At 38.4% G+C, this 72,089-nt stretch overlaps 3 protein-coding genes across 5 annotated transcripts in view; all 3 read left to right on the top strand.

Moving 5' to 3' along the window:
* PRRG1 (proline rich and Gla domain 1) overlaps positions 1-3,453 on the top strand; it is a 10,375-nt gene extending 6,922 nt beyond the window's left edge. For all 3 annotated transcript variants that reach the window (XM_007424051.4, XM_025164000.2, XM_088144785.1), the window contains exons 2-4: positions 697-731; positions 1,716-1,876; positions 2,586-3,453. In XM_007424051.4, coding sequence (XP_007424113.1) covers positions 722-731; positions 1,716-1,876; positions 2,586-3,089 — 675 coding nt within the window. In that variant the 5' untranslated portion in view covers positions 697-721 and the 3' untranslated portion in view covers positions 3,090-3,453. The remainder of the gene's footprint in view (positions 1-696; positions 732-1,715; positions 1,877-2,585) is intronic.
* A 24,829-nt stretch (positions 3,454-28,282) lies between these two features.
* Positions 28,283-55,949, top strand: LANCL3 (LanC like family member 3). Its single transcript, XM_007424059.4, has 5 exons — positions 28,283-29,283; positions 48,177-48,300; positions 50,668-50,865; positions 51,971-52,178; positions 53,283-55,949. Exons 1-5 carry the CDS (start codon positions 28,720-28,722, stop codon positions 53,440-53,442), a joined length of 1,254 nt encoding a protein of 417 aa, XP_007424121.2. The 5' UTR covers positions 28,283-28,719; the 3' UTR covers positions 53,443-55,949.
* Positions 55,950-62,516: 6,567 nt separating this feature from the next.
* On the top strand, positions 62,517-71,445 carry XK (X-linked Kx blood group antigen, Kell and VPS13A binding protein). Its single transcript, XM_007424054.2, has 3 exons — positions 62,517-62,829; positions 65,861-66,123; positions 70,616-71,445. The coding sequence occupies exons 1-3, from the start codon at positions 62,585-62,587 to the stop codon at positions 71,443-71,445; spliced, it is 1,338 nt and encodes a 445-aa protein (XP_007424116.1). The 5' UTR covers positions 62,517-62,584.
* Positions 71,446-72,089: the final 644 nt, after the last annotated feature.

The following is a 72,089-nucleotide window of genomic DNA, read 5'->3' as shown; positions in this document are numbered from 1 at the left end:
ACTCAGGAAACAAGCACCACTTGGATTTCTGGAATGATCTTCATTGCTAGTAGGGTAATATAACAGAATCTTGAAAGCCTGCCAAAACAATTCTCCAGATAACATATAAGTAACATTATTCTGTGTCTTTTTCTCACGCTTCCCCTCTCCTCTGAACTCATATCTTTTCTGTAACAATCCTATTCCATTCTGTGTATCCCAAGGGTCTGCTAAACATTCCATCAAAACTGAAAACAGAGTGAGAAATAGTTAATTTAAACTTTATTTACATTTTCTAGCATGTTTTGTAAAGCATCTCTGTCTTATTTTGAATTAGTTAATACAGTGCAATCAATTCAGGTTTTTCTTTTAACAAAGGGCACCAATCTTCTACAGGATTGTTCTGGTTCAAAATTGGTCATACGCATTGTTACCCTTGCACTACTCAGGGGATTTTATATTAATGAAAATCATTAATCAGTCATTTCAGATGTGAAATGCAGACTTGACAAAAGCATGACATTTATAGTTTTCTGCATTTTTAAAATGAAAATATGGTGTTACGTACTTAGTCATAATAAATGAAATACTAGAATAGAACAATAAGATCTACATTATTAGAACAGATTAACCTATAATTCAATTTGTGCCACTTAATCCTCCTTGATTTAAAACTTTTTATTCCATTAACAAAAGTTGTTTCTCTTTCCCTTACAGCACTTTCTAGGGAAAAGTGTTAAACATGGATGGTGGTAAGTGCATGTATCTCTGTACCTCATAATAAAATTACCATTCACTTTGAAGAGGGTGTAATGCTGTACAAGTATTTTGATCTCTGTGGTGAAAGTGTTTTTTGTTTCTTCCCATGCCCAACTCCCTAGTTGTACATATTTCAGCAGTAAGATTCTCCATACCATTTCCTCCATACCAACATTTCTACTTGACAGGAATTAAATCATTATTTTAACATTAAAATGAGTTTGTGAAGTATCCATGATGGGGAGATCACAAGATAACCCCTTCTTCTCCCCCCTCCAATACCTGGCACTAATTAAGCATTTTCAGGTCAGATTACCAAGTGCAAATTACTTGTAGCTGCACCTAGGTTCTCTTCCCAAAGTTCTCTATATTTATTTATTTCCCAGCCCCAATTTCTCTATAAATGTTACTGTTTCTTCTCCAGCATGGAGAAAAGCATTGAATATAAGACAGAATAGGGTGCTAGTACTTCCTGTTTTGCAAAAGCTGCCTTTCTTCTCCATCCCTGCCAAAAGTAAGCAATGCACAAGATGTCAGCTGAGTGTGCTCTATTGGATGTTTGTACACTAATTGTTCTGTTAAATTTTAGCATTTAGGAATTTAACTGTAAGTGTCCCCAGTCTTTTTCTCATTGCTTTGTAGTTAGTTCCAGCATTTAAACAACCCCACATCTTTATGAATACAGTATGCACTTAAATTGTTTATGGGTTCATAATCCAGTAGATTCAAGCTTTACAAATGTAGGATGAGGTTACATCTGAAGTATCTGAAACATGTTACTTGATGCTGTTTTAAATCTTGTTATTTACTCTCATCTTTATCATGCAGTTCAGCTTGATTAAGTTAACAGGTTGTAGAACTAATTGTGCTTCTAAGTAGACAGAAACAGTACATCTTCATGCTTCAGAAGATTGCTTTGTTATACTGAACATAAATATCTCAGCTTGAAAGTACTAGTAATTCCTTGTTCTCTGCAGTATTCCTCACAGAGGCTAAGGCCAATTCTGTCTTAAAAAGATACCCACGGGCTAATGGAGGTTTGGAAGAATTTAAAAAAGGAAACATTGAGCGTGAATGTTATGAAGAACGCTGTGATAAAGAAGAGGCAAGAGAAGCATTTGAAAATGATGAAAAGACGGTAAGCTGTCTGTTAAAAAATGTAAAGTGTTCTTCGCATATTTAATTTTTCATCTTATATTTTCCCATATAATACATGATACTGCATTAGGGCTGTGGCATGCATTGTGTTGTCACCTTAAAGAATGAAGCTAGAAAATAACTGACAAAATATGAAACTTTAAATTTTGGACTTAGATGATCCTTACTCTGTGTCAGCTCCTTTTTGCTGAATCATTCCAGAATGAGCTTTCAGCAGCCTTATAAGATCCCATTATTTTTATCTTCTGTGACCAGTATTTACAGCTATTTTTTATTCTAACATGGAGAACTAGAGATCCCAGATTTAAATTGCTGGATATGCATTACAAGTGTCATTAGAATTAAATAGTGACATAATTGTAGATCCTAATATTTTTATAATTGCAAGCTTAGAATAACCCTTGTTAACATTCATATCAGTTACTTTGTTCACATCTCTCACAAGCTTAGTCTTTGGTGCAAATGTCAATACATCAAGAATTCCTCCTTTTAGAGATTAATTTGAAAAGGGGGAGCTCATTTTTTCTTTGTTCTTGTTTTATTTATTTCAAATGCTTCTATGGCATATCAGTGATTCCAATTCAATGTAATAACATAAATACAAGATCAAAGTAAATGTCAAACAACCATAATTATAGCACCAGTATATAAAAATTGATTATAATAAACCATAATTATAATTTTTTTAGGCAGAATTTTGGAAAGACTACACAAGTGGACTCCATGAAGGAAATAACACAGGACAAAACTGGTACCCATTTTACCTAACATTTCCTCTAACCATTGGCCTTTTGGTGGTGGTTCTCATTATATTTGTCACATGGAGATGCCTGTTCCAGAAAAAAACACATGGACGGTCCATGTACACACAGAGCAGAAGCAGGGATGATACAGGTGACAGAAGCATTCCTGATGGGAGAAATCCCCTCCCTCAGTCATTCATCATTCTTCATTCTCCCCAAGAAGAAATGTTTGAAGGCAGTGGACACTCTCCAGGGTATCTGAGCTATGCAGAGGGACCTGTGGATTCCTTGTCAATCCGGTTGTCAAACTGTGAACCACCACCGTCCTACGAGGAAGTTGCTGGTGAAAACAGCACACAGAGAAATGAATTTGCAAATCATTTGGATCCCCCTCCTCAATATGAGGACATTGTGAATAGTATTTCAGTACCTCCCATTACAATCAAATGAAGGAGAAAGATTACATGCTCCCTTTGTAGAAGCAAATGAACCCTAAGACATTTTGGCACTTTATTGCAGCTTGATGTTTGTAGATTTCAAAGGTTTTCACTGTATTACACCAATTCTTATTCTCCAAATTTGGTTTATTCTGTGAGAGTTCCCACTTTTGGGGAAACAAAACAGTCTTCAACGCATATGTAAGATTCTAGGTATGACATTATTGTCAGTGGTATACTTTTTCTATTATTGAGAGTGGCACTAATAAATAGCTCAGTTATAAAAATGGATTGTCTAAGTAGATGGCAACACAAGACCTTATCTAGGCTCAGAAGTTAAGGAGGATTGGTCTTGATTTGTATTTGGATGGGAGACCTCCAAGGAATATCAAGGCTGTAGACTAGACCAGGGAATTAAGAAAGCATCTAGAGGGCAATGGCAAACCACTTCTGTATTGCTGCCAAGAACACTATATAAACGGGTCCATGAAATCATCAGAAGTCAAGTGTGGCTTGAAGAAGACTTTATCTTTACCTTGAACAAAATGGATTAGTATAGCGAGAAATGCTAACATTTTTCCCCCTTGAAATGAGTATTTTTGGAAACCTTGCATAGCAGAAACAAGCAACTCATCTAATACGAATAGTCACACTTGTCTCTAAATGCTTCTACTTGTTATGGTGAACACACTACTGTAATTAAAACTGATGTATCGGTTAACTATATTCAAGCACATATATTTTGATCCTTCAGAAGAGTGCTAAAGAATTTTTGTAATGCTTTGATCTACACTCCCATTTGTAAGCCCTCTTCAGGCTTTATGATTCTGGAGAACTCACCATGTTCTCTCCTGGCTGACATCACTCTAATGACAATGGCTTCTCTTCAGTAGGCTGTACACTGAATATAAATGTTTGCAGAAGAATAGTCACACTGATTTGCATCTCAGTAAGGTCTGTAATGGCACATGTAAAATAACTGCTTTTCCCAATAAACTTTCTTCCAAAAGTCACTTACGTAAAATGAATGAATTCTTTAGGCAGCCAGTGTCATTGGAGTGACATCAGCAAACAAAAAAACTTTTATGATGACCCCTCCAGTTTAGATAAGGCCTGAACAGAGTTAGAATGGTAATCAGTATTAACATATCTATCAATTTCCTTTGTACAGTAAGCAATGAACTGAATAAGAAATGGCAAGCCAAATAAATAAAAGGTTTGAGATTAAAAAAAGAAAATGGAAATACATGTAAAAATTAGTATACACCATCTCCATTCACTATACTGCTCCACTCCTGTCTTTGCAAACCATCTTTGTTTCCACCCCTTCCATACATTGCTTCATACAATGCCTTTTTTTAAAACTTTTCAGTGGTCTTTTCTGAGATTCAGTGGTCTTTTTTTGACATCAGTTCCATCTAACCACAACTTTCTCAGTCTTCCCCTTCCTCTGGACCATTCATTTTTCATTCATTTATTTGTTTTGTGATTCAAACCCCATTTATTCTCTCTGTGTGATCAAACGACATCAAAGTACTTCTTTCGCACTGTTCATTGACTTTTATATTCAATACACATTCATTCAGCACTTAGACATTCTTGACTGTATCTCTTCTTATTTTGCCATATACATTTCTAAAGCACCGATTCCCATGTATTCGGCATTTATGTTTCTTCTGACATACCCAACTCTTACTTCCATATAACAAAGGGGCAAAAGCATGCTCTTATATACATCCATTTTCATTTCTTTCAACAAACATTCTCTCAACAGATGAAATATTAGGTACTACATTTCTGTCAATATATCTTAAAATTTCTCTGTCCATTTTCCCAACTATTCTCCTTTGAAGAAGGAGGAAGTTGTATGTTATTAATGCACAATGAGAACTGTTCCTATAGAAAAACTCCTGTAGGGAGCTTTCATTGTTTAAATTACAGGAAATATAGTAATTGGCTTCACTGAAGGAGGTTGTTTTTATTTTGTTTTGTTTCTTACATCTTTTTCTGAGATTAGCACATTTATTTGGTAATCCCAGCATTCTGCTTACCTCTGGCAAGTGGAAATGTATCCGATCAGTATTTGGTTGCATTTCAGCAACTTGTACTACTTGGTATTACTTTTGTGCCTTAAAGTTAGGGTGGCCTATTGGTCTGGGTTACAGCATAGCCTAGGTGTACTTTTTTCAACACCGAACTTCTCTTAAGATCCTCTGTTTTCTATGTTTACGCATGTTTTTTGTTTTGCACACTAAGAGAATTTTTTAATCAAAGTTTTTGAATATTGGAGAACAAATTGTTTTAGAATAGTGAAGCTGCTTTCTAGTCAGTTAAACAGAAGTTTGCTTCAGAATTTGGCTATGGATAAAACCTGAGCCAAAAAGAGTTCTGAAGAGTACTGCTTCTTCCTTGTTGCTAATCTTCCCCCGCCTCTTCATCCAAGATTGTAAAAAGATGATGAAATATGTGTTTCTTTTCTCTCATTTATGTGTAAGAGTATTTTCACTTGTATTCCTTTTTCTGAAACTCCATAGTTTTGTTTCATTCTTGAGCAGCTTGAAAGAAACAAGAAATTGAAATAGTATATGCAGAAAGGAGGAGGAAACAAAATTCGTCATCCCATGTCTGCTTTCATTTCTTTTTGTCCATATCTTCTGCTAGCCTTTGTCATCTAAGTGTCTTCCAAAAATGATGCACTGCTGGCTGGGGATTCACAGGAGCTGATCCAACACATCTGGGAGGGCATGAACATGAGTAATTTCAGGTTAGCCTGCCAGATTCCCATACTTTCTGATAGTTGAAGGCATGTTGTTTTAATGGAATGAGAGCTAGAGAGGACAGTAGGTAATTTTTTCTCAGATGACGTAATTCTCATGTATATCTATATTGAGTTCAGAATTTGACTTGTTTAACTACATTTAATGCACAGACATTAAATGTGTCTGAATAATGCAGGTTGCATTCCAGATCCAAATATTTGTGGGAATTGTGTGTTCCAGAGAATGCTGGTTGGCAGGGAGGATGCCCAGATCCTAAAAGAAACAATTATCTGCAGCATACTAATGAAACTTGAGGAAATCACTAGTTTGCCCTGGCACAGACTCTGTGTGTATTTGAGCAAAAGATGTATACTGTAGCTCTCTTAATTTGGATTATTAAGTTATAGATATAAATCTTGGAGGTTTATTAATATATCAAGTGGTTTCAGTACTATTTCAAATATTAAGGCTTCATTTTATTATGCTAGTAAAGAATTTCGTTATAGGAGCTAGTAATAGTGGTAAAGCCAAAAGGGCAATCCATGACCCTCCATATGTTGTTCCAGATAATGCACGATTAGCCACATTTGCTAGCACAGAGGAGAGTGGAATTCTTTAATGGCTTGAGGGCTGTGTGTGCATTCCTGCTATAAGAGACCTGTGTGCGTGTCCCTCGGTTCTTGAAAGTAATTGAACATAATCAGATTCTGAGAATGGGTGTCCTCCTTGTCGAACATCATTTTGCAGTGTTCAGAGAACCAGTTACAATGTAGTACCATGTTTTGCTTGCCTGTGTTTTTCTTCTAAGCTTTCATGGGGGGTAGGAATAAGATGTCTTGAACTCTAGAATGTGTGTGGTGAGCATAGAACCAAATGATATTATTCTGGGCAGAATAAAAATGAATATAGATCTGATATATTCCTTCACTACACTCATTCATTCTCTGCCTCTATACCTTTTTTTTTTTCCTGGTCACACTTTGGCATCCCATTTGCATTTTTATCTTCTGTGTGTTTCTTAGTTGTTGGTCCAAGTAATTAATTAATTGGGATAAGGTAATTACAGGATTAAGAAGCATACATGTAAGGCTCTTCAAGTTTTTATGCTGTGGTCCAAGTACCAGGGGGAGGGAGGGAGACAGAGAGATGGGAGTTGCTTTTGTGTCATACATAGGTGACAAGGAGACAGGGAAAATATATTTTTCTGCTTCAGGTATTGGAATATTTAAGAACAACCTTTCAGTAAATCAACTTGTATCTCTATCAGGGGCACATTTCATATAATTACAAAGGCAATGTATCAGTTTTCTCTCCCATCCTACTCCACTAGTAAGTGTGTGGAAAGCATTGCGGACAATTAAATGTGGATCAGCTACTTTTCATATATTGGATAGAAATTGTTTCCTTAATTCATATTAGCAAAGAACAAGTAATACTTGTATTTTAGAGTGGGGCAATTAACCTAGCTTGCATTGTGGGTAAAATCAGCATATTTTAATGAAAAAATCTCATAAGCCTTTCTAGTGCCCAAAATGCCATATTAATCTCTTATCAGACCAGGATAAATGCAGTATATGTGCATGACATAAAGCGAGTTGGTATCTTTTAGGCCATGTTATTTTCTTTTAAATAATAGTACAAGTGGGAGGTCCTAACATTGGTGCTCCAGAGACTCATGTTTGTTCATCACAGCATGATAATGCAAAGCAAGAGTTCATTTTTCTGCCAGGCTGCCTCGTGTGTGATTTACAAACATCACTTTGGATGGAGGAACGATAACTTTAGTGTTCAGGCAATTTCTGCTGTTCACCTTTCTGTTGCTGCTCACCAATAAACATACAAATCTCTGGCTTTATAGAACAAGTCAGATTTTTCTCATCCAATTTAGATATATTTTCCTTCAATCATACTGATTCCACTTCTTTGAAATATTGAAAATGATGCTTCCATTGAGCTTTATTTTTATGCTTTGCCTTTTTGTTATCCCAATGTATGATGATTTATATAGCGCTTTTATTGTTCATTATACCTAAACTATTTTGAAATAGAATAATTGCCTTCCAAGAGAACATATAGTAGAATGTGCACCCTCACTTAATTTTTATAGATGTTTGAACTTATGTTTTCTGTTGACTGTTAAAATGGCCAAGATGATATATTCCATGTGTGGACTATAACAGTAGCATTATTTTGAACACCTCTAAAGACTTCTAAATGTTCTAAACACTAATAAAGCTCTAGAAGCCATTTGTTTTGTCCATAACTGTTTGACTCTCTGACAACTTGTTCAGTCTTTGAAGCATAACATCAATTTTATTGCAGTATTAAATATTTTACATATATGGTTTACATTTAAATTATGCCATTTTAAAACATTTGGGGGGAACTTGGTATGCTAAATAAAGCTATTAAAAAAAACATGAGTGCCTTTGATTCTTTTTTGGTGGAACAAATAGAGCTGAAAGGGTTCTTTCGCAGTCTTGTTGGTTCTATTGTTGAGATAAAAAGGTTGTAATAAGTTGCTGCAGGCTAAGACTAATCAAACTAAAATATCAAAACACTGCAGTGTGTCACATTTCAGCAGCTTTTCAAAATAATATTGTAAACTCTTCTCTACACTGCATATTCATCTTGGGCTGCAAATGGCACACATTGGCAAGGCCAGCAAACACTAATAGCACTACTACTTTTTCTGTTCTCAGGCCAGAGGATTTATTTGATGGAAACAAAAGTAGGAGAAAATCTACTGTTATAATTACAGCTTGCTTCTGGACGTTGAATTGATAATTAGAGGTCCTATAAATCATTTATCAGTTTCATCCTGGAAGCCAGCAGAGAATGCAAATCTTTTTTTTTTTTTTAAAGGAACTAGAAAGGAATAAGGTAAACTATGTTTAAGGTATTATGGGGCATGCTTTGTTGCTTTATGGTAATGTGTACTAATTCAACATGTGAACATCATGCATTTGGTGGACTTTTTTGGTAAAAATAATTTATGGTAGAAATACGCAACCTATGTTTCTGTGGATGTTGGTGAACTGCAGTGTCCCTCAGTGTTGGCTATATTAGCAGGGATTCCCAGGAATTAAACAGTATCTGAAAAACACAGTTTGCATACTTTTCATAATATGGTTATAAATTTGATGCTTATAAATAGTAGGGCTGTACAGTGCTTTAGGTTTAAAGGCTAAAACATGCTTCTGAATGCATCGAGGTAGAAATATAGCATCTGTCTGCAACTCTTTAAAGCAGCTGCAGCTTATCCTGGAATCATGCAGCTGTTTGTGCCTCTGTGTCTCCAAAGCCTCTTTCTGCCTTCAATTCCAAAGCATTGCACAGTTCTAATAATAGGCATACTTATGCAGTAGAGTACAGGAATCATTTCTGCAAAATGCAGGCTGAATCTTCCAAGTACTTTCAGAAACTGGCAGCCATAGATGTGCTGGCTCTTTTATCATCATCCTGTACAATGTGGATGCAAGTGGATTATGCTGAAATATTTACAAATAAAATGGGATTTAATTATGTATTGGATATTAAATGTCCTTTTCCAAACATTCATGTAGATATCCTACCATGTACCAGATGCTTTATATTACTGGTCTATCTTGTGGAACCCTTGATTCATTTTTATATATTGATGGTTGCGTTTGTGAATTTGAGAGTATCTTATCCTTTAATGGGGTTGAATAGCAAAGAGAAACAAACAAATATTTAATCATTTAGGTTTATATCTTCCATAAACTAATTCCTTTGTCTATGGTAGCATAGTTTTACAAAACTGCAACATGATACCTCCAAAAAGACGACATCTGAAAATAATTGATGCCACAAGAAAATTACAGGGCAGCATACCCTTTAAAACAGTTCTGATTTTTTAAAAAAACCTTTGTTAGCAGATCTGTGCATGTGCTGACTGTTTAAAACATCTGCTGTGGCAGCACAATACATGCCATTGTAGGGACAGTCACTAGAATTGTAAAGGGGCATTATTCTGGGACAGAAACCGATGCTGCAGTTCAGTTTGTCAGGGTCATGATACCTAAGCTGTTAACTCATGCAAACAACCAAATCATCAAGGCAGTTATCAAAACTTCAGATATGAAAGCAAATGGTTGTGAACTGGGAATGAGTCATCTGTGGGTCACTGCTAAAAATAGTAACCCTTTAAATGAAAAGTCCATGAGATAAAGAGTCATGATTTTTAGTTTGTCTTGACTGTTGCATCAGCACACACAGAGTTGTGTCCTTCATTGTTGTCATCTGTTATTGTTTTCTCAGCTCTCACCACCACTACCAGTCAACACATACAAAATAACTCCAGCAACTACTTCCCTCAGATTTGGATTTATTTAGAGGATGACAGTAGGGTATATGGTGCATGTATAATATGGGTTTCTAGGGAATTATGTAAAGACTTACAAAAAGTTTGGGAGAATTTTGCTTGATATTCCAGATAAGAAATAGAAGCTCACTTCTTTTTTTTCTTTTTTTATTAAAAGCCTTCATAGTATTTTTGCAATATAGACACTATTCAGGATAAGAAGCAGCATTCTGTGTGGCAAAATTAAATATGTCTACCAGCTATATCAGTGGAGCTGAGTGTGTATTATGTTAATTATTAAGCAGAGGATTACAGTACAAAGAAATGTTCTGGATGATTCAAATGTTTTAATACTGCAACAATTAACTTTCCCAATTTAAGGGGGGGAACCTCCTGACTTGTGATAAAAACCATTACATCAATAAGCTTTATTTAGTGTTTGCTATTAAAGAATTGATCTTCTAACTAGAATCACAATTCACAAGAGACCTCAGCAAGTTTAGCACTCAGTTTTCACTTTCACAACTGTCATTCCATCATGCCTTTGATCTTCAGAGAGATTACTTCAGCTGTCATAAGATAATGTCTTTAATTAGACTGAGAAATCCAAGGGCATAAGATTTTGGGGGGGGTAACTAATTTGGAGTCACTCTTTTTATTAAAGAGGCACAGGGGTAAATATAGCAAGCTTAGCACTTCAGAAACTAATGAGAAATACATGCAACAATGAGTCAGTCTATTGTCAAGTCCTGGAACAGACAAGACAAATTTTCATGTGCTTTCCTAGGGTGAAATGTGCAAGGAAAAAATGCATTAAAAATTATGTATGCATCTCATCTTGATAGCAATATGAAGCATTTTTACTCCTTTGCTGCTTCTACTCAAATTTTATCATAGTATTTACAAACTTGCCATTAAGGAGAAATATGAATAAGAAACAAATTGCATGGAAGGAAAAAAGTGCAGCCATTCAGTTTCATATTACAAAGAAAGATGAGAACGTATCAACTATAAATTACTCATTTCTTACAATGGCATCTGAAAAATGTTACAATAGCTCTATGAACCAGCACTAGAACTGTTGAATCAGTTTTTGGGTCAAGCGTTGTTACAAATGTTTGTTTCTAATATTTTCTCTGCAGTATATGCAAACTTCTAATTAAGTGTGCTCATCCCATGAAGTCTGGTAGGGTGGGTATGCTCTGGGTCCCCCCATCAAGGAATGTCATCTAGGTGTGGCTTCTCTGTCGCAGGACCTGTCCTATAGAACAGCATACCTTCAAGGTTTGAATGGTCCTAACCTTGCCTTGAGAGTGTGAGAATAGGCTAAAGTTGCCATAACCCAGTGTTCCTCAACTTTGGCAACATTGAGATGTGTGGACTTCAGTTCCCAGAATTCAGGGAGTTGAAGTCCACACATCTCAAAGTTGCCAAGGTTGAGAAACTCTGCTATATCCTAAGCATGGACCAGGCACGTAGGCACAGAGAAGACAAAAGCCAGGAATCTTGTCAAAAAGATCCCTTCACAAGATAGATAAGGAAAAAAGTCATTAAGGGTTAAGGGAGAAATGTCACCAGAAGACAGGCAAAGGAGGCCAGATGATGAACACATAGACCTCCCCACAAGTCCCATCAACAGCTACCAGACTTGTGGATCAACAAAACAAGGGCTTTGGGGAATAAAAGGGGTCCTGAAACCCATCCGCTCTTTGAATCGTCCTGGATACGGACTTAGTGAATTCCAGCTCTCTAGCTAGTGCCTGGACGTGGGTATGTGGGGATGAGCATTTGTGTGAGAGACAGAGCAAATATACATTGGATCTCTGTGTATTCCATCAGATCCTAAAGTGCCTCACTGTTCGGTTGAAAATGATTTGCATGTGTTCCTAATTATTTCCTGGCTGCTGACCAGGGCTGTGTGTAGAGAGCAAGGGGGGCTGCAAGATCCGTGTGACTCAAGAGGTGGTCTGTGCATGAGTGAGTGGCCACAAGCCAAACTTGGGACCAGGTGTAACACTGATCTTAAGTAAGGCACTAAAAACCTGGTTCGTCCTCCAAGCATTGGGTCTGAATATTGAGTGAATCCATTTAATGTGGTGACTGTTAATTTGTTGGGTTTTGCTTTGGGCACACAATGATCTTTTAATTTGTTTTTAATGTTTATTATGGTTTTTATTGATTGCTAGCTTCCCAGAGTTGCATGTTAGTTGGGCAGCCACATACATCAAATAAATAAATGTATACTTAAACATTTGCATAGAAAATCAATTAAGTTGGAGCTAATTTGAGAAGAATTTCCAATGTTGTGTTGTACTAAAATTACTAAAGGAAGTGTGTTTCTGTAGAAAGAATTTTTTTTTAAAAATCCTATTTTGCTGGAGGAAATACTAAGCAGCCAGTCTATTCTTTTTAACCAGCTTGCATTACTTTGTAATGGGTAGAAAGAAGGTAAATAGAAATTGTATGGTACAGCGTGATTTTTTCACACCATAATTAATTGAGAGTCAAGTCAATTTGGAAAGATAATTGTACATAGAACTTTTGTTAAAATACCTTTCATTTTTTAACCTAGAAAATAATATGCCTAGTTGTTTATTTTTCCTGCTCTCATTTACAGCATGCTCACTTTTTTTTCCAAATGTATTTTGGCAGCCAAAGAATAAGCATTTATTTACTTTTATAAATCAGTGCATGTAATGTACTATATATCCTTTAAGTAGTCTTGAGATATCATATCCCCTGTATCACTAGCAGCTACAGTGAATTGTTGACCTGAATCATGAACTAAAACAGCATCTCATTGCACATGGCTGGCCAGCCACCACAGCTTTCAAGCCAGCTAAGGTCATGAGACATAGGTTCCACTTTCCATTTCATAACAATTGCTGGTTCCAGCTGAGGAATACCTTACTGATATTTTGGACCATAGATATCATATACATATCGCTGACAAATGGGATGCTTGCAGGCACTTATGGGAGTTGTAGTCTAAGTACATGGTCAGCACTTTATTATCTAAATCCTGCTCTAACTTTTCCGTCTATTGATAATACTGTACCCACTTACTTGAAGGTATGTTCTGCTGAAATCAACCAGACTTCTGAATAACTTTCAATACAAATATATTTGGGTCTTCAGGTAGCATTACTTAAATTTGTCACCAGATGTCTCCCTTGTATTTCTTACCAAATGGATTTTAGATTATTTTTTTTTATTCCTACCTTCACCTATTTGCCCCCCTCCCCCCATGCACCCTTTCTTGGTGGGACAATAATACATTTCAGCAGCATGATCCTGTATTAATTAAAAAGAAAATGCTACATGAAGCTGGAATTTGTATTTGGTATTTATGTCATTGTACTGCTCCCTTGAATCCTCCTCCACCACCTTGTAATATACTACCCAGTTTGATTTCCAGTTTTTTTCGGGAAAAAAACTTGTCCAATTTCTCCCTGCCTTTGGTCAAGAAGTTAATGTGCTTGCCAAAAGAATGAAACCATTCTGAATAACAGCAGCTATAATGTTGAAACTGTGGTGTGGATCTAGTCTAGAAGTCTTAAAGGCACCTTCAAACCACTGCAGCACCAGCTAGAACCTAATTGAAATATCTGCAATCTTTCCCATGCTGCAGCTTCAGACTCTAAGCTATCATCAATCTTTTTCTCCTTTCTATTTTTGGTGACATGTAGCCTGTGCAGAGCTCAAAAGCATGCATGTCAGTTGTGAAATGTGGGGCTAATGAAGATGCTTTCCTAGTAAGAAATTTTGACATTTTTCCTGTGGCTAACATGACTTGTTTTCTTTTAGGGAAAATAACATTTCTGAATTAGATTTTTTTTTTCACCAGTTGAGACTAAATTCAATCATTCTGATTCCCTATTGTACTAGTGGAACTGGTTCTTCAGATGATTCTACAAGTATATTTTTATTGTACATCTTGTTTTTAAATTGCAATATAATAACTACAAGAATTGGCTGGGTCTTTTTCCAATCTCTTTTGATTCTTGGATATCAGTGCCAGAACAATATCTTCAAACGTTAACTTCATTCTAAATATTATATTTTCAACTACATAGAACTTCTGCTCAAAATGCATGCATGAATTTTGAACTGAGTCAAATAATGAATGTTTGGTGAAAATATTCTAGATACACACAAGAGTATAGATACTGGACAACACCAACAGCCACTATACCAGGCTATACCGGGAAGCCATTGAGATTCACAAACACCAGCACAGTTTCAATAAAAAAGAGGAGAGTCTAAAAATCAACAAAACCTGGCTACCAATCCTGAAAAATACAGCCTGCAAAAGGTCAACGAACTCAGCTCAACCACCAGGACATGTGAACAGTTCACACAATGAACTTGCTAATCACCCCCAGCAGCCCCTCGTTAACAATTCAGTAGAAGAAAAAACCCTGCCTAATCCCCAGGAAAATACACACAGATGCTGACTCCAAAACAAGCAGCCACTCAGTAACCCCCCCACACCCCAGATCTCTATAAATACCCACAGAAGGGTCACTTCACCCTGGGCACAGAGAGAACTGCTCCTGTACTCTGAAGATGCCGGTCACAGGTGCTGGCGAAACGTTAGGAAACAAGACTTCAAGACCACGGCCACACAGCCTGGAAGACCCACACCAGCCAAGAGTATAATAGTTTCCTTCAGGATGAATAGCAGTTAATAGGTTTTGTTGGGATTGTAAGTGATATGAGAAAGGACTGAACTATAAAGACTATTTAACAATGGAGTGAATTATCTAGAGATGGTGAGCTTCCCTTCCCTTGATATGCTCAAAAATAGGCTGAATACACATTTATTGGATAATAGTTTTAAGCTGGATTCATCTTCTGAGAAGGGGTTGGACTCAGCCTAGTTTAATTATATTGATGTTGCATACATGGTTTTTGGTTTTTTACATTGTTATATCTGTCTTGAATGTTTATACAAAACAAGGGTGGGGCACAAATTTAATAATTAAAAATTATTCCTTTAGGAATCTGCTACTACAACACCCATCACCATAGCCATGATCATGGTTAGGTATTAAGGGGTTGTTACTGAATATCTTTAGACAGCACCAGGCTGGGGAAAAGTTGCTATAGAAAATTGTAAGCATAGACCTATCATTATCAGGTTTAACGAGACACAAAATCAGCAAAAGAAATCTAGACCACAAAAAACAAAACAAAACAGTACAACTGTTTCATCCTGCAGTATAATCACTGTAAGTATGTACTACAATTACTTCATTCACAAGGCTATAATTCACAGCTTAACCAATCTCAGAAATAATTGTTGAACATTGATGGTCCTTTACCTCTGATCTTCAGACAAACATGAGAGCAAGATCTCCAGTCAACCCAATAGCAAGGCTCCTCTGATAAACAGGTGAGCCAATGGTGGAAATGACTCATCTAGACTCCTTATTTAACCCAGATGTCATGTAATTTTGAGTCAAAACAACTGGAGGTGATTGTGCTGTATTTTCTTGACTTCCTAATTATTTGACTTAGCTATTATATCCTTTTGTTTTAGCAGTCATTTTACCTTTGTTTTCATAATAAAACTAATTTGTGTCATGATGCTAAATTTTTATTTGTGGCAGAAGGTATAAATTTGATATATGGTATAGAAAATGCAGGATACCTATACAAATGTTAGGACAAAAAATAGAAGCCCTGCTACAGTGAGGGGCAAAGGTCATCAAGTCAATTTTAATTACCCATTTATTGGATTCTTGGAATGAACATTCCCATTTTCTCCTTTCTTCATATATGCTCCTCCACCTTTTTATTCTTTTAAAGGTAGAAGAATAAAGTGGAATGTTGGAAAGAAATTAAATAGAGGCTCAGCACTTTGCCTATTACCATTATAATTCTTGGTACATGTAACAATTAGACCAAATTTTCTGTGTAGGGAGAAGACAGCAAAGGATACAACAGACCAGGCCAGAGGCTGGAAAAAAAAATCCCAGTGCATTCATATGGGAGAGGCAATTGGACAATCGCTTAGAATGTTGGTGACCACTCTATTCTAAATCTCCTTTCATCTTTCTAGTCATGTGATTTAGAGTAGAGCTATTTGTAAGGGCTTGGAAGGAATTCTAGAAGCCATGCTTTGCATGCTATCTCAGCCTTGATGTAATGTCAGAAAGAAATTATGTAAGGGGCTTTTGACTATGTTGGTCCATCAGTAGAATAATTGTCTAAAAATATTTTCTTAGGGGACATTAAATAATTACACCACATAAGAGAACATGTTTTAAAGCAGAAGTCACCATGATGAACAACCCTGCAGCCCTATTATTTTTACTAATAAATTATGCTTTCTTGAAAAAGAGCCACTGTAGTGTAATGTTCACTCTAGTGTAAACCAGAGAGAACCAGGCTCTAGTCCAGCCTCAGCCATAAACACATCCACACCCCGGTGACCTTGGCTCATCACTTTTCCATCTCTACTTTCATCACAGGTTTATTGTGTGGGGAAAATAAGAGGGAGTGCTGTGTACACTGATTTATGCTCCTGAATGAAAGACGGGATATAAAGTGAACACATCTTTAATATTATTTATGACTTAAATAATCTTGATGGGGCTTTTCCTTGGTTCAAAAGTCAAGATACAAATATTTTAATACATATGTACAGGTAGTCCTCAGTTAATGTCAGGTTCAGCCCAAAGAACTCCAAGAGGCAATGCAAATACAGTTCTGTTGCGTTTATTAGCTTCAACCTCAAGACAGAAATCTCACCAGACTGAACCCTAGTTCCCAAGCTAGCCAGCCACAACACCGTGAGCTCCTTAGGGAGTTGCCAGCCTCATCTTCTTGAACTTCCCATGCTCCTGTTGGGGGCTAAGAACACTCTTATCTCCCTGAGCCTGGCCTTCATAAGTCCATTCCATCACAGTTAATGATGGTAATAGGTACCAGAATTTCCATCGCTAAGCAATACAGACATACCGTGCGATGTCACGTGACTGCATCACTTAACGACAGCAATCCTGGAAGTCCCCATTGCCATCGTTAAGTGAGAATTGTGGGTCATTAAACAAGGACATCCTCACAACTTCCTGCCAGCTTCCCACAAGCAAAGTCAATGGGGAATTATAATGGTAATAGGCAAAGTGCTGAGCCTCTGTTTAATTTCTTTCCAACATTCCACTTTATTCTTCCACCTTTAAAAGAATAAAAAGGCAGGAAGTTATGAGTTCCAGGCAGCTTGCAAAAAGGCTGGTGGGCAGCTAAGTGGCTACCACGGCATGGTGTGAGTGCAGCCAGGCTGGGGGTGGCTGGTGCCAGGAGTGGGAGGGTGCGCAATCTGCCCTGTGCTCTGCTACCTCTGCCGCTCCCAATTCACTTTTGCTGTCTTCTTTCACAGCTGAAAAGGCGTGCCTGGCCTGGCCCTTTGCAAGGCAGCTGCTGGCCCCGCAAGGCTTTCTTCCTGAGGCTGTATGGAGCCTTCTTGAAGTCATGCATGACCTTCCTAAGGCCTCATGAAGAAGGCATCGCGCAGCCAGCGGCTGCCTCACAAACACCCAGGTTGGGCGCACCTCATCAGCAATGGGAAGAAGAAGATGGTGAAGGTGAATTGGGGGCAGCAGGAGGAGTGGAGTGCAGGGGGAGTCAAAAGGGCAGAGATGGGGGGAGATAGGTGAGTGGGGGGGAGTTGAAGTGCTTCCATGGTCATAAATGTGGGCATGTTACCAAGTGCCCAAATTTTGATCATGTGACTACAATGGCACTGCAATGGCCATAACTTCAAGATCCAGGGGTGAGTATCATTCATTCAGTGCCATCGTAACTTCAAACAGTTGCTGAACGAATAATTGTTAAGCAAGGACTACCTGTATAAAATATGAGCATATTGCTGCAGCTGAGGAAGCATGTTTTGAAATAACACTGTGGAATAGAAAAAGTGGTTATAACTTTTTTCTAATGGTGGGGCAGGGGATGGTTAATTTTATTACTACTTTTATATCTTGCTTTTCCTCTGAGGTGTTCAAGATGAATAAATGTTTCTCCCCCTCCCTATTTTGGTTGGGAGATGGAAATCGGCTTGGATGCAATTCAGCAGCTAGATGCAAACCTCATAAAAGGGGAAAAGGAACTTCTCTTGGGGCTAAAAGTGAGCTGCCCCCTACTACAGGGAAGAGGGACCTGTTTGATTGGTCCACCCCAGTGGACCCAGTAGTATTCCAGAGGGAACTTGGGGTTGTTACTAAAGTTTTGGTGCATGGTTGGGCTAAGGCCTTTGTTGCTGCTTGGAATGAGCAGATGTCAATGGCCTTGAATCAGATTGAATCGATGTGGACTTCCTTGGTTTTCAGAGCAGCTCCAGGAGATGAAGCAGCACAAAAGACAACTATAGCACCAATGGAGAAAAACAAAGAGCAAGTCCAAGAGAGCAAAGGTAAGACCCCATATTAAGGATTATCTTGCGTTGATAAAGGTAGCAAAAGGATGTATTCCTCCTTTCTTACTGAACCAGCGGATAGCCACCTGATGACTCCCTTTAGGTGACTCAGTCCCTTCTTGATAAGTAGGGGTTGGAGGATCCCTTGCAAGTGAAGATTTGCTGCTGTGGCTGCTGTGAAGATTATGTGAAACGTATGTTGGATAAAGTCACTTGGATCCACTCAGAGGTAGACTTTGGCTGTGCTAGTCCTGTGGAGCTAACCAGGACTGAGTCTTGTCTGGTTATCTGGGCTTAGTTTGATCCAGTTACTCCTGAGGAAGTGGACAGGGTCCTTGGGTTGTTCAATTCTATCTAGGGCCACTATAAGCAGGTGTGCAAGTTGTGCACTGCCAGAGGTGCCAAATAATGGGAATGGTAGAGTCCAGTGCCAGCAGGGCATCAGGTTGGGGGAAGAAGTCGGTTCAGTTATTCAGTGTGTCTGTGCATACACTGTAAAAGAAAAGGGAGAACAAAGTTCTGGGAAGCCACAGCTGATATGTGACTTGATATTCTGGCAGCAAAAAACTTTTCACACAAAGGTGCCTTACAGGTCAGCAGTGGTCCTGGTACTACCACCTATGTGTTAGATCCATGTCCCTCCCGGTTGGTTAAGGCCTCCTGAGAGATAACATGTAACTGGGTCCAGGCAATGACAAATGCTTCTTTGCAGTAGGGGATGGTTCTGCATGCCCTGAAGGAGATGGGAATCCGCCCCTTCCTCAAGAGGTTATCACCAGACCCAATAGTACTGGACAATTTTTGTCCAGTCTTCAATCTTCCCTTTTTGGGGAAGGTTATTGAGAAGGTGGTGGGCCTATAGCTTGAAAGGACTCTGGAAGAAGCAGATTAACTAGACCCATTACAGTCAACTTTCAGGCTGGGATATAGTACCAAGATGACATTGTGCTAGTGGATGACTTCTGGTGGGCCTGAGATGGGGGTGATGTATCCATCCTGGCCCTACTTGATTATGGTATCCTTTTGGGCTGGCCGAGGGGGTTGGGAGTGGGAGGTTCTTCAGTGGTTCTCCAAGGCTGGTTCCAGTTGGTGTGTTGGGGAGCAGAGGTCTAGCCCTACGCCTCTGCTTTGTGAGATGTTATAGGGCTCAACTGTCTCCCTGTTCCTATTTAACATGTACATAAAACTGCTGGGTGAGGTCCTCTGCTGTCAGCCCCACTAGGTAGATTAGACTAGGAAATCAACTCCACAGTAAGGCTAAAACTACTTTTATTGAGATTGCAAGTCTGATTGTGCTGTACCTCCTCCTCCTCCTCATAGTTCAGTGAATTAGGGAGGTGTCTGAGCTGCTTCCCAACCTGATCTGGACTTAAAAAATGCTTTAGACCCTTTTGCCCCGGGCAAAAGGCACTGGATTGATCAAGTCCAAATGTTATTAAGTAATGTGTTCCCGCCGCCCCAGTTTTGTTGTTGTTATTAATGGACAAAATGAAATAACACTGCTTCATGGAAACACAGTGAATAAGAAAAGGAACAAAAGGAGAAAGTGCCTAAGCACTAAATGCTGACACAGATCAACCCTTATATCCCAGTCTGATTCTGTAACGCTACAAAATAAAAATATATAACCTGCAAAATAACAGGCAGTATATTTTCCCATTACAGGAAGTTAACAGCTCATGCTGATTTTAGTAAATGTCTTCACTGATGCTGGTGGAAATACTTGACTGTTTGCCAATCAAATATGTAATTCTCCTATCCAGACTCTTTCATGCCCATAGCAGTAACCACACTGTAGAAAGTCAATGAAACAACCCTTTTCACTCTACTTTTCCATGATACCTGATGGACAGAAATTGTATCATTTTTCTAGCCAGTGATTTACCTAATGTATTGTGTACTGCTGACACTAAAAACATGATTCAAGTTATTTAAAATAAAATGAAAAGGCAGTGTGAATTCACAAGGTGAATGTTAAAAAACTATAGAGCCTAGTCTATAAAGTTGTGACCCAATATATGGCTGGGAATTGTGGAGGTGTTAAATTTCTGTTAAAATCTACTGTGGTTAAAGTCTGCAATTACTGTATATCAGACCTGTCACTTTACCAAAAACATGTTGCTCCATAGATCCAACAGAAGATGTGAAGTTGCATAAAATGCAGCTTCCCTCCCATATTTCTTATACATAACAAGCAGATGAACTACCATTATAAGGCCAATCCAATTTAAGAAGCCAGACCATAATGCCATATGGAATACAGACAGTCCCCTACTTATGAATGGGTTATGTTCCAAGAGGCTGTTCATAAGTCTGTTTTGTTCGTAAGTCCAACAAGCAAAAAAAACGTGCACAGTTCACACCTTACATAAGTGGCAGCATTGATGTAGGTGCTTGCGGCGATGGCATAGGCGCTTGCAGAGATGGCACAGGCACCTGCAGAGATGGCATAGGCTCGTCCTCTGTACTTTTTTCCACCTTCCTCAGAAAGTGGTCCAGTGAACTTTAGGTGGTGGTCTTCCTCTTCTCATAAATGATGCTGTAGCACTGGATTGCATCATAGACCACTGCAGACACCTTGGTGAAGTGCTCCATGTTAGGGTCCTGCATCTCAAACAGTGATAGCACTTTCTCAATCAAGCTGAACCCCTCCGCCATCAGTTTGGTCTGTGCTTTGCTTCAGTGGTTCAATCTCTTCCTCTTCCTCTTCCTCTTGTTTTCGCTGCTCCTCCAATTCCATGAGGCCTTCATTGGAGAGGTCCTCTGTCTGTGCAGCTAGCAGCTCATGAAAGCCCTCTCCTCCAGGTCGAGTTGAAGCTCCTTGCTGAAGGCAACCAAGTTGCTAATAACAGCCTGTGACTCCCTTTCTGCCACCTTAAGCCTGCAAGAGTCTTGAATGAACTGAGGGCACAGACGTTTCCACACCCTGTTCATGTTCACAGGGGTAACCTCACACCAGGCTGCATCAATGTTCTTGATGGCCTGGTAGATGTCGTAGGACTTCCAAAACTGGTGCAAGGTCATCTGTGAATCCACTTTAGGTGCCTGGACTGCCTGCCTAAATGTGTGCTGAAGATAGTATTTTTTGAAGGTTGTTATCACTCCTTGGTCCATCGGCTGCAGGAGGGAGGTGGTGTTGGGAGGCAGATACACAACCTTCACGTTCAGATGGAAATCGTCCAAGTAAGGAGGATGACCCAGGGCATTATCCAATATCATCTGAATTTTGAACTCGATGGTTTTTGCATGGCAGTACCTCTCCACTTCCAGGATGAAATGGTGGAAAAACCAGTCCTCAGAGATGAGAAGGGTGACCCAAACTTTCTTGTTAGCCTTCCACACAACAGGAAGTGAGCTTTTTGAAATGTTCTTGAGAGTTTGTGGGTTCTCAGAGTGGTAGACCAGCAGTGGTTATATGCTCAAGTCACCAGAAGCATTTTCACCTAGCAGCACAGTTAGCCTATCCTTCGCTGCTTTGAAGCCTGGCATGGTCTTCTCCTCCTTGCTGATGTACATTCTGTCTAGCATTTTCTTCCAATAAAGCCCCATTTCATCCACATTGAATATTTTCTGGGACAAATAACCATCTTCCTCAATGATCTCCTTGAGGGTTTCTGGGAACTCCTTGGCTGCAGCTTCATCTGCACTTGCTGCCTCACCACTGACTTTCACGTTATGAAGATTCATACGAGCCTTAAAGTGGTGGAGTCATGGAATAAGTTCTTAGCCTTCTCCTGGATTGTCATTAGGCTAAGCAGCACATGTTGCTGATGCTGGTCTTTGATCCACATGTCAAGCAGCGCCTCCATCTCTTCCATTACTTTTCCTCTCCTCTTGCATATTATTGTGGATTGCATAGGCACTTAACTTTTCACATGTTCTATGATCTTGTCTTTGTTCTTAATGATGGTTCTGATAGTGGAATGATTCATGCCGTAGGAATGTGCCATATTCGCCATCTCCCCCCCCCCCTCCGCCATTTTCTTCAATATCTCCATCTTTGTGAGCATCATAATGGATTGCTGCTTCTTCGCACTACCACCCTCCCCTTCAGGACTCTTGTGCTTAATTGCAGACATTTGCAGTTAAGCAATTTGTAGTTGCCACACACCAAACACGACTGGCCATGCGAGAAGTCAAGACCGGAAGCCGGCACCAGAAGTCAGGAGATGGCAGGAAAGGGTTAGTTTTCGGCACGCTTTCTCCTGCCTTCCAGCCCAATTTCTGGTTGCAACTTCTGGGTCCATCTTGTTCATATCAGCCGAAGTTTGCAACTTGAAAGTTCATATATAGGGGACCTTCTGTATTAAGTTGTATCTCGGAGGACAAGGCAGCCTAATGATATAAACAAGAGGAAAAGCTTTGAGCCAGGTAAGATCTTGAAGTCACGCAGTGCTTCTTGGATCCATGTATTATTTGGTTATGATATTTTTATCTTCTTTGGTTTATTTTTAGCCACTCTGATTCATGTATTTGAGATGCGCAGTCATATAAATTGAATGAATGAATACATCCATATGTACATAATACATCAATATAGCTACCCACAATCAAATTACTAAGCAGTTTGTCTCAATTGAAATTGCAGAGTTCAGAGAAAAAGAAAACAACTTTGGGGACTTGAGTTGCAGAGGGTCTTTGCAAAGATCTCAATTAAATTTAGGTTGCTTAGCAAGTTAGCTAGTTAAATCTTACAGAAGCCAAAGCCTACAAAAGGCAGCCAGATTGGGATACTTACAACAAAGAGGCCACACGGGATCTCTTAACCTGACAATCTATCTTGACTGAAGCTTTTTCATGACTTATATGTCTTGCCAAAGCTTTAGACTGACATTAATACAGGGTAAATTAATATGAGTCATTAAATCAATATATTTACCTAAACTGTCACATTCCCTCTCTCTCAGGCACACATAATTTATGTGTCTTTAAATAAAAGCTTCTCAATAAGCAATAGATTTTTTTCAAAGAATATCAGTTGAAATATGAGTTCTATGTTAACCAGTGAAAAAATCCCAGTAAGCTCTTTCATTTATGTGGCTATAGTTCCAATAAATAATAGTACATCAGTGACAATGATGAAATAATTATGGGTCATCTAAAGATCATAAATTGGTTGGACTGACAGGGTAAAGCAGGAAGTAGAAAAGTCCCACTGGCCTCAGTGAGACTCACCAGCTAATTGTATATTGGCTTTGAATATCAAGTATCAAAATTTTGGGAAATGCTGAGTAAAAGCATGAATAATCAGGCTGAATGACTTAAGTGCATTTCTGGACAAGAGCCTATCTCTAAAAAGACTGTTTTTAGCATCACATCCAAAACTTTAAGATGTGAACATAATGCTGCTATAAAGAAGAACAGGATGTTTCCTTATGTAATTCATGGGTTATTTTTATTTTAACCTCTGACTTTGAAAGAATTAAGGAATGGCGCAGCACGTATAGTCCTATATATATTTATGCAGCCCTGTGGCCCAAGTTTTGCTGCTTCTACATCGGCTGGACCTAATTTCTAAATATGAACATGAGTCACAGGTAAAGAAAACAAAAATGAAGTGATATTTGAAGTGATATTTTTATGGAAACATGGTAATTGGTTCCAGTTCGGAAATATGCAATGAAAATTCTTAAACATACATTTTTATATGTATATTAATTAAATATTACAGTAAATGGAATCTTCCTTTTCTCCATCAGAAGAAAAGAGTACAAGCTCAAAAAAGAACAGGCTCATCATTAGAGCAAAATTTGATGTAACTGAACTACATGAACGTGGTCATAGCAATGCTAAAATAGGATAAGATGCTGGAATGCCTGAATCTACACTAGAATTTTTGTTGCTTTTATTTTGCTTTCTATAACGACTCTGTGACTTTGTTAACCATACATTTAAATTATAAGTGTATTATTTTTGTTCTTAACTGTATACATGAAGATTAGCAGCATCTAAAACCCCAACCATAACTGTGCATGCACTAGCCTCAATTGCACACCTCCTTCACATTAACTGAATCTTGGGTCACATTAAACGAGACCTGGTATCAATATACAATCTGCACTAAATTGACATCGCATTATTCAACAATGCATTAATTGCAACCTACCTGTATTACACATTTTTAACTCAAAATATTCTGTGTCTGCTTAGTTTTTCATTCTTCCCCAAGATCAAATAGCTTTCCATACCACTGAATATATATTTGCATCACTACAATATACAATACAGTGGAACCTCAGTTTACAAACTTAATTCGTTCCGTGACTCTGGTCGCACCCCGAATTGGTCGCAACCCGAAGGAAATTTCCCCATAAGGTTCAATGTAATTACCATTAATCCATTCTGGCGTGGAGGACAGGGAGGCGGCTATTGCTTGGAGGGAGAGTCCCCCTCCCTATGACCACCTGTCAGGGGCAGAAAATGGCTGCAGACTACGTGTCAGGGGCGTAAAAATGGCCGTGGACCACGTGTCAGGGGCGGAAAATGGCCACGGACCACGTGTCAGGGGCGGAAAAATGCCCGTGGACCATGTCACGGGAGGGAAAATGGCTGCGTATCCTGTTCGTACCTCGAGGCGGAGTTCACAAACCGAGGTAAATTTTTGCAGCCGGAGCTGGTCGTAACCTGAAAAGTTCGTTAACAGAGGCGTTCGTAACCCGAGGTACCACTGTATATACCTCCAACCTGACGGGCAACAATCTGTTGGCTTGCAAAGTAAACTCTAGATTAGAGATCCTAGCTTCCATAGAATAGCATGATTATGCTAGGGGTAAAACTGGGCTTTCATTGGGCTTCTGGGAATACTTGCCAAAATATTTATCAATACTGTTGAGTATCATTATCAGGAATGCTTCATGTGGCATGGGTATGACTAAGGCAGGTAATCTAGTCTACATTTTCAATTTTATTAAATATCATTATATGGAAGCTTTTATTAACCAAAGACCTGATGGATGGAAACATCCCTCCATTCCCCACCCCTTATTGGTTATGCCCATGGCATATGAAGGATTGCATCTTGGAATGTAAGTGCTATAATTAGTAACAAGCATGAATTAACTGATGAATGAAGGAAATAAAAATAATTATGTTGAGTGTCTGTGAAATTAGCAGAAAGGGGAAGCTATAACAGTTTTGAATTAAGGTGATTTATTATTGTGGGGTCAATGAATGCATACAGGGAAGTGAATGTATAGCTTAATTAGAAATGAAAGTGCTAAAAGAACACCAGAAAATATGAACTGGTACCATCTAGATTGCTACAGGAATGCATGAAAGTAAGAATCTATAGGTTGGGGATAATTGCAAGCCAGAGAATAGTACTAATTAAAAAAAAAAACTACAAATGAATTTAGGGGACAATTGTGCGGTATTCTGAATGAATGCAATCAAAAGAAAATGTTATTCTGCTGGGTGAGCTGGATGAATAGGTGGGAATGAGATGAAAGAGTACAGAAAAAGTGGGCCCATTAGAACAACAAAGAAAGAATGAGAAATGTCACCAATGAGTCTCTGTCTCAAAAAAAGGGTTGTTTCTTTCAAATACGTGGTTTAAACCTAAGTTTGACCATATATACAAAGGAATGAATATAAATTTTTTAAAAAATTTACTTTTTTTATTAAGGAAGATTGTGAAGGATATTAGATTATGAAAGGTTCTTCAGGTGAACAAACCAGTAGTGTCAATGGATCTTGAGGAAAAATGGACATGAAAGAAAGACATGAAATACACAGAAGCAGAACGTGAAAATATAAGGCCTTCTATGAAAAAGTATTATAAACTCGCCAAAGAATGAATGGAAATGTTCATAAGGAAATAGGATATGGAAGCTGCCTGGAATAGAGTGGAAAAGTAATATTTTATAGAGCACTACATAACCATGTGGAGTTATGCTAAGTGGAAGAGTGAAAAATTTGTTTGGAGGAACAATGAAGCCAAGGAAACAAATAAGAAAAAATGCACAGAAGAATGATTGCTGCAATAAAAAATGAGGAAGAGAAAGATATACAAAGTGTACACATAGAAAATGATATGTAGTAAGAAAAAAAAAGGAACACTTAAATTTAAAAAAGCACAAAAAATGAAAAACAAGTTCAATGAAAATGAATGGACTGGCAGCATTACTTGTGTAATTTGTGTGCTAAAACTGCATGGTGCCAGTTGACTGGAAGAATGCTGCTGCTCTTCTATACCAGTGTTGTCCAAACTTGGCCACTTTAAGATGAGTGGAATTCTGGGAGTTGAAGTCCACTCATTTTAAAGTGGCCAAGTTTGGACAACACTGTCCTATACAAAGAAAAGGTAGCAAGGGAGCATATAAAAACTACAGAAGGATCAGTCTGCATGTTTGCATGTACAGAGGGATCAGTTTGGGAAGATTTTTTAAAAACTAGTCAAGGTATTAATGTTTTTAATATTATTCTTTAAGAATTGCAAGCCAGTTCTTAATTCCCAAGCTTTCTGTACAATATTTGGATGTATATCACCTCAAGCTCTTAAATGAAAGGTGAGATTTATATTTAACAAATTTAAAAATAATGATACAGCTATTTCTAAAAGTATGCATCCTGAGGTAGACTGAGTGAACTGTGCAGGAATTAACAATATGAAATGGCCCCTTCATATCTACGGTATTTGTCCATGTAACACTCTATTGCATATTCTGGTTCAGAAGGGCTCTCTTATGTGTCTGGAGGAATCCTTCCCAACATTGCTAGATCAGGGTTTCTCAATATTGGCAATTTTAAGATGTGTCGACTTCAACTCCTAGATACTGGCTGGGGAATTCTGGTAGTTGAAGTCCACACATCTTAACATTGCCAAGGTTGAAAAACTTTGTGCTAGATTATTATTTTTACTGGTCAGCATTTAACATAGGATTTCCTTCGGTTTTGCTAGCTATTCTCAAAGTTTTTATGAGCTCATCACACTATATGATTTCTTTCTAAGTTATAGCCTTAACAGGTAGCAGTGCCTGGCTTACTTTGGCCTTGAAAGTTTAGCAGCATCTACTCTGATTAAACTTTGGATGAGACACCATGATGGAATTTGCCCCAGGCATTGTGGGTTGGACCTTTCAGTAGTACATGCTATGAACTGTCTTAAGGCAAGTGCTCCAGCACTGGTGACTTACAATTAATAAAATCACTTGATTTTATTAACTGCATTTCCTATTCTGGCTTTCCTATCTAAAAAAACAGCAGTAGGGTTGCTTGGTGCTGTATGCAGCAAAGGTACTGAACTGCTCACTACAAGTTTGCAAAGGAGATGTCATGGTAGCAGCAGAGGAAAAAATGTCTCCTTTTCAGTGCATCGTTCAAATGAACAGGACAAGGAGTTATAAATGTGAAGTTGGGGGAAGTAATATTGGAGATTCAGGGAGGCATACTCAGTGTTGTTAAGAAGTTGGATTTATTAATATAACTGGGCACATATTTTAAAAATGCATTAAAAACCAGTGTATTGCTATTCCCTTTTTACACATTCCACCATATTAAAATAGCAAGATGTCCATTCACCATCAATATCTTCCCCTTTTGTTGGTTGCAGAAAACCTTTAAAATTCGACTTTCAGCCACTATGCTAAAACTGCAGACTCATTTCTAGTGGGAAAAGACGGGTGTTTTGTTCCATGACATACCCGTTCCAGGATGGAGAAATGGAGTGGGGGTATGCTTGCGTGGCGGGGCGGGGGGGGGGAGGTCCATTGTCCACGCAGGCACCAAGCTAGCTTGTCAGGGGCTGCTGCTCTCGAGAGCTGAAGGGGAGTGCCCGCCTCTTCTTCGCGCCAGAGAAAAAGGAAGCCAAGGGACGAGGCGAAGGTGGTTGCCCCTCGCAGACGCTTCAGGTAAGGTTGGCGACGGAGAGAAAGCGCGCCGCGAGCGAGAGCGGAGGAAGGCAGACGGACGGGCTGCGGGCAGAAGCGCACCTAAGAATCCCCTGGCTGGGCTTGCCCGGTAGTTCTCGTTCTCCCCTTCAACCGGCCGACGCAAACGAGGCCTCCCCGGGAGACCGCCGGCGCCCAGCACAAGAACTAGCGGCTCGGACCATCCGCCGGCGAACGCCCGAGAGCAAGGCAAACGCGTGGAGCCCGGCGAGGCTCGTGTGACTGGCAAGCGCCGCCGGGCCGCGCCAGGAATGGGAAGCAAGCGCTGCTTTGCCAACCGCTTCGATGACTACAAGGGAAGTCTGCTGGCCGGGCAATGCAAGGAGGTGGCGATGCCCTTGGTGACGGCCACCGTCGACCGCATCCTCAAGGAGGTGCCCGCGCTCGGTGGCGGCGAAGCGTCAGGAGGCCTGGGCTGTTGCCAGGGGGGGCTCTACGGCGGCGTGGCCGGCGTGGCCTACATGTTGTACCAAGTCGCGCAGTGCCCCCTCTTCGCTCAGGCGCGGGAACCCTACCTGCGGGCGGCCAAGCGGCTGATCGACGCCTGCGTGCGCTACGAGGAGGACTGGGGCGAAGCCGACCCTGATACCCGCGCCGCTTTCCTGCTCGGGGGCGCTGGCATCTACGCCGTGGCCACCCTGGTCTCCCAGGCGCTCGGACTACCCGAATGGGCCACGTCGCTGGGCAAGTTTCGGGAGCTGTGCGAGCCGTGCGTCCCCATCTCCTTCCTTGAGTGCGGTTCGGACGAGCTCTTCGTAGGCCGCGCCGGCTATCTGTGCGCGGCCCTGCTGCTGAAGCAGAAGCTGGGGATGGAGGTAGCCGCGCTTCGAACCCCCGCCTTGTGCCACGCCTGCCCTGACCTGCCCTTCCTTGTCCGGCTCTACCCTTTGCCACCGCCCCCCCTCTGTCCCTCCCTTCCATCCCTATCACAAGATTCGTTGTTGGGGTTTGGAGACACCTAAGAAGACTTGACTGGAAATATGTTGGGATAGGCACATTAGCCTGTCTCTTCACCGTTTATTTAAGCCTTTGGAACAGAATTCGCAAGTGGCATTTAAATTTCTTTTCACAAACCACTCTAGCCTCTCTCTCATACGTTTATTTGTGTAGAAATGAATACACAGGAGTGGGCGAGCAAAATTATGCTTAGAGTTTTCCTTAGGTTTACTCTTTCTAATTTTTTTTAAGTGGCAGATTCACTCCCCCCCCACACACACACACACCACTTCGATTAGAAGCAAACATTTTCTAATATTCAAGAAATGGAACACAAGCTGAATGCTGCTCTAATGCTCTGCCATCGCCACTTCATGCCCATTATCAGAATGCCTGTTAAGAACTTGTGAGTAGATGATAAAGGCAAAAAATTCAGTTACACACATGGAAATTTGCAGTATGACCAGTGACCCCAATTCCATTCTCCCACTCTACCCATTTCTACCTAAATAAATGCTAGGATAGAATTTGCTTTCTCACTCACAGTAGGTACTCCTGAGTAAAATGTCAAATATGCTTGAAGCTAAACGTTTTGCTTCTGTAAGTGGATGACTATAAATTTTGTGCATCTTTTACTGTCTTGAATGCAGTTTGGTGCCTATTTTGGTGGTGGTGGCCTATTTTCCAAAGAACACAGCATCTGGACAGAGAAGGGATTGCTATTTCCACCCTTAAGAAATTTGTTGGTTGCAACCCCTTTGCCTTGCTTCACACTAGTAATTTAAAATTGTACTTCATTTTCTAATAAGGGATGAGAGACAAAGAGAATGCACTCAAGAATGCACAACGGCCCCCACATCGTAAATTGTATCAGCTCATTGTTTTTAGGCTAGCATTTCAACCCAAGCGGTCTGCTGCTTTCAGAATTCTGCCACCTCAGCCAATGATTCCTAGTGCTGTATGTCTGACTATCTGCAATCAGCCTATTATTTTTATCTCATCCCTGATGAGATACTGTAGGCATATAGGCATTTATCGTGTAGATGTAAAAATGCTGATTGACTGTTTACTTTCCTTTTTCTTGACCCTTAAGACCAATATTAGTAATGAAGAAACTGATGAAAACATTCTAAGAATTATGTTTTTATAATGAAAAGTTCAAAATGAAATTGATGCAGTTGAGAAAGAAACCCAAATAAATATAATTGGAAATAAACCTAATTTAATTCCAAATAAATAGGATAAGGATTAAAACACTGCTTTCTAATAAAACTTGTGGCACTGTATTCAGATTTATGGAACTTTATATCAACATTTATCAAAAACAAAGAAAGGTCTTGAAGATAGCAGTAACAAAAATAAATATAATGGCTTGTAAAAATACATACATTATACATAATCTATATTTATTTATAAATACTCATTTATAAAGCCCACTGTTATAAATTTAACTTTGTTCTGCTGCTAGAGTAAATATGAGTTGTTTATTTTTCTTCTTACCACTTAATAAAGTTATATATTTACATGAAATTCAGTTAATTGAATTTCATGCAGCCATTTTTAAGATGAGAGCCATAAAATGAATGCAGTTTGCAAGGGATTGTATTCCTTATTTTTAGATGATTATGCAGGATTCTGTCTTACTCAAATAGATATTCCATGATTCACAATAGACTTACTGGTAAAATTGCATTCATGCTAGGGAAGTACATCCACAGAATTGTTTCTATATAGTCAGCTGAAAACTTCTGTTTTATAATTGCATTACTGTAGCATGTAAATATTTGTCTTGATGATCTTATACTGCTTACCACAGCAATGACACAACATATTTTATAATTGCAGCATTTTCTGTTTGAAAATTCCAAGCCATATTATACACCTTAATGTTCTCAGCTTTGTTAAAATAGAGACGCATACACCAACCTTTTTTGCCCTTCAGCTGATGAAGAGACAGGAGCAGCACAGTGGTTCAGAGCAGCTAAACTGTGACCTAGACAGTTGGTAGCTCAGATTTCACTTCTTGCTACTCATACTCAGCTCTTTCTCTTCTATATTGATATCAAGTTAGTTACCCTGACTTATCTTAGAGGAATGAAATAGCATGTGAAAATGTAATATGTATCTTGGCCTAGAAGGTGACTCTTGTACACAGTGTGTTCCACAGCCAGAACTGAGTAAGATTCACCTCTCAGTCTCAAGAGCTTCTTTATGTGGAATGGGGAAGATGGTAGAATCATCCTATATTTTACCTCCAGCACAAATGACTGGTCCTAGTGATCATACCAATGCTGAAAATACATTGTATTTTGGAATGCTATATTTTATATCCTCATGGTCAGATATTCTGCATTCTGATAAGAAGCTGCAGGGACATTAGGACTGTTCAGAGCTTTGAAAGAGTGAGAGTTTGAGCAGGGCACCCCCTCAACTGCAAAGGAGCCTCTGCCTCAAAGCAGCAGAGCAGTCATTATGTTTTTTCTTGGCCAATGTACTTTCTTCAAGGTGAGACAACTGCTTGAGATAAATTAAGCCTTAATCTTTCACAAGGCAGAGTGCGTAACACGTGAAAAGAAGCATGCCTATTATCCACACTCCTAAGTGACACAGATCAGGACATATCTCTTGTATTTGGGGGACAAATGAGCAATTCAGCACTGAGCTTTTGAGTGGCACCTCACCAATTAGAAAATGAGAGCTTCACTCCTACAAAAGCCACTTTTAAATGCCTTGGCCTCAGAGGAAAGCTTCCAAAAGGAGCATGTAGAAGAATCACATCAAGGAAAATGGTTATGTGGGCAGTAATACAGAGTTTATATATTCTGCTTGTTCTCTTTTCTTTCCCACATTTGAGGGCTCAAGAGACAGGCAGACAATAGAGGTGAGAGGGAATAACCGAAAGCAGCAGAAGCTGCAGGAAAAGAGAAGAGCAGGAGTATCTGAGATATCTCCCTAGCACTCCAGGCACTTGAACTGATTAATACTAGCTTTGCAAGGACCTTCCTGCTGCTTCCTTGAACCCACTTGAGGAGAACAAGCATTCAGATGCTCAGAGATAAGAAGAGCCAGTTAGACCCTTAAGGCATTGATATCTTCCCTCACTTAGGTCCTGCTACCAGCCTGCTTGTTTTTACCTTTCATACTGAATCTTGAGAACCACTATAGCTAGCATAGAACAGCAGTCATAAATGAAATAAAAAAATGACCCTCTGGGTGAGCATTCAGAAAAATGATGCCTTTCCAAGTAGGAAAAATCTCTCCTGAGAGACATAGATGCATTTGTTCACATGAGTCTTCCAGATCCAGTGAGGTTGCGAGGGTTGAAGGATGCCTGCTCTTCCATTTCATCAAGTGATCTGGCAGCTACACCAGCATCCATATTTCCACCTCAAATGGATTCAGCCATGCGTGTTCCTGAAGAAAACTGTAGATAAGAGTGTTGTGCAAGAAATAGCAACTGCTGAGTACAGTAAGTCTAGATGATCCAGGACTGTGAACCTACTTGAGCAGCAGCCTGACTCACTTCCTGAACTTCTTTTTCCTTGCAGGTGAAAAACATAATGTTCCCTAAAAACAATGCAGTAGAAATTTCCATCAAAAAACTATGTGGGTGAAATCCCCAATGGCAACAAAGAGGCTGTGGCTTATGTAGTAAAAACCCCAATATGCAACATACTATTTTTGTTACAGACTCTTCCAATCTAATCTTTCAGCCACAGTGGGTTCTACAGGAACAAAGGGCTGGGGAAAATGTGGCTAGGAAGTAGGCATGCCATGAGAAAGCAGTAAATCACTAAGGAACATTTCATAGGTGGAAAGAGCTTGAGATGAAAGCAAGGTTACAAGCCACCATAAATAATATCAAGAAAAGATTGCATCAGAATCTCTTTATTGGCAAAATGTTCTAAAGCTTCATGTGCTATCATGGAAATGTTTGCTACCCAAAACTGTTGCCATAGTTGTCTTTATAAGGTAATGCTTTGACAGGCATCATTTATAGGAAAACAGCAGAGGAAAATGGAATAATCAGAAATATACTTAACTTCCAATTTCTGTGTAGCTTAGTAATATGGCAGGATATATTGTTTGAAATAAATGTTGTAAGCAAGAAGCAATGGAACAAGTAGACAAAGCAAAATAATACTATAATTTTACCAGAAGAAGAATTTGAAAACATTCTGAAGAGTGCATGGAGGTTGGCAGATGAACTTCACACTGAAGTAATTTTCCATTTATTCAAAAATACAGAATGTACAGAATAAAATACTGTGATTACAATGCATGTGATAATTCCATAAGAAACTAAAAACAACAATTATTTAACCAGCGTTGGTTTGTGTAAAACAGTCAATTGAAGAACAGTTCACGCTGATTAGAGAACACAGAAGTATATTTAGAATGTTGTATAATATTCCAAATTCTCTTACAACATTTGGAAAAGATGTACACTAACAATGCAAGGTACTACAGACAATGTTGACACATGATGATATACAAGATCTTTGGATGATGAACAAAAAGCCCTTTCAAGATACATTTCAGCAGGATCAGTTCTAAAAGGCTCTTTTGAAATATGAGTGCATGAATAAGATGATCACTCTCTTTCAAAATGTTTTTATTGCTCTGCATCAAACACCTATTATAACAGTTGATAGGGGAGAATGCAGATTCTCCAAGCTGAAGTTAATGAGAACATATCTACACTATGACACAGGAGAGACTGGTCAGCCCTGCAATCTCAACAGAAAATAGAGTGTGGATCTTCAGGAAGTAATTCAAATCTTTGGAACTCCATCAGTGTTTATTATGCAAACAAGAAAAGTCGCATTTGCTGGTCAGGTGTTTAAAAGTTACTTAAAATGTTTGAGCAAAACATTTTAAATTGTTATTTCTCCTTTACTGGGGAATGGAACAGAACAGAAACATGGGGGGGGGAATAGAACAGGAAGAAGGTAGAATTGAGAACTTTCAAAGTTTTGGATCAAGTAGGGATGCTTGGGGCCATTATTTGAGCTCCCTACCTCAGATGCCAGAATGTTACGGACCAGCCTTGCCATGTTTAGTCTATAGCCAAATCATGATATTTTTTCATTTTACTACATTGCTAAAGTACAGCTGCTCTTCTCTGTCTTCTTAGTTCATTTTGTCCTTTATTTAAACTACTGCAGTCTTCTTTTGGGTCTTCTGTTGTTTCATATTAATCCTCTGATGTGCTCATGTATCTCTTTGCTATCAAAATAATCCATGTTTTCTTTCACAGTAATTATGGGTTTTCTTTAAATCCCTGCTCTGATTTCTCTGCTTACTTTCAGTTACATCAAAGCATCCTTGGTCTTTACTTCCAAAGACTTCTTAGTCCTGCTTTCTATCCCATTTTTAATTCTAACAGTATATGCTTTCTTATATCCTGTTACATTCTTGCCCACAATCTTAATTCCTTAACTTCAGTGCTCTTTCCTCAAACAAATCCCATTTCTCTCCCTTGAGGCCCCTTAAATTTGGAAGCATCCTCCAAATTTGGATTTATTTCTCTTACTTCTTTCAAATCATTTTGCTAAGGTAGTTTTTGATACAGAAAATTAGTTTCCTTATCCTACTGCAATTTAGTTTGTAACTAAATCTAAATAAATGTGACTAAATAAATTTAATAAACACATATTCATTTTGAGTTTATATCCCTTGCTTTTATTCACCTTCCTCTATTGTTTTCTCTTTATAGTATTTAATTTTATATTATCAGCTCCTTGTACATGACAAAGTTTTATGCATAATCTAATGCTATAGAATTTTTTGCATATTTTGTAAGCATCTGTGTCCTATCTGTTATGGAACAGGCAGAAAAGTGAACTTCTGAGAGTGGTAATGGAGGAGGAGAAGACACTGCAACTCCTGATACCTTATCAGGTGCCACAGCACTGCTGATAAGGTGGCACAGTGCTCTGAACTGTCCATTACAAATCATTGTTATAATAACTGATGGCACACTCCACAGGAGCTTCTGATTCTGCTCCATCACTATTCCAGAATAGGTGCCAAGAGCCACATATGGTTGTAAGTAACTGCTTACAAATAATCACTTCAAAAACAAAAACAAATCATTCCATAAAATAAACAGAAATGAATAGAAATATTTGTTTTGTTCTAAAAGACAGTTGAGTTTAAAAATATTAGATAGAATTAGTTTATGGACTACTTTAGTATCATAACATATGGTGAAGACCACTAGCCAAAAGGTCACAAATAAATTTAACAAGTTATTTACATTTATTTATGACTGTTCATATAACATGTAGATATAAAATATATAGGTTTATCATGCCTATCCAAAGAAATATGTCTATTTTTACAATACTATCAAGCAGTCCTTCTTTTAAAAGTACTAAATATGATAAAACAGCTGCTACAGAACAGGGGTGATAGAGTTATATAAACTGTACATCATTCTTAAATAGTCCTTTAAAAATATTGTGCACTCTCAACACTTTATTAACTTTGGTGATTAATCTTTTCTGTTCTATTCTGGAAAATTTATTGACATCACTACTACTATATCAACACCCCCTTGACAATGCAATATTTATAAAGATGAATCTAGAGCAGACCTATGATTATCTGCATAACTAAAGCAGTATGGAAGCTTGGCTCAGGACCCAACTGTTATAAGTAGTTGCTTTCAGGCACATTGTAGAGCTATAAAGAAAATATTTTTACCTAATTTAGCTTCATTTCAGAAGTTGTACAAAACCGTTTTTCTTCTCTTACATTTTCAGATGGAAGATGAAAAATGGGGAGAGGAAATAGAGGATTAGTGTTACAATATACACAAGGTTACTAAGAGATCTCCCCCTACTTTTTCCCCCTTCCCTGGATTTATACTAACTACAGATTAACCCTTTTAATCCCAATGCAATATGTTTCAGGTGCTGTCACAGTTCCAATAATCTATACTCATTTCTCTTTTGATAAATCAAGATTATTGAGGTTACTTTTGAGATCTGGTTCAAAGCTACATGTCCAGTCTAGTACTGAGGTGACAGGTTGGAAGCAGAACACAAGTGGTACATTAAGCATTTTGTTTGACTGTGGATCTTAAGTTACATTCATCATTAAGAAACCATAAATATTCTGAATTCTACAGTGCTCTCACAAGGTTACCAGCCAAAACTGAAGCATTTGTTAATTCCTGCTCTTGGAATATCATTATTTTGAAGCCCAAGCCATCTGCTTAGACTGGCTTTTAACATTTGTTTGACATGAGGGGAAGAAAATGGACTTGGCTGGTAACTAATATTGCTTAGGGGTCAGTACTGTAAAAGAGGCTTTATAAATTAAGAAGCTTTTGTTTGGATTAGTGGGTTGTCCCAGACCACTATTAACACTGACCTCTGAATTGATCATCACACCAAATTAACAATGTATTTAACCAATGAACATAGACCAAGGTTTGCAACTAGTTTTATTCTCTAATCTAAATAGCTTAAAGTACACAAGTGAGGCCTCTTTAATACAAATTTGTGTGAACTTGGATTAATTTAGGAAAATAGTGGATAATAGGATAGGAGCCATGGTAACTGGGAGAGCAGCAGCTGTGTGTATCACCAATTATATAATGGTTTGTGATGGCGATGATATCATCAGCTGCATGCCACATAGGATTCCTAAAACACCTCTCCACTGCAGTTCCAGGAAGTGCCCAAAGCCCTTGCTAAATAATTTGTTATTTTGCTGCCCCCCTCCCATCTAAGTACAGCATTCACATTGTTGTGAACCTCCTAGAGTTATTGTGTGAGATAGGCAGCCACATAAGTCCTGTAAATAAATCAGATAAACATATGATAAAGTATGCAGTTTATCTCTCAGAATTATAGTTGTTGAAATGGGTCCTAAGATCAGACAAAACTCATGGGGAGAGGATGATATATGAAAGGGACCAGAAAAGAAAGGCACCCAGAACCTCACTCGAGGCATAGCACTGCCTGGATGAGACCAATAAAGGGACACCCTGTCTCCAGGAATATCTCTATATATTTGCTCAGACTTTTCTTCCTAAACATTTCCAATTAAGCACAAACATAAGACCTTTGGTGCCAGAAATCTGCATTGTTCTAATTGATCCAGATCAGAGATGCAAAAAATGGTAGTCCATCACTACATTTTTTGTAGTCCCAAGGATGGGTAGAGATAAATGTTTTGGAACGTTTTGTGGGTTTGGGAAGTTTGTGTGATGGAAGGCATGAGCGAGGATGATCCTGGAATGGAGCTTCAAGGTTACAGGGAGGGGGAGAGACATTCCAAGCATCTCCTCAGCTCCCAGCCACAGCATGTGAAAGTGAAGAGGAGACTGGTCCCTCCCTAAGGGATTCAGGGTTATAGTTGCTGTCGTTGGGGGTTAGAGTTAGTCTGGCAAGATTCTGTCTAGTAGGTGTAAGCTAATAAAGTAACTGAGCTGTTCCTGGACTGTCTTGTTGTTCTTGGGCTGAACCTGACAGTTTGGAAGCATTTAGGGGAGAAAATCATTGACAACTGTCTTAAACAGGCTTGGGCTGCAACTTTGCCTTCTGACATTCCAGAGAGACCCAGGAGCAGGGCCAACATTTTTCAGGCTGTTTTGGGGAGAGGGGTTAAGAATAATATTAAGAGTGAGAAGCCCCTAAGAGGAAACTACTTCTATCTGTGTTCTTAAACAACTCCACTCATCGAAATGGCTGTACATCATCGTGGTGGGGGGGGGGGTACAAGCCACTGGTTGCTTCTCACGGCCTTCAGCCTTCCACAGTTCAAGGCACCCATTTCTCCCTTAAAACTCTCATTCTTCCCAATTGTGTCTTGTCTCTACTTGATGCAGCCTTTGAGCTTACAGAAGTTCTGTATCCCTGATGTGGATCTTCATTTATATATAGTCTGGTCAATCTAGATGTAACCATTACATGCATGAGCAAAGGATGATGGCAGTTGGAGTTAAACTTTTGAGCAAGTATCTTTGCTTCTTTTCCATCTGTTCCTGTGGATGTATGGTTAACTTGGGGCTCTGTATAATGTAAAGTATAGTTTTTCCTCTGGCTGCACCTCACCTTTTTTTTTGTAAAAGTTTTGTTTCCGATTGCTGCCCCAAGGGCAGAGCACAAAAGCAATAAAAGATAGGCTATATTTGCATGACACACTGAACCACAAATTAGCCAATCATGTATTAGCCTTGTGTGTTGTGATTCAATGTGTGATGTGAACCCAGAAAAGTGGGTTAATTCAGTAAGCCATGATACACTTTACCAAAGGTAAGAATGTTGTGAGACTGCAGCCAATGTGTGTGAGTTAATTAACAGGTGATTAATTTATATAGCCAGACAATACAGAGAAATGGAGGAAGAAAATTGTTATCAGTCTGAAGATCAGATCTGCTAATGTAGTCACAGCACCTTCCTGTTAACCCTTTTCTCCCCTTTGGTAAACATCTGAATTGGTGATTTTAGTGGTAGCAGCTGACTGAAATGTCTTCTTACTCATTCCTGAGTATTGCCATTTTAAAGTTAAATTTGTATCAGCTTAAGGGTTTGCATAGTGATTGACCTGTTGGCTTATTAACCTGCAGAAGGACACAATTGGTAGACAGTTGTATATATCACATTGAGAAAGGACAGTTTAGTGAGTCCTTGATAGTATGGCTGATGTTAATTGGTCCAATTTTATTTCCAAAATAGGCCAAAGTCTAAGGTGATGTAACACAGCCTCCACTTTGCATCCATATTTTGTACATGAGCCTCAATCAACTATTTTTAAAATAGAACAGACTACATCTATACTGTATATAAGATTAATGTTTGATTGTTTAAACAATAAGCATCTCTGAATTTACCATATATTTTTGTTCAGGTTCAATACTTTGAGGCTCAATACAATGTACAAGCTCAATAAAAGTAAGTGAATGTTTGTAAGCATTTGGACAATCAATAACAATGACAATAATTTAAGTATGATTGAATGTTAAACTTATCCAAGCTTTCAAGAGTATTTACTTGATTTGGCTCATCTTCAAAACTTTTCATCTTTTACAACACAGCAGATCTGCACATCACACAAGAAATTCTAATGTACTTGTTCTTAAAGTTAATTATTTAGCCTTTTTCAATTCCCAATGCATTAATGTCAGAAAGCATACACATGGATATTATCATTATCATTAAAACAGAATAAAAATTATTGATTCCAAGTACTTAGCATTTTAGTCACTGCAGAGCATGTTGTCCATTGATCAAATGTTCTGTATTAAGTGGAATTGTGCATAATCTTTTTTCCTACGTATAAAAATTGCAATCTTCAACACGAGAAAGAGGAAATGGGTCCTTTAAGATTTATATATGTAGTCAATTATTTAAAAAAGTTAATCTGGTATATATTTACTGGGGAATACTAGAACTCTGCCACACTTCCTTCTTGTCTTCTAAAATCTTTAGAATTATTGGAAATTGTTAACATTCACAAACTTTTGGATACCACAGTATTGCAACATGTAGTTACATTGATAAATTTAGACAGCAGTTTTTAAATTATATATATGACAATTTCTTTGAACAGTATTTCTTAACTGTTGTGCTGGCTTAAGTCTGGGTACTATCTAGCCAAAGTATAACTCATTTAACTCTAATAGAAATAAATAGTAAGTGTGCTAGGATGCATCTAGCTAACCTTTTGGCTGATCTTGGATCTGATTAATAGTTGGGAAAAAGACCAACTTTCTTTTTTCTTTCAACAAAGGTTGTACAAGTGTCTTTCAAGGAATTTCCTGATCTTTTGATTGGTTGTCTCAGTCTCACAGACTTTAAGAAAGAAACAATTTGCCACTCCAATTGTTGGATATCCACCAACATGAAATTTGATTGATTATGTGTCAAGTCATTATCAACTCTTAGCGACCACATAGATAAATTTTCTCCATGATTATATGTCCCTAACCTGGTCTTTCAGAAGTTTCAACAATGAGACCAGAGGAAAATTTGGAGGAATATTTCCTCACTTGAGGTTTATATCCCATTGTTGATTAATCTTATGATAGTTGTTAATAGTGAATTCTACCTCTATTTATTTCTCAACGTGGAAAATTATCTGAGACAGTTAGAAACATAGAAATTCTTTGGAATTTAATTTCAATAGAAGAGAATATATGTAGCTCAGGGTTGAACTGTGGAGTCCTTGGTACTCTCTGAGCTTGGTTGTTGGATTGCAGACGTTTCATTACCCGACTATACTGTTTAAAGGCAGCCTTAAGCCATAATCTTAGAGCAAAGCCAGACGATTGCAGAAATAAAGGCCACAGGGACGGGATAGGGATTACTAGTCGTGACAGCAAATTTCATGCTAGTGTAGTTTTCTGTGGCTCACAGATGACGGAGAGTACTTCAGTTCAGTACTGAGTAAATGCAAAAGCTAGACATCAAATCCAAAGACCTGAATCAGTCTGTGTTTCCCAGAAGCAAAAAAGAATCCAATACACAGTTGTTGAAGTTATTGCTTCTGGAACAGTATCAGACAGATTTCAGAACCATGAGACACCACAATCTATGATAAAATTGTGGGTGAGATTACTATTTCTATAGGCTTCCTTTTTAAAAAATAGTAATTTAATTAAAAGTTACAGTTAAAGATAAAAATGAATAGAAATTAAAAAAATAAAAGAATAAAATTAGAAAGTACAGAAAAGAAAGAAATAGAAAAATGGAAAAGAAAGAAAAAATAATAAAGAAAAAGAAAAGAAATATATAAAGAAATGACTTCTCCTTTCATCAAAACAAGTATAAACAATTTTAGTAACTTATCACCTCCTCTTAAAATACAGCAAATGATCTCTTCTTCCCATATCCCATCTCTTATCTATAAACAAATCCTTAAAGCCTTATCATTTCAGCCCTGATCAGCAAAAGTCCATTAAGGGTTGCCAAAGATAACAACATATCTATTTTAATGTACTGTCGAAGGCTTTCACGGCCGGCATACGATGGCTGGTGTGGGTCTTCCGGGCTGTGTGGCCGTGGTCTTGAAGTTTTGTTTCCTAACGTCTTGCCAGCACCTGTGACCGGCATCTTCAGAGTGCAGGAACACAGACAGGAGCAGTTCTCTCTGTGCCCAGAGAGTCCTCTCTGTGCCCAGGAGAACTGCTCCTGTCTGTGCTCCTGCACTCTGAAGATGCCGGTCACAGGTGCTGGCGAAACGTTAGGAAACAAAACTTCAAGACCACGGCCACACAGCCCGGAAGACCCACACCAGCCATATCTATTTTAACCTTGATCAAATAAATCAACAAGTTCCTTTTATTTTTGACAATCTTGATGTTTAGTCCCTTCAAATAATGTCCTAGAACTTGATTTCTTTTCATTTTTTCTTTGTTCATTGTAACAAAATTCTTCAAAGCTTTAACAGTCCTCTTTTATAAATCCAATGTAGGAAAATTATTCAGGTTATTCTCTTGGTTTGTTATTTGTATATCTTTTAATTATTAAGACATCAGCTGGTTTCTTTTGTATGTCCAGTGTAGCATCTTTTTCCATATCATTCTTGTAGCTATCATTTTTAAATCCACTTTCAGATAAGTCTCAATCTTGTCAGATAAAACGAATCCCTCTTTCATAACATATTTGAAACACAGTATAACTATAGAGGCAGACACTCTTAAAATTAAGTTCTGGGTCCATTGTTCAAAATATCTTTCAATATGTCCAATGTTAAAACATTTTGCTTCATTCTGTTTTAGTAAGTCAAATTTAAGTGTTCTTCTCCTTTAATTGTAATCTTTAGTTCCTTCTGGTTCCCTCTAGTGTCCAATCTTCAAAGTCTTATCCTATCATGTTTTTTTTTAAAGAGAATTCAAAACAAAAGCATTTTCCCATGGGAAGGATTCTTATAATTAATTCCAAAATCTTATTTCAAATCCATCTGGACCCTTAGTCCATTTGTAACTTTCCAAAATCAAAGTTCTATTCACCCTTTTGCTGTTTATTCCAAAATATATATTTTTAAGTCCTTAAACTTGTATTTAAAACTTCTTTCACTAAGGATTGAAGGAAACTCACCCAGTGCTGTAAAATGTATTGATCCAAAGGTTCCTGATAGTTGAAAAGCAGTTAACAAGCAGTTTCCAAAAATGATTAGAAAATGAAGTATGTGAACCCAGTGCCCTTTTGAAGGTGCCAGCTGTGGTTTAAGCAGGATGGCTATTCCACTGTCTCTCAGAGCTCTAAACCCACCAGAGACCATGTTTTGTGGTCTCCTCACAAGGAGCAACTGTCTGGAGCACTTGTGGGTGACCTCATGTCCTCTCCTTGTCCAGGGAGGAAATACGAAGAGCCGGTCTACTCGCTTGGCTCTTCATTCTGCTGTGGTCATTGGCTCTGCTTTTAGCGGAGCTATTTTCAGTTCACCATTGCTTCCTCAGAAGTGCTCTAGAGGCTTCCTTAATAGGAAATATGTCCTGGTGGACAGTTGTTAGCGTGCCGCAATACAGCATATTATTAAAATCTTATTGGACTGATCCACACCCTTTGGCTGCTCAAATAGGTTTGCCTGTTGAATATCAATTATGTTTTTTGCTTCATTTTATGCTCATTGTCTGCCCACCCTCAAGATACTACAAAGTGTCATCCATTGTTCTTGCTGAGCAGTTCTGAGATATAAAATAAATGTCTGTGGTTGATGGTGATATCCTTCCCCTTGATGTCTATAGCCCTTGATGGCTTCCAAGAGTAGGCAACATTTAGCTGGCTACAGTTGTATAAAACATTTTTATCTGGGGTAAGGGCTGCAAGGAGTGATGCAGTGATGCAAATTGAGTGGGGTTGTGTGTTTCACATGGGGTGAACTAAGATTTTCTGTTTCTTCTTTCTGGATTTCTATGGGGAACATTGTGTTTATCCTCAGCTGGTTTTAGGGCTGACGCTACATTTAAGGGAATAAAAAACAAGAATGGCTATATGCAGTTATGTGCTCCTATTATAAATCAACTTATGGAAGAGACTTTATATGAGTTTATTGGTAGACTCCCTTAAAAATCATACATGGAATCAGATACTTTTGAAGAAGCATTGCATATTTAATTCTTAAAATACTTTTATAGATACAGTGGAGCTTAAAGGTTTGTGAACCTATTTGAATATTCAATATTTCTGCATAAATATGTCCTAAAACATGTTCTGTTCTCCACACAAGTCCTGAAACTAGATAAAGAGAACCTAATTAAACAAGTGAGTCAAAAAATTACACTTGTTCATTGATTTATTGAGGAAAATGATCCAAAGCTACATATTTGTGTGAATGGTTAGAGTTTGTTTTCTTAAACCCTTTTATATACTGATATCTTTGTATATTCAAATAGGCACCACATCAGACAAATGCTATTTTTAACATGAGACAAATAAATTAATCTTCAATTTTATTACTGATAAAATATCTGCTAAGGAGCCAAACAGAAAGCATGTTGACAGGATACCAGAGCATGGATATATTTTGCACTCCTCTTGATGGACTCTCAGCAGGGGGCAAGCCAAAGTTTTTTTAAAAAGTTTTGCAGTATGGTGATTTAAGTCTCATACATGATAAGAATCAGCTTTTGTTTTCTTTATTCCTCCATTGCACTAAAATGTGAGTCACTAAATCAAGTCCACTCTTGTTGCTACAGTCATACATTGTGTTTAAATTAGTAATAAAGAGAAGAAAAATATTAACCAGCTTTCAGTATACCTTATAAATAGTTTTCCTGCTATGTAACCCAGCTATTGGGATAAGGGGAGGGCTCAGATATGGAATGTTATTGTAACAGTGCAGTTAACTATTGCAATTATGAAAGACACCAACTTTTGTTTTGATCAAGAAAGAAGATCCCATCTATTTTGCCATATTAAATTTTATAAAACTTGGCTATATAGTCTTGAGACTATTTTTATAGTGTTGGTACATCATAGCAAGAGAGCAACAAGGCACAACCTGTTTCTTGGGGAACTGCACAGGTGATGATAAAGCATCTATTAAAAAGGGAGGGGGAATGTGGAGAGGAGAGGAAGAGCAATCAGTAGCTCACAAGCCTATCCTCAAATCAGAAAAAAACTGGGAGGAATTCTAACTCTTGCATTAACTACACCAGTGTTTCTCAACCTCAGCAACTATAAGAAGTGTGGACTTCAGCTCCCAGAATTCCCATGCTGGCTGGGGAATTCTGGGAGTTGAAGTCTACACTTCTTAAAGTTGTTGAGGTTGAAAAACACTGAACTACACACTGGACCAGTCTCTCATGCTGAAAAGTTGGATCACCAAGTTTTGTGGGCTGTGTTAGCTAGCTAACTGGCTTGATTATAAGTTAATATTTCCAACTGAAACCATCTCTATCAGTTTAAACATATTCAGAAAAGGGCTTCTTAATTCTTCCAGATGAGAGTTTTATTGTTCAAACACTGCCTTATTAAAGGAATTTAATGGAGGGTCCAGATGCCATTTTCTCATCACTGCTTTTAACTTGTTTCTATGAAAGAAAATCCCTCAAGAAAAGAATAATTGGATTATAGAGATGGAAGGGGCCATTTAGACCATCAAGTCCAACTCTGTGCTCAGTGCAGGAATTTAGTTTAAAGCAATCCTGACAGATTGCTGTCTGATTTATTCCTGAATTCATCCGAACGTAATACCTCTCTGCATAATTGGCTCTGCTATTGAACTACTCTTGCTATTAGGATGGTGTATCTAATATTCAATCAAAATCTGTCTTCCTGTAACTTAAATCCATTATTCCATGTCCTGCATTTTGGAATGATAAACAATAGGTCTTCTGTGTGACATTTTCCAGATATTTGAGAAATGCTATTATTTCCCTCTCAGTTTTCTTTATGAAGCTAAACATTCCTAATTCCTTCACATTCTCTTTATAGGACTAAGATTCTAGTCCTTTAATCATCTTTGTTGTCTTTCTTTACACTCGTTCTAGTTTTACAAATCCTTCTCAAAGCAATCATGCTTTGTACCACATAGGAGTGCAATATTCAAATGTGCTGGGACTGATGCAGAATAAAGTAGAATTATTACTTCCCATGATTTAGAAGTTATTTATTTATTTATCAAATTTATATGGCTGCCCATCTCACACGAAGTGACTTTGGGCAAAGTACAACAGAAGCCTAAAAGTGAATTTGGCTTTTTCTCCATCTATATCACACTGCTGACTCATATTAGTTTGTAATCAATTATTATTCCTAGATCTTTTTCACAAATACTATTACCAAACTAGATGTCCCTCTTCATATACATCTACATCTCATTTTTATTTTCTAAGTGAATATGTTTATGCTTGTTTCTATAAGATTTCATTGTTACTTTTAGATTATTTCTTTAACCTATTAAGAGAATTTTGAATCTTATTTCTCTTTTCTAAAGTGTTACCTATTTTTCTCAATCTTATGTGCAAATTTGAAACCATATTCTTTTTTTAATGTTTGAAAATAATGTTCTGATGTTGGGTTCTTGTGCAAGTAATCTCTTCCTGAACCATTTAACTTTATTTTGGACAGGATCTTCATTCAGAAAGAAAGGCTGTTATTATAATTATTTCTCAGTTCAACTGTTGTTGAGTGTAGTGGCTCAAATTAGCCATTTAAAGTAATTCATACATGCTTAGTGAATTACATTCCATAATGATAAGCAACTTCTCAGTTTTTAGTTGTTTAGAAGCTTTCTGAGAATTTGTCTTTTATTTTCCACCTTCATTTGAGTAAATTCCATCCTTCTCTTTTTCTTTCTGGATGCAAAATTAGTAGAAGATACTTCCCAGCTCTTTCACCTCTGTTTCCTTGTTGAAATTCTTTGCAATCCTTCTTATCTTGGTAATGTATGACTAAAAGATATGTGTTCATCTATGATTTCTGAATCTGGAATAAAAATAATGGTGTGCTTTATCTTTTGTGAACCTTGCTTGGCAAGCATCTGGTTCTGCTTCTTATTCTAGGCTCCAGCTGCTGGCTTCATGCTGTAGATGCTCTTCTGAAGATTGCACACCATATTTTACTTTCCTGGTTCTTCAAAACCAGATGGCTTCAGTCTATAGATGTCTTTCTTGATTTTTTCTATACAGGAAACCAGTATTTACATCCAGGTGATGTATTTGTATGTGTTTTGCTGCTGCTGTGTTAAACAGTGTCTTATAGAAGTAGCTTGATTACTGATGTAAATTTTTCATTGCAGTCAACATCATACTTCTGGACATATCCTTTGGCCACTAGTCTGGATGTTGGTGCTGGACATCCTCTTCTGCACTGTACTTGGCCTTAAAAACCACTTGCATTCTACATATTCTTCCCTATAGTCAGTTTGACAAATTTCCACATGTAATTCTTGCAGAGTTTCAATCCCCTCTTCTTCAGCCTTTTTCCATTTGTGTCTTTCAGTGGCTGGCATCCATTTAATGTGCTTCCATATGCAGGGTTCTTCCACTTGCTCCATTTTGGCAAAGTAGGACAACTTTCATGATGGACCCCTTTCTTGGATCTCTTGGAGCATGTGGTTTAGGATGCTTCAGTTTCCTCTTCTGGCTCTGCCATGCAGTTGAGTTTGGACATGCAATACAGACCTCCTTCAAAGCTCATGGTCTCTACTCACTACTTATCTGGACAGAAGGAACAAAATCTGACACCTTGTGATTATTCTCTGCTCCCCTTGCATCAAAATAACCAGTGTTGTATACTTTAATGTTTGCTGTTGTAAGATCTTGGATCCCCTATCCCTTGCAGTTTTATGAGAATCCAACCATCATTCCTTCCTCATGCCTGCAATTCAGCTTAGTTCTTTTTTCTTTTGGCAAATATGGATACACTTCAGAACCACTTTCATGTGCACTGAGCTGGGCTTCCTTCCTTGCCATAGCTATATGGCATTGTGTCTATGGCTTTCATTGGAACTGTGATGGAAGACATGAGTGAGGAGGTCCAAGGTCATAGGGGGTCGGAGAGGAATCTCAAGCATCTCCTCGGCCCAGAGCCCGAGTGTGTGAAAACTAAGAGGATAAGACTGGCACTACCCTAAGGAATTCAGAGTGTTTAGTTGCTGTCGTTGGGGGTTAGAGTTAGCCTGGCAAGTTCTGTCTAGTAGGTGTAAGCTAATAAAGTAACTGAACTGTTCCTGAATTCTCCCACTGAGTTTCTTGGGCTGAACCTGACAGGAACCTGCTTTGCTCACTGTATTAACTGCTTCTCCCTAGTATTTATCTGCCAATCCTGCATCTTGCAACATGTACCTCATCATCTCAGGGACATGAAGACATGCCCTATGAGGACAGGCTGAAGGAACCTGGGATGTTTAGTCTGGAGAAAAGAAGTCTAAAGGGACATGTGATGTCATTGTCCAGGTGCATAAAAGGGTGCCCCAGGGAAGATTGTCAGGAACTAATGTTCATTACCATAGGAATTAGGACCAAAATAATGGGTACATGTTGCAGCCACCTGGATTGCTCTTAATAGGAGGAAAAATTGTAAAATCTGTACAACAATGGAACAGTCTGGTCCAGTAGGAAAGTATAAGTCACATACTAATTTTAAAAAATCTGCCAAATCTTCAACTGTGGATCTAATTGTTTTCATGGACAGTTTGCAGGTTATAGCAATGTACCTGGAATAATAGGTTGATCAGCTGACAGAAATTTAGAGATTTACTAATTATACATTAGATACTTTGCAAGCAGTTTTTAGGAATTATAATTAACATCTATAACTTTCTGATATTCTTCTCCAATCCCCATTCCCACCCCCACATTTAGATACTGACTCCAACACAAATCAAGTCAATTTGTCAGGCAGTGTTAGAATCTGGAAAACAATATGCACTGAGGAAAAGAAAACCAGTTCCCCTCATGTATTCTTACTATGGAACAGAATATCTTGGTAAGTAAAAACTTCTATTTTAACACAAGTTCTCTCTAATGTCATATTTCTGTTGTATTGTAATACAGTCATCTTGTTTGGGATCATGATAACTATATACTTTGGATTTCTCTAACTTAGTGTCCTCCAAATGTATTTGACTATAATTCCCATCTTCGTCATAAAGTAAGGCCAGAAGTATGTTGACTGTTCAAGCCCAACACATTTGAATAGCACCAGGTTGAAGAAAGCTGTCTTATGCACTTAGAAATAAGGCCCCATAAACTTAATGAGACTAAATTCAGAATAAGATTGTACTGTTCAGTATGAAATCTCTGCATCACAGTAATATACTGTACTGTATGTATGCTTCTCAGGAGCATTTTGGTTTTCTCTGATGCAGAACATAAAATTATTTTATATTAAAGGTTAAAGGTAATTTAATCTGTTTAAAAACATTTGATCAAAAACATTTGATCAAAAATAATCAAAATGCTTTTTTAAAAAAACAACAACATTATTTTAAAATAACATTGCTGGAAGAAAAATCCAACCCAGAGCATACTGTATCTTAAAAGAGAAATTATCCTTTCCACCAAGAGGTAACAAAAAGCATACAAATTATTAATTCTTTTACTCATGCGTAAATGTACTTAACTGAACAGTGGACCTAATCATATTATAGGAGAATATCACATCCAATCTTGCACTTGAGATAGAACTATATATTCTCCAGGCTCCAAAGGGCCCCCCTTTCCCATCCAGGATGGAATGGCCCCTTGTGCAAGGGCTGAAGCTGATGGTTTCCAAGCTAGATAAGAGCATTAGATAACCATATCTGAGCCGCCCAAGGGCACCAAGCCAACCACCAAATATCTGTTAACTCAAAAATACAGAAGAAAAATGGCTAAGAGTTTAAACGGTCATGCACAGAAACTTAAAGGGCCCAAATTCTTGTTCTATAATCAACTGTGTTCAGGCTTCATTGTTCTTGTCTGCAGTGAAGATTCTAAACTAGCCGAAGCTAGGTCTGCTAAGTCTAGCCATGAGCTAAATCAACAGTTTCTGGATTTATTGCCGAGCCCTAGTGTGAAGCTTGGCAACTGACAAAGAACAGGTGCTGGCAAAGCAGGAAGTCTGCTGAGCAAATTGATACCCTGGTAAATGAGAACCTATTTCTTTCATTAGTTGGGTAATCACTACCAGATCTGGTTAAGGGGTGAGGATGAATGAGAATTATGGCCCAAAACATGTAGCCCACAGGACAAAAAAGGCTATATCAAAGGGTCAAAGCAAAACTCCAGTCTTTGAAGTAGTGAAAAAGTAATAAAAGAGAACCTAGAAACATTCAGTTGAAGGATTTTGGCTTAACAGTCATACTGAAAAATAAAATGAAGCAGAAATCTTATTTGGGCAGGCCCAGAGTAAGGACTCCAGATAGCCAAGGTTTTTCATCCACACAAAATGGGGGATGGTGTCTCAGCTATCTTTTTAAAGAGGAACATTTTAAAGTTAGTGATCCACTGGTGACTTGCCATTTCAAAGAAAGTGGTCTCTGTCTCTTCCCCTTCTTTTGGCTTGTCAAGCTGGAAATTAACACATATTGAGGCGATGCTCAATCACTCCCTTTTGTAAGGGTGAGCTTTCTTTGACAGGAAGACATTTCGTAATGTAAGACCATAAAAATAATACAGCTGGTCCTGTTACAAAGACCATGTAATCCTGCCCACCACCAACCCACCACCACATTAGCCAATCAGAAGTCCTTGGGAAGACTGCAGAAAGGACCCGAGCATAATAGCATTTTCTACACATTGGGGCCCACTGCCTGCAATAGGGACATAGCCATTAAAGCTGTGCAGCACTTTGGATTCAATTTCAAAAAGGGTTTTGGAGCACGGGGGCATAAACATAGCATTGTCTTTAAAGCAGCTGCATATTTTAATGGAATTGCATGCCTTTTTGGAATCAAATGTGATGTCGTGGACAGCCCTAATAATCATTATGGCTGACCTAGCAGTCATTGATGGACTTATCCTCCTTGAATGCTATCTTCTTTTTAAATGGCTCTTCTTAAAGTCATCCAAGTTGGCAACAATCAGTACATATCATAATAATGAATTACACAGCATGACTTAGTTTGTAATACATTTATCTTTTCATGGGCTTGTGTGAAGCCTTGAAGGGCCCCCCTTTCCTTGTGGCACCACTGCTTTGTTCTAATTCCAAAAGCTGTGCTGCTTTGCACCACCCTGTTTTTTATTTACCCAGAATCTGCCATCGTTCAGTTGGTTGACCCTGGAGTATAGCATTATTCTGATCCCTTTCAAAAATCAAACCCCATGGAAAATGGTTCCACACTACTTACTTTATTTCTGCTTTTTGCAGGAGCTGCCCATGGACTCTCATCTATCCTACAAATGCTGCTTTCCTATTATGAATATCTCCCACCAGCTGATCAGGAACTAGTATGGCAGAGTGTTGATTTTCTCATGGATCAAGAACAGAATTGCAACTGGCCTCCAGAATTGGGAGAGATGATTGAGCGAGAGAATGAACTTGTACACTGGTGTCATGGAGCTCCAGGTTCTCATACAGATACTATAAAGTAGCTCCCCAAATTAGTGTCATTTTGCTGAGAAAGTAGGGCAAATGTTAACTATTCATTTGAAGTCAGGTTTCCACATTTGTAGAATTACTATCGTTATCTTACACAGGTTTACTATTACTGAAACAACTCAAAAGTTTAAGTAATGGAGAGCTCTCTTTAAAATCTTACAAGTACAGATGCCAACAAGCTTCCACTGAAAATGTAAAGGAGTTACGGGACTCCACAATTGTACTCAAAGTGCCTTGTTTGTTGCTGTAGTTTATAACATCATTCTAGCAGGTTTCATTAGGCTGATGAGTATGAAATCTATTTGCAAAGGATAAAATAGGATCCCTCTTTTTGTGAATGTACTGTATCTATTTGATTTCTGTCAGTATTCCTATCCTTGTATAAAGCCATGAAGATCAGAATATAAAACTGGCCCACAGCATAAACAGATAAGGCCAGCCCTAAATGTTTGCTCTTTGTAGAAGAACAGCAAATAGGTCCTCTCCACAAAAGATATTTTGAAAGCAGAAAATCTCGTAATAATGGCTATTAGAATGCCCGTGTGTGTGTATCTCCATTTCTATTACTCTATCCTTTTATGATTCTTTGAATCAGCTGCTTAAGATAACATCATTAATTTTAGCTGGGACAGTTTAATTGTGCACTCTGAACTTTCAGTTTGAAAGCAACACATTATTTACAAGGATGCAAACAAAATGAAAGGGTTTGTTTACCCCCCCCGTTCCACATATTTCTTCCATACGCCAGTTCCAATTGCTTGCCAATTAAAATCTGCAATAATCTCATTTTTAAAGGGAGCAAAACATTGTGAGAATAGACTAAAAAGCAGTGAGGAATACTAGGAAATTTGAACATTCAGATAGTCTTATCACAGAATGAAACAACTTCTTGGGTAATGGTGGGCTTTTAAAAGGGAAAAAAGTGACTGTTTTTAGGCTTTATTTGGCACCTTATTTGCATTTTATATCCCTGGGCTAACTGCAGATTTTCTGTTTTCATGCGTGCTGTAGCAATTGGTTCTTCATTTATTTCTTCAGTGGTTCTTACGACATCACTTTGTTTTTTCCTCAGGCATTGCATACATGTTTGCAAAAGCATATTTGGTTTCTAAAAAGCCCCAGTATCTAGACACTTGTATCCGCTGTGGAGAGCTAACTTGGCAGAAAGGACTGCTGAAAAAAGGACCCGGAATATGTCATGGGGTGGCTGGCAGTGCTTATGTGTTCCTGCTCCTATACAGGCTAACAGGAAATTCTAAATACATGTACAGAGCACAAAGGTTAGTAACTGAACAGAACTTTTAAATTATCAGAAGATCATACAAAAGATCATTCATGTTACAATAATTGTTTTGTGTTATTCTCTTAATTTGCCATTACATTATCATTTACATTATTTTAGATTTGAAAGTGTGTGTGTGCATGCAGGCATGCATGCAGTATGCTACCTCTAGTCATTTGGCATTTGCTGTAGAAAAATATGCAAAATATATCTCCCTCTTGACTCCAAACTTCCCTAATCCTCTCTGGGCTGTTTTTCAAAATCATCAGTCTGAATTTCCAAATATACATGCCCACTGTTTGCAATTTTGAAATTTGTCTGTGATCCCATAGATCAGTTTTCTCTTGATCTGGTATCATCAGGAAATGATGTGTTTGATTTCAGACCTCAAAATATAATTATGACTGATTATGTGCCATCAAGTCAGTGTTGACTCTTAGCGACCACATAAAGAGATAATATAACATAATATTATACTATGCTGGCTGGGAATTAGGGATATTGACAGCAACAATATCCAACAATTTATTACTGCCTCTTCAACTTTTCACTGAGTCTATCACCCTAGAACAGTGTTGTCCAAACTTGGCCACTTTAAGATGAGTGGACTTCAACTCCCAGAAGTCCCCAGCCAGCCTGGCTGGGGAATTCTGGGAGTTGAAGTCCACTCATCTTAAAGTGGCCAAGTTTGGACAACACTGCCCTAGAATGTCCTGTCCAAATACAAACCCTGCTGAGGTTTTCAAGTTCAGTCAAGTTCAGATAGATGCTACTGTTTGCCATCAGAGGACTGTAGGTTCTCTGGACTTACTCAGAGTACTATGAAGCTAACCACTTTTACAGTGCAATGCTAAGGTACAGCCAAAGAGCATTAAGCTGGAACCAGTCAAAGCAAACACCGATAAGTTCGCTTTCAATGATGTAATACATAAATCAAGCAGGAGAGGGCTAAGATGGAGCTGTTCCAAACCAGAAGCAGACAGTCTAATATGCTACAAGGTACACCTGAGAAGTGCATCTATTCATAGAACAAAGGCATTCATTTCATTTCTTTTATATACAGCCAATAATACATTTTTTTCTTATCTTACTTATTTCTTAGGTTTGCTGAGTTTTTGTTTACTGAAGAATTTAAGGCTGGTTCCAGGGCATTGGAAAATGTTTACAGTCTGTTTGAAGGTTTCTCAGGGACAGTGTGTTTCCTGGTTGATTTGCTGCAGCCTAACCAGGCTGAGTTCCCTCTCTTCAGCATCTTTGTGTAACAAGTTCCAGGGCTGTGCCAGGACAGTCATTCTAGAGGCACAAATGCAATTTACGACAAAGGAAAGATTTTCATTTGTTTTGTTTTTTAAGAATTACATCCATTTCAGTATTCCTCTACAGTAATAAGATAGCCTTAATGTTGCAGTAGGTAAAGAGAGAAAAGGAAGGGAATGTTTTTTATATGTATATGCATATATATGGGACAGGGAGCATGCAATTTCTAATAATAGATAGCCATTTTAAACCAGACTGTTTTTCCAGAGTTGAAAATAAATGGAAATGCTGATTGAAGTTAATTTAAAATGTCTGTCATATAATGATGGGCTTCTTGAAGACACATAATGAAAACCTGAATTTTAGAAATCTGTAAATGGAGAACATATATTATTCATTTTTTTTAGTAAAAATGATGTACGAGTGTACCATGTTATGTACAAGGATACCCCATTTCTTTTGGGGAAAATAGGTATTAGAAATTTGGAATATGAAACATCTTATATAGTCTTTCTGTGTGTATTACCCTATTTATTTGATGCACCAAACAGCAGCATTTTTAATGGTCGCATATGCATATAATCACTTCGTATAAATACAGTAAAGCCTTTTTTGCATCACAGTCCTCAAGATGTGAAATGGTTGCCCTTGAAAAGATGCAAGCAATATATACTAACCAAATTCTTCTTACTGGACCCTCTGAATGTTCTGTCTTTATTTGGAGATCCAGGAAGCAGAGTTTCTGACATGGAATAGATGTCAGAAGTGGCTGATAGATGCTAAAAGAATTCCCAAGATCAAGTGATGCATGTATGAATGCTTTGGAGTGCCCAGAGAAATAACCTGATCATGGGAAAGGATGCTCCTTGATCTATGAATTCATTCTTAGACAGTTTAACTGAATCTAAATGAGTGTTCCCACAAACCCAATGCCCTGCCAGCAACAGGCTGGTAGAGGAGAAGGGCAGGAAGGAGCAGTGATTGCTATCTTTTCTACTATTTCACCACAATTCAAACAGACACTAAATGAGCTGGCAGGTGATCTAGCAGTAACATGAAGGCTCAACTATGTTGAGTGAGATACTGGAAGCAACACTTGTAACCAAGACAAGAACTATGACTATTATAGTTTACATTTGGGCTTGAGCTTCAGTGTAATTAGACTGGATCTTAACTCCTACTATTATACTCTCATCTTCTTTTCTTCTTTCATGTTGAAATACATTTTTTTACTTTAGCTCTCCTTTAAATAAAGCACTTCTTAAAGCATTATAAAAGAGAAGGTTTGGAAGGAGAAAAAGGTTGATGGGAAAGGCCTGCACAAGGTGCCACTGCATTTAGTTGTTCATGAGATCAAGAAGCTACTCAAATCTTTCAGTCAGGATTTGTGGTAGAGGGGGAAGGATGATAGCAGTTTTCCTGTCTCTACACCATACTTTCTATTTGATATCTGAAGGGGCTAAAACTTCTTGATGAACAACTGTGAAAATGAGGTGAAATAGGAACTAACTACAATCGCATGCTTGTTAAACCATTAAGATCTTTCCCTATGCTACTTCACACCAAGCATCAATGGATCCTGACAGAAGTTAGCATAATTTTCATCCTGCCCCTTTGCTAGATGTGTTTAGAAAATACATTGTGATAATCAAGGTGGAGAACAGAGAGATCTTTGAGTTCTGGAGCTTATATAACACGGTCGGCTAGTAAGCAAGAGTATTGCACAGACCCTCATTTCCTACATTGCCTTAGTGGGTTTCATAAAGGGATTAATTCTGCTGATGGTAGCCCCAGATTTCTGCTCCAAAAGTGAGGAAATGATGCTGGATTGTGTTTTATGCCAATCTCTTTGTACAATCGCTGTACGAACACTAGGAAGACTCTTACCTAATGGGAACTATTCTGCCTCTGTTGAAATCAGTAGCCAAATTCAGTGTTGAATTTGTTAAAGCAACATATTTTCATAAATAATGTATTAACTTTATGCCTTCATAACAGTTTACTGAATATTGAAATACAGTACTGAAGTTAAGCTTAGATAGCAATATTAGTTAAGCTTAGATAGCAATATTAGACCTACAAAAGCTTGTTTGAATGGCTACAATGCAAACTATCACTGATGCGTGAAATTGCCATCCTATTCTCTGGGAGCTCCTAACAATTAATAAAATATGCTTACGCATGTTTGGAATTACTCCCTTTATAGAGGAAAATAGAAATACACAGAATTCTAAATTGTGGCATATGGTTCAGTTGTCCTGTACTTGACTTATCTCCAGTCCTTAGAACATACTAACTTTAGGGAAAAAAAGTATTTCCAAAACTAGAAGGAAATGTGAGATCTTGCTGCCCTTATAAAGTAAGCTAGAGATATATAATAAATAGTATTATTATGGAACCATTACTATTTTAAAAAAAACTTTTCTTTGAACCACAGAATGGACAAAAAACATATTGGTTAGAAGTTTTGCAATTTCTCATCATTTTATATATATGTACAGAGAGAGAGATTTATGTCACAATGGAAGGTCAATACATGTGATTTGAATGATGAGTTTTATGTTCTTATTTTCTTAAATTTTGAAATTATAAGTGTATTCAAATGTTAAGCAAATCCAAAGCTGAGAATTTGCTTGTTGAAAGAACCTACTGCTGAACAGACAAGTGACTTTTTAAATTAAATAATAGGATAGTCTTGCTTTCCTATCCTATTTTAAACTAAATAATAGGATAGTCATAATATTTCATACTTTGGTAGTATGAAATATGGTGCAAATTTGAAAGTGAAATCCAGCTTTTTGTGATTCTGTCTACCCTGTATATTCATATAATTTCTTTGCCTTCTAATTTTAAACATAATTGCCATATTTAATGTCAGAATTATTCTACTTTTTCTGTAGCAACTTCTTATGTTTGAAAAACCTGTTCATTTTGGCTGGAAGATTTCAAGAGAGGTAATTTCAGGAGAAATTGCTTTGTATCCAGTAGTTTTTCTTAGAATTCTGCTCTGAGTGGCAGCAGATCCACAGAGTCTCAGGCAAGACTCAGGCACATCTGTTTGAAGATGTCAAGAAGTCAACCTGGAAAACGGTTAGGAAATGTCTTGATCCTAATGCAAGCAAGAAAATTCATACTGTATAGGAAATCCTGAAGTCCTGATTCCCCCTATTTCAAACTGTTCTCCCATTAAAATACACAGAGTATCAGATTATTAAACTACAGCATTTGAAATACTAATTGTGGCAGCTATGTTTCACTTCTCTGTGAAGCATTCCCACATCACAGGGAATATGTGTGAAAGTTACAGTATGGACCTAAAGAAATAAAAATAATCTTCAAAGTAAATATACAGGTTAATTTATCGAAGTCACAGCTTAACTTCACATTTCCTATGGCAGATACTGGTGGTTAGAATGCCAATCATGTATTTAGATAATGCCTACAGAAGTATAATCTTATCCATGAACTCTCTTGTTGACTTCTAGCAAACCATAATCCATCATCAGAAGTTGCTTATAGATATCTAGGATCATGCAGATCATCTACTATACAGATTATTATGACAAAGAAAAGTATAAAAAAAAACTCCACTCATAAACCTTTGAATAGGATACTATATAAAACTGATAGCATACTTCTATATACCTATATGTTCAAAGGCAAGCCTTACTGAATTGCATAGATTTACTTGTAAATTGTTTTGGTATTACAGTACATTGCTTGAGAATGTTTTCCATTATATTATGCTAATCATTTCCTTACATGTTACTGCTATACCTACCTAAAATTTTGTCTGACACCTACTTGAAGAACCCCTAGGGTTTGCTATCTTTGCTATACATTGTATACCTATTTGTGATATGTGTGGCTTGTAAACTAGTGTGTAAGACATTAGATTTCATCCAAAGGGGGCCCAGTGACTGATGAGCTACCATCTTCAGAACACAGTTAGTGAGGTGGATATAATATTGTGTATATTATCATCATCATCATCATCATCGAAGCTATTATAGTAATAGATTTGTACTTTTAGCAAAACTTATTGCTTTTGCTATAAAACTGTCATGTTTAGGAATCCTATGAGCTTAGTTTTGTTTCCCTGTATCCTCACTGTTTTTAACTCTGCTACAAATATTTTGTGGAAGCTGGCTAAGCAGGTGACTCTATAATTCTTTTTACATGTTAATGTTGTGCATATAACATATTAAAAAAAAAAATTCCACCCACTTCCACCATATTATTTCAAGCTTGTGTATTCATGCTTGTATTTCTTTCAAAGCAAATAACTATTACTATACTATACTATACTATGCTGTATTATATTCAAAATTATTGAAAGAGCAGAAAAATACATCCACAAGGAATCCATCTAGTTCAGCTGCATCTCCTATTAAATAAGACAATCCCAAGTGGCCAAGCAAATGAGATAAAAATCTACATGTAAAGTTATAATTGAACATGAATTTAAAATAATTTGTGCTGCAACGAAGATTTTGCACATGCACTTATCTTTTTATAAATGGTGCTTAGATCCACATGTTAAAGTTCATAATTTTTTAATATAAGTAGTTGCCTTATCCCAGAATACACAACAGTGCATGTACTTCCTGGTTTCTTGACAAAGGAAGGTTGGCAAATATTAGTGACAGGTTCTATTAGACTTTAAAAGTTACCATTTATGTAAAGAATCATAGAAAAGAATATTCATGTTTACCTATAATACTATAGCAGAAAATCATTGCTAGAGTAGGAATATGCTACATTCTGATCTTAAGGCTAATTAAGCCAAAAAAACCAAAGTGCTTATATCAACTCCTGCCTCAGTCCAGTATCAGAAATCACAGTACAAATCTACTTTTCCAAGATGGTAATGGTTAAACTATAATATAAAGCTAAAATTAAGAAATGGACTACGCAATCCTATGCACGTGCGCTCAAAAAGAAATTATTCTCTCACAGATTCCATTCCCAAAGTATAACCCTTAACATATTTATTCAAAGTAAAAATCCTCTAAATTCAATGTGTTTAGGATTGTTGTCTTAGAAAATGACCGAAAGAGAAAGACATATATAGTACAAAGCCATAAGCCAGCAATACTCAGGGGCCAAGAAACCACAGACAGTTTTAGGAATGTGACAAGGCATATTCCTAAAACATAGCACAGATATTTGCTTCACCACATGTCTATACGCATATAAGATTGCCTTGTATATCAACATGAATTATAGCAAACTTTCCTCAGATATGTCTATATTAATAAAGTATTTATGTTAATACTGAATTGCCAGTAGTTGTATCTGCTGCTATTAATTTGTACACTTTGACATGACTATACCGTATCGCACCACTGAATAGTCTTGTGATGAAAGTGATGCTACAAATTAGACAAAGCATAGCTGATATCTAAAGACAGATCTTATTTAATTTGTAGTTGAGGTAATACCACATTCAGCTATCTGAGCTGCTTTTCACAAGTTTGTCCTAGTTTAAAAACACAGATTCCTAGGCAAAAGTATCCCTTATTTAAAAAGCTGATAATTTCTGGTACTGAAATTATACAGTACATTTTTACATGCTCTGTTAAAACCTGAGAATAAGTTAGATTCAACAACAGCAATATAATATAGCAGGATATGAAATTTAAATAAAATTTATTTTGAAAGATTTCCTTGCTGTCAAAAATAGTTTATGATGTAGTAATATTCCTAAGTATTATATATAACACTAGATTAAATGTTTTCTACACAATAATTGTATATAACAATCCAGAAGATCTTAAAACTGGGTTCATGTAAAAGAAAACTATCTTAAGCATAACATCCCATGTTTAATCTTTACTACCATGACTGGCAAAGAAGAAATAATGCAATAATAAAAGTCTTAATTCTATATTTGGAGCTGCTATTGACAGAGAGTACATGTAGAACTTATTAATTATCACATTTACCTTATCAATAAAAGCACTTAATCACTGACTTATGATAAAAAATGATGCGCCAGAGCCCACTTGCTTTTTTAGCACTGTGGAGACTCAAACTCTCATTTATCAATTAGTTCTTGAAATGTGCTAAGCCATGATTTGTTTAACCTAGTGCCCTGAATAAACCACCACTGTTTTGCCTAATACACTGAGCCATAAGCCATGATTTACATTTGACAATGGCTTAGTTCACAGAACACAAAATGCCATGACCAAACAAGCCACATTGCAGCTTAGCACGGTACATGAATTCAACCATTCCCTTTTAAGCTTAGGATATTATACTGTCAATGCATCATTGCCACTATCATTTGGCATTTGACTGAAATGGATTTGGAACAGGCCTAAAGTCACTGCAGATCTTGGAGCTATTTCTGACATTAATAAATGTGTACATTGGTGAAGCCCCAGTTGGATGACAGTATATGCTGAATTATTTTAAAATAAATTGCATATATGAAAATCAACAAAATAACAATTTATGTTGCTGTTATATATCCACTATTTCTAATCTCTTCCTATTTGTTTCAGCGTGCTATGAACATCACATACATTACAAAAAACTTCTATTCCTAGCTTTGATATCTACTTCTTGTCATTGTTGGAATTAAGATGAATGTTCTCTGGTAGAATAGTACCTTAATGTTAAATAAAAAATTATAGCTACTATAGTACTTTGAACACTTTATTTCAAAATGTTCTTTATTGTATTAGTTTTGTATTGTAAACTAGAGAAGTGTATAAGGGAATAGGATGCACTTTTTGGCTTTTTAAAATGGTGATCAAAATAGTGATTTAGAATAACAAAATTCCTCCACCAATCCATGTTGTTTATATAAAATATATGTGCTTGTTTGCCTTAATCCAAATAAAATAGAACTATGGTGTATGTGCTGTCGATATTTTCTATGTATTGAAACCCCACTGCTTTGTTTGGCTGTTGGTCTCAGAGGAAGTCTTCAAAGGGACAGTCTTCAAAGCAACCATGTGATCGTTCCAAAGGATGTGGCTGCTTTAACATTTGCAGATGAGGGCTTTGCTTGTACTAGCATGCTTTGTACTGTATTAATAAACAGCTACCAACTCAGACTTTTTCTCCCCCATTCTGGATCAAGTAATAGCTGGGGAAGGTGCTGGAAAAATGCTGTCTTCTTCTGGCCCCATAGTTTGGCTCCAGTTTGAGGTCTGTGTGCCTGCTTTTACCAAACTCCTATGATGTCTTCTCCAGTTCTGGTCTACTTAAGCTCTAAATACTTCCATCATTCTGGTGGTTAGCTGGCAATTATTTAAATATTTCACACCCTCACCCATTGTGTAAAGTGTTATTCCATTACATCCATGCTATCATACATGCACATTTGAACCAATTTTCAATTATTGAAAAGTGTTAAAAGTGAAGACACTTAAGCAATAGCATATTCCAATACAGCCCAAGAACTGGAAAACAGGACAAGTTCTGCCTGAGAAAAGCAGTAATAACTTCAACCCAAGGTTCAGATACTATGGAATTGTGGTTTATGAAGTTACTAAGCATAACTTCAAAAAGATGTAATAGAACATATTTGCCAGTGGGGCAAGCACACACACGACTTATATTTGAATGTAATTTTGCTATATTCAGTTGAAAGGATATTCCATGGTTTGAGTGAATTTGTACTTGGCAACATGTAAAAATCTTTTCCGTACAAATTAACTTATCCACTGTCACCATGTTTTTTTTAAGTCTCTTTTAAGTTAAAGTTCTATTAGAGTGGTGTAAAAGAAATTGTAAGAACCAATCAACTAACCACAATGCTGTTGGGGATATAATGTATAGAGATAGCCTTCCTGCCACATGCCTCAAAAAATGGTATGATAGGAACATTCTTTGGAGACTGTTTTGCACTGGACGTTTCATATATGCAATCACAACATGATTCAGAGTTACAGGGGTCTCATTCTACCCTCCCTAACCATATTATGAACATGCCCAGTAAACAGCTTTGTATATCACATCCTTGTGTTCTCTTCTCTCCCATCCCCAGCCCAGAGCAGCTAAAGTTATATTTAGCCACTCATTTTAAAGTGTTTTCCATCTTTGTAATTTTTGCCATGGCTATGATCTAGCACATGTTTCTCAACCTTGGCAACTTTCAGATGTGTGGACTTCAACTCCCAGAATTCCCCGGCCACTTCAAAAGAATGCTAAACCCACATTCAGAAGTAGCCTGACAGAAAGTCCTTGGTAGAAAGGAGAACCATTCCAGCACCCATTTTCACCCATCCCTGCTCCCCTCCATGTGAGGGAGAGTGGTTGTTTTCTCACAGGCAGGCAACTTTTCTGCCAAGTCTAGAACTGGTAGATAGTACGTGGATGTGGCTACCTGTTCTGCCAAGAGTAAGGCGAAGGATATATTCCCTAGTTTCTTATGTCAAATGGAACTACCAGTTTTTTCTTAACAAAATTCAGAAGAATGCTGAGTAGCCAAAAGTCTGTAGTCAGACTTTTACCACCATGGAAGCAGAGGCAGTGGTCACTGGGTGAATTGAATATCTACTCCACAGCCTGTCCAAAACCATTCTCCTCTCATTGTCTTGAGATACAGTTGGTATCATAATTCGTAACCAGTACCTAAGACATTTGTGAGACACCTGGATGGATGAAGCTTTATTGACGACTGGTGTTTGGGAAGCGGAGTAACATTCAGGATAAGATGAAAAGGCCTCCCGTTCAATCCATCTCTTCCTTTGCCTGTACAAACTAATATGGGGTATATCGTTTGAAGTGGGGCCAAGCCCCAGCGCGTGGAAAAATCCCGGATGCCTCCATCTTCGTTTCCCAGGTATAGGGAGCCCACTGTTCCCAAGCTCCGGTAGTTCGCAGACGAGCCGAGCTGCGACCCAGGGGCTCCTTCGTTCATGCACGAGCCCCGAGACCAGGAAGCCCGATCCGGACGGCTCGCGTTCGCGCTCGCGCCGCAGCTCCCTCAGGCCCGACCCCTAGCGGTCATGCCTTGCAAGCGCCAGTCGGTCCTCTCTTCGCCCAAGAAGACGAGGCGCCGCTACAGAGGGAGATGGGCGTCAGGAGGCCTCCGCTGCGGGTCTCTCTGCCCCGGCACGCTTCCTCCCTCGCAGCCCCCTGAGCCGCCGGTTGACCTGCCGGCAGGCAGGTCTTACAGGAGAGGCGATGAAATTCCCGGGCTCCGTCCTCGTCTCGCTGTTCCTCTTCGTGGCCGAGACGGTGATCGCCTTGTACCTGAGCAGCACCTACCGCTCGGCGGGAGACCGCATCTGGCAGTCGCTGACGCTACTCTTCGCTCTCTTGCCTTGCATCCTGGTCCAGTTCAGCCTCGTCTTCATCCACCGCGACCTGAGCCGGGACAGGCCGCTGGTGCTACTGCTCCACATCCTGCAGCTGGGACCCATTGTCAGGTGGGTGGGGCGGTGGCTCGTGGAGGAGGAACCAAGAGGCGGCTGGCCGGGCCGGGCTCTTCCCCGCAGGGCCCTTCAAGGTGGATGCGGTGCCCTCGTTCCCGAAGGGCTCCAGCCCACGACGACAAGCTGTCACACGCTGCACGGAATGGCACAGTTGGCTGGTGGGCCCTGGCCCTGGCCCTGTAACTTGCCGTGGTGTGATGAGGGAGCCCATTGCTATAGGAAAGAGTAGGCGTTCGGATACCCACAGTAAATAAAGAGCTTTCCCTTTGATACATCTGCGAAGCCTATTCTCCTTTTAGCTGTCTGAGGACCTTAAAAAAAACAAACTGTTTGATATGATGTGTTAATGAATCTGTTCTCTGAATAAACTAAAGATCTATATTAGTGTTTCCCAACCTGGGCAACTTTAAGATGTGAGGACTTCAACTCCCAGAATTGCTGGCTGGGGAATTCTGGGAGTTGAAGTCCTCACGTCTTAAAGTTGCCCAGGTTGAGAAAACACTGATCTATATGTATGTCTGCCTGCTGCAGCTTTGTGTATGTAGTATTCCAGTTGTTGCTGAAAGGGCACATCCATATCTATAGGGAGTAGATAAAGAATAATATGATAAGTGTACATATGTGATTATATACCAAAATATCCAAAACAGTAAGCAAGAACTGACTTTTTAAAAAACTGTAAAGTCTGAAATCCTGTATCCAGTTAACCTAGGAGCACATCTCAGTAACATTAATTGTAAATGTACTTCAGGAATGGAGACTGTGATCCTATCGCTCAATAACCCTAGTTAGTCTGACCAATAGTAGCCATGATGGAAGTTGTAGCTCATTAATATTTGGGTAGCCATAAGTTTCCCTAACTGGGAAGCTTAATTAATACTTCTGTATGAATTAATACTTAAATATTTTATCACTCCAGTGCTAATATAACCTGTCCCATTCACTTTTTTCCCCCAAAAGAGCAAGTCAGAACTTGTAGTACATTGCTTCTGATGTGGATACATTTTTACAACTCAAATATAAATAGGATACAGGCTTATCAGAGAAATGACAACTGAAACTGTAAATAAAAACAGTGATGTATTGATTCAGGGTGCCAAAAAAATACCATCCACAGCAGGGTGATTACTTCATTAGGACTAACCTAAAGGGTGCAAAACCTTGATGACAGTGTAATCCAGCTGCAGTTGAGGGCGACATCCTTGGAAGAACAAACTGGAAACCAAAAGCCAAAGTAATTCTCAAAATCTAGCATGCATTTTTGTGAAAGAAATAGAGTGTGATCCTTACCTTGCATGGAGATTATATTTGTTTTATGGAAATTGAGAGGTAGCATCTGTCTGAAGAAGTTTCAACATCTAACTCCAGGAGGTATGAACTCAGGAGTCTTTTTGTACTAATAAGCTGGAAAATTAAGAGGGCCGAGAGTCTTCCTCACTTTCATAGATCTCATTGTAAATCACAAAGTCATGAAGATAAAGTGAGATTAGTAGTGGTAAGCATAAAAAAGAATCGAATACATTGATGAGAGAATGAACCTATATAATTTGGAGTAAAACTTTAAAAAAAACCTCACACAGTTCTTGTCAGCAATTCCTTTGAAAAGTTGTATCTTTTCCTGGGATCCTGCAGATGCCCTGATAGATGTGCATGAATTAAGGAGTTGTCAGTCCATGCTTCGTGTGCATCCATGCTTGCTCCAAAGCCACTTTTTTCCTTTGAGTTTGAGATGCTGTACAGTCATACCCGTCTATTTCCCAGTATTTTTGCCTGATACAATGTAATAAAAACAATTTGTTAATCCACAACTGGTTAAACTCATATTTAACAGAAACCAAGAACCTGTGTCTCTCTGAAAATTAGACGCATAACAAAATAAAAATATTCAACTTTCTCTTCTAGCAATTTCACTTTTAGCTAACCATTGTTTTTTTGTATGCAACAAATGCTATTGCTGTATCCCAGAAAAGAGTGACGAAACCAAGCCCTGTTGATATGAAAAAAAAAAAAAAAATCCCACTGTCGTCTGTTCCATCAGCTTAATAAACTAACCGTAATTCAAGAAAGAGACATTCAGAGACCATTTGAAAAATGCATGGAAATAATTGTCAGATGAGACTGTTAATTTCACAGGAGCATGGTTTGAAATGGTTATAGCATCAGTGCCACATATCTTAACTCTAAATACCAAAGCTTAAGATATCAAGAAATAATCTAAATGAAAACAGCTTTTATGTTCAGTGCAGAAGAAAGAAAGTATGTGTCAAATACCTGTAAGGTTTAATTTTACATATAAACCCGAGATTATAATTTGTGTATTGGGATATGATGATTTTTAAAAAGAATCAAGTTTAATTCTAAGCCTCTCTGACACCAATATGGTCTATAGATTTAGTATACAAATACAGAGAATGGTGAGATAAATGTGGGTTTGGGGTTTGTTTGTTTTTTGCTCCCTTCAAGTCAGTGTTGACTCCTGGCAACTGCCTGGACTAGTCCCTACAGTTCTCTTGGCAACATTTTTCAGAAACGGTTTGCCCTTGCCTGCTTCCTAGGGCTGAGAGAGAGGGACTGGCCCAAGGTCACCCAGTTGGCTTTGTGCCTAAGGTGGGACTAGAACTCAGGGTCTCCTGGTTTCTAGCCTGGTCCCTTAACCACTAGACCACACTGGCTCCCAACATATGTGTTGGGCCACGTAAATTCAGTAATGCTGAATGTTGATCATATTAGCATGTAATTAAATAGTATTCTATCTAGAGAAGGAATCTTTTATCTAAGTAATCTCTTTCTATAGGGATGTTTAAAATATTCTGGATATTCATATAATATACTTAGTACTATTACTTTGCAATAATGTGTGATCCATAATTTTAATAAATTTAAGTGTGGGTTAGCTGGTTGGTGTGCATACAGACTGTCTTAGGGAGTGACAGAGGAGGAATAAATGCACATGCACTATATTACAGTTTTGAAATATCTGATAGAAATAGACAGCTTGATAGTTTCTCTTGTTTATTCTTTCCAGGTGCATGGAAGTTTTTTATATTTACTTTCATGCAGGTAGAGTGGAAGAACCTTATGTCAGTATCACCAAGAAAAGGCAGATGCCAAAAGATGGACATTCAGAAGAAGTTGAGAAGGAAGTAGGCCAGGCAGAGGGAAAGCTGTTTACACACAGATCTGCGTTTAGTCGAGCATCAGTGATTCAAGCTTTCCTAGGGTCTGCACCTCAACTAACACTTCAGCTGTACATCTGTGTTCTGCAACAGGAGATCACAGCAGCTAGAAGTATGTATAACTGAGTTTTTCTCTATTTTTGTTTCAGTAAGTGCTTTGTGATCAGAATTATAGGTAAGTAATGTCTAAACCTTCTTCTCTCTCTTTTTTAGGAGTACACATAAACCATTAGACAGAAATATGGTTAAACAAAGAATTTTTTGTGCTATGGCTGACTTGACATATGTTGACAGAAACATTTTCAGGCAGTTGGTGCCACCATGCTATTTACCAAAATTGTGGGCGCCAATGCTTTTAAAATAAAATATTACAGTTTAAAATAAAGTAAGAATGGCTGAGATCTCAGATACTAGATTAAGCTAGAATTTTAAATTCTTTTAAAATATGTTTTTAATCTGGGGCTACCAGCTGAGAGTATTGTACCAATTAAGCGTGGTTCCAGCGAAGGGTTTTGCAAGTGGCATAATATACAGATTCTGCATTGTCTATATTTGCATCAACTCATTATTTGCTTAAAAATGTTTTATTGAAAAAAAACATGATTGGTTAGATTCATTTCACACACTAAACAATAAACTATAAACTGTACTGTACAACCACAGTGTTTATATTCACACAGCTCACTAAACTGAAACCAAGTAAACCACATTATAATATAGTGATATATCTGAAAAATATGTGTATAAATGTAAAAGCTCCTAAAAAGGCTGAGCAGTGAAAGGCCCTTGAGTAACCCTCCCACCAGCTAGCTGTTAGAATTCAAACAGGATAGAGTGCTCTTGGAAAGGGGTGCTAAAGGCATGTTAAAAAGAGCCTGAATAACAGTTGATGGGCAGGGGGAATAGGCAGCTACTTTACCATGCAGACATACTCAGCCCCACTGCTGGTATGGTAAGGTGTTAATCATGTTTCTTTTAAACTCAAGGAGCCTGAATAACAGCTGAGTGGTGGGGGGTGGGCTTCACAATTAAGTGACAGAACAGCTTCATGGCAGCCCTGGCCCCTCTCCAGTGCTAATGAGGTGTTTTTCAGGCTTTTTTCTTTTTTTGGAAATGGGGCCCAAAGAATAGCTGCCTGGAGGCAGGAGGGCTGCTCTGTCTCTGCTGCTTCACTTCAGGTCCCCATCCTTAACTTCTTTGTCATCATTTTGGGCTAATTGATGCCCTTCGAACAGTCATTCACGCCCTTGTTATCTCCCAGATGGACTACTGCAATGCGCTCTACATGGCGCTACCCTTGAAGAGTATCCAGAAGCTACAACTGGTCCAGAATGCAGCCGTGTGGGCTATTTTTGGAGCCCCAAGGAGGGCCCATGTAACGCCACTGCTCCGCAAGCTGCATTGGGTGCCAGTTTGCTTCCAGGTCCAATTCAAGGTGTTGGTTATCACCTTTAAAGCCCTACATGGCATGGGGCCAGGTTACCTAAGGGACCGCCTCTCCCCTATGACTTCAACCCGTCCCACCCGATCACACAGAGACGGTATGCTTCGGACCCCCTCAGTAAAAGAACTCCATCTAGCGGGGTCCAGAAGGTGGGCCTTCTCTGCAGTAGCCCCGCTCTTTGGAACATTCTGCCCCCGGAGGTGTGATTGGCCCCCTCACTCCTGGCATTCCGTAGGGCTTTAAATACCTGGTTCTACCACTTGGCCTGGGGTGGGGAGGGAATACCTCAAGCATGGGGATGGCTAGCCCCATAGAGGCCTCCTGTCTTCAGCCTCAGATTTTTCATCTTCTTGGACTCTCTTTCCCCATTTTTAGTAATGCTTTTAACTGATGTTTTATGTATTTATATGTTTTTAATGTTTGTTGTGAGTTGCTCAGAGTTCCCCCAGCGGGGGGAGATGGGTGGGTGAGAAATTTAAATAATAATAATAATAATAATAATAATAGTAATAGTAATAGTAATAGTAATAGTAATAGTAATAGTAATAATAATTCCTCTTTCAAAACCAGATTTTGCAGCCAATTCCCTGCTCAGATCCAGGTCTGAAAGAATCCGACTTTCCCACAGCAGAATGGGCTGGAGGATGGGGACTGGAGGGCAGGGGCACAGGGCCATAAATGTTTTTGATCCCCTGCATTTTTCTGATCAAATGGTATAGCTCAAGCAGACTTGACGAAGAAACTATCTGGAGCCTGCTCTTCTCTGTTTGACCATGACTGATGGTTGCTGTATGGACACTCCAGCTCTGCCTCTCCTCTTGGTTGCAAAACATTTCATGCTCCTTCTTCTTTGGAGTGGCTACAGTCACACCACAAATGGAACTTGCAACAAGTATGGGATTTGATCAATGATTATACTGGAAGTAGGGATGATGGAGAACCAAATATTAAGGTGCTAGAGCAAATTTCTTTCTTCTTTATTATTGTGATCAATAACCAAAAGTATGCACACACAAAATTGGCAAAATGGTTAAAATTATGTGCCACAGTAAAAATAGTAATAAAAATAATATTAATACGAAACAATCAGCTCATTGTGGATTCTACAGGCAATGTAACTACATGTAGACATTTATCCAGATTGCATCATCCTTATCTATTATGAATACTGAAGATAGAACAAAACTGAATGCACTGGAAATGTGTGTGGATGTCTTTATAAAAAAATACAACGTAAGAAAAAATGAGCTGTGGCTTCCACAGAGCCCATCCACCATGGACAAAGGCAATCTTTATGTAGATTTTTTTATTTATATTAAAATGTTTCTTCCATCATTTATACTTTTGTGGGGAACAGACAGCAAGAAAGCCAGTAACCAAGATTTATTATTTATTTATTTTTATTATTATTAATATTTTTTTTTATTTATTTATTTATTTGATTTCTTTAAGGCAAATAAATCTATTGTGGAGTTTTTTTGTTGTCAAGGGGGGAAGACTGATTTTTATTTTCTTTTTCAAATGGCATATAAAGACCATATTTGGGTTGCAGAAATCTGGACAAACCCATGATGGCTGCAAAGAGATACAGAAAACATTGACACTATGCTGCCACCACGTGGCCATTTGGATTGTTGCAGCCCAGATATGGTAACCATAATGTGAATGGGGGGGAAAAAAGCCAAGACGCAGGGCGGCAGAGGGAGCATTTTAAATAAACCACGATGAAGGCGGGGGAGTGAATGGGCTTTTTCTTTATTTGCTTTGTTTTTCTGGTGGGGAGGAAAAAAAGCCAGGAAACCAGGTGCTATAGGAAGCATATCGTTTATGTAAATAAATACATTGTATGTTTTGGTGGCAAGGAGGTAGGTGGGAGTTTTGTTTGTTTATTTGCTTATGATGACAGGCAGCAAAGCAAGGATAATACAGTTCTGTTTTTGAAAGTTGTCTGGTTGTTTGCTGTATGTATATAGAAAAGTCAGTTAATGGAACTATTAACTGTTAATGAGTGTAAATTGCAACACAGCTGCAAAAATACAGGCATAACAAAAGTTTATAATCTTAACTTAAAACATACCTGCCATTTGATTAATATGGCTGAGCCTCTACCTCCAAGTTTTGGGCTGGCTTGGACGGGGTGGGTGAGGGGGCACAGACCATGCCTGATCAGCCTAAAATGGCCATCAAAGTTCTGGGGTCACCTGACATCAAAAAAATGGTTGGCAAATGCTTCAGATTGGATTTATTAGATTTCAGCCCAGGCACAGTCATACATCCTTGCTCCCCAAAGCTCAGCCATGCATTCAGGAATTAGGTAACAGCTGAATCTTGGCAGACTACTCAGTGCTAGGTAAGTTGTCTTATCTAGACATGATAGGAATGATTGACCTGCCTATTGACACTTTATGCCTATTACAGGACATAAGCCTTCAAATACCGCAGCCCAAGGATTTAATATGAAACTTCTTCCTCTTAGCCTTTCAGTTCAATTGACTTTGGGATGTTTTTGCCAGCTTTGAGAGTGGAAGACACTCACACAATTCTGGTCCAAGCAGTGGTGGCTCCAACCACATCAGATTCAGCCCTTGCAGTAGCCATATCAAAACATGGCAGAATAAGAGGGAAAGTATTGCCTAAATACTAGAACAGCTAAGGATGACTTCAGGCTGGCTGAGTTATGGGCTGGGGACCAGATGAAGGCAACATTATAATAATATGGCAGAAAACGAGGTTGCCGCCAGGAAAGGTTTTCTTTTTTTGGAACCCTAAACAGGTGCTTAGCCAAAAGGGTCTGTGGGCCACTCAGAGGTTCTGAAGGCGATATCTAGCCCATAGGCCAGTGACTCCTTCCCTCTGAGACAAGACTTTGCACACTTCAAGATCAGTAGCTGAAATCATGTACTTTAGTAAAGAGGTTCCAAGGGCTGCTGAGATGCATGATGTTTCTCTCAAGTCCTGTCGTTAAGCAAAGCAGACTTAAGTGGAAATACTGTCCAGCAATAGGAATAAGTAAAAGAGGCCTGGAATGGTGCTTTGCTTAAGGAAGATAATATTTTAATGCTCTTTGTATGGTTCTTCACTTCCAAATATAGTCCTATTCCTGTAGTTTGGACAGTGCTGCTTTTAAAAAATGATTGTTTGTCATATTTCTTTTTCCAAGGTATCTTTATGGTCCTTTCCCTCCTGTCAATTGTGTATGGAGCATTGCGATGCAATATTCTGGCCATTAAGATCAAGTATGACGATTATGACATCAGCGTGAAACCTGCTGCCTACCTCTGCATTTTCCTCTGGAGGAGCTTTGAGATTGCAACCAGGGTGATAGTCCTTGTCCTCTTCAGTTCAGTTCTTCAGATCTGGATCCTGCCTGTGGTGCTGGTGAATTTCTTTGCTTTTTTCTTTCACCCTTGGATTCTCTTCTGGCAAAGCAAGTGTACTCTGCCAGAAAATATAGAGAAGGCCTTGAGCAAAGTGGGCACCACCATTGTCTTATGCCTCCTCACTTTCCTGTATGCTGGCATCAATATGTTTTGCTGGTCAGCTGTGCAGCTGAAGCTTAATGATTCTGATTTAATTGACAAATCCCCAAACTGGGGTAGGCTGGCTTTGTATTATTTGCTGAGGTTCTTTGAGAATGCTTTTCTCTTGCTAATGTGGTACACGTACAAGACAGATGTCTACACATATGTATGTGCGCCAATGCTGTTCTTGCAACTGCTAATTGGCTATTGCATAGCTGTCCTTTTTATGCTTGTGTTCTACCAGTTCTGCCATCCATGCAAGAAGCTTTTTTCTTCCAATATTTCTGAAGGATTGGTAATGTGCTTCAAGTTTTTTTGTCATGTCTGCAAACCTCTGACATCTAGCAGCTCTGTGGAAAAGGCGGATTTAAAATCCCCAGAGGATACTGAAAATGATGCCCAGGCTACTTACAAGGCAAATGAATCCCAAAATGGAAGTACTCAGCAAAGTGTATCTTCTAATGCCTAGAATGGGTGTCTGATTCCCAGGAGATCCTGCAAAGAATCACACTTCTTATTTATGACCTTATTTTGCTTATAAAACAGGTATAATAACTGGGATATGTCTACATTATATCTTAGCCAATGTTTGTAAGTTTATTGTATCCAGTGGTTTGGCACGAAGGTATCTCCTTTCATGGCTGTTCTGCTTATTATGATAGAAAGCATGTTTTCCTAGCAAGCTGTTGCAACCTTGGTTTGGTTGTTCAGAAAGTGTGAAGATAATGAAATGCCAATCACCGTTAACTACGGATAGTGTCTATTATGTATCTCACTGAGCATTGACCAGATGCCAGGGGATCAGAAACTTTGCCCCAGTGGGGCTTCCCCTAGGTCATGAGACATGACAATGTACTGACAAAGTAACTTACCCCAGAAACATTCTAGGACTAAAAAGTTTAATAGAAAAGGGAGGAGCAGAACATCATGGACCTATAGTTTACTTCGAGGACAGGCTGGGCTTTTTTCCCCATGATACCATTTCATCCAACTATCAAAACTGGAACTATTTTTTTTCCCTGAATTCAGAACTAAACATGGAAAAATTGCTGATCCGCTTAATTTATAGATTTGGTACTGCCCTGCTAAATTTTCTTTCAAAACTGTCACATG

This window comes from Python bivittatus, unplaced genomic scaffold, assembly GCF_059951505.1.
Source record: "Python bivittatus isolate LINGU-HERP-01145 unplaced genomic scaffold, Pbiv_v1 ctg000350_np1212, whole genome shotgun sequence".
NCBI classification, from domain to species: domain Eukaryota; kingdom Metazoa; phylum Chordata; class Lepidosauria; order Squamata; family Pythonidae; genus Python; species Python bivittatus.
The sequence above is the reverse complement of the archived record's forward strand: the minus strand, read 5'-3'. Positions and strand labels throughout refer to the sequence as shown.

Excerpts from the sequence above, each read along its gene's own strand:
- LANCL3 (XM_007424059.4), top strand. The coding sequence starts at position 28,720 with ATGGGAAGCAAGCGCTGCTTTGCCAACCGCTTCGATGACTACAAGGGA. Across the intron at positions 50,866-51,970 it reads CTGGTGTCATGGAGCTCCAG|GCATTGCATACATGTTTGCA; the intron begins GTTCTCATACAG and ends TTTTTTCCTCAG. Across the intron at positions 52,179-53,282 it reads TACATGTACAGAGCACAAAG|GTTTGCTGAGTTTTTGTTTA; the intron begins GTTAGTAACTGA and ends CTTATTTCTTAG.
- XK (XM_007424054.2), top strand. The coding sequence starts at position 62,585 with ATGAAATTCCCGGGCTCCGTCCTCGTCTCGCTGTTCCTCTTCGTGGCC. Across the intron at positions 62,830-65,860 it reads CAGCTGGGACCCATTGTCAG|GTGCATGGAAGTTTTTTATA; the intron begins GTGGGTGGGGCG and ends TATTCTTTCCAG. Across the intron at positions 66,124-70,615 it reads GGAGATCACAGCAGCTAGAA|GTATCTTTATGGTCCTTTCC; the intron begins GTATGTATAACT and ends TCTTTTTCCAAG.